The following is a 68,863-nucleotide window of genomic DNA, read 5'->3' as shown; positions in this document are numbered from 1 at the left end:
ATTTTCCTTTAACAATGAAAGTACTCTTCATAAAATCTGAGAATTCTGATTTCTCATAAACTTGAAAGAGTTAAAAATTACGGCACGTGGATGGAAGGGATTTTTTTTTTTAAAGACTTTATATGTAAAGTAATCTCTACACCCAACGTGGGCTCTGGGGCTCGAAGTCACAACCCCAGGATGAAGAGTTGCAGGCTCCACTGACTGAGCCAGCCAGGTGCCCCTGGAAGTGATCTTAGTGTACAATGTATTTGTTCCTACAGACCTCAGTGGATACTTGCAGAGCATCATTCCAAAAGAAACCCCAGGCCACACACTGTCAGTTACTTTTAATAACCTCATGGTTGATTCTGTTCCGCAAGTGCACTTAAAATTTTTTTCAGATAACTTAGAAATGACCTAACTTTAGCATCCACTTTTAAGGAGCCCGACCACACCTAAAAAGGTAGGGTGGGTGTTTGAAAGTACTAATATTGATGTTTTTACGGTTTATGCATTTTTTTCGTGATCTTAAGACTCTGCTATGTGTGTGCGTTAGGATTATGTTAAGCCTTCAGGGACAGAAACCCACAATATGGCTGAAACCAAACTAACAATGTTCTCTTGTGAACATAGTCCAGGGCTGGTAGTTCCAGACCCAGGCTCCTGCTGTCTTGTCCCACCTTCAACATGAGAATGGTACACCGTTAACATCTAAATCTCTGAGGGTGAGACCCAAACATTGTGTTATATTTGTGTGACTGTTTTCCCTGAAATGTGGCGCCCAGGACTGGACCTGACTCTGTTCCCCGGCAGGTGAGCACCCTGAGGACCGGGACTGTGTCTGCTCATTACCTGTTGAGTCACTGCCTGGGTGGGGCCTGCTCTCCCACCAGCCGCCATGTCTGTGTTTTGCTGGTGGGAAGGAGGGGAGGGGGAAAGAGAATGTCCCTTCCCTTGAGGACACTTCCCAGAATGCCACACCATTTCTGCTTATAGACCAGTAACCAGAACTTCATCAAAAGACCATACCCAGCTGTTGAGGAGTAGTCGCTCCTTGGAGCCGCCAAATTTCCCTTTTTGCAAGGAACCAGTCATATCGGATTAGAGGCCCTCTCTGTTCAAGTAAAACCTCATCTCTTTTTTTAACCTGTTTAAAAAAAATGTTTATTGAGGGGACCCCTGGGTGGCTCAGTTGGTTAAGCGTCCGACTTCAGCTCAGGTCATGATCTCACAGCTCGTGGGTTAGAGACCCAGACTGGGCTCTGGGCTGACAGCTCAGAGCCTGGAGCCTGCTTTAGATTCTGTGTGTCCCTCTCTCTCTGCCCCTCCCTCACTCACGTCCTGTCTCTCTCTCTCTCTCTCTCCCTCAAAAATAATAAACATTAAAAAAAAATTTTTTTTTAATGTTTATTATTTTTGAGGGAGAGAGAGAGAGAGCGCGCAAGCGTGAACGAGCACACAATAGGGGGAGGGGCAAGGAGAGGGGGACAGAGGATCCAGAACAGGTTCCATGCTGACAGCATAGAGCCTGATGTGGGGCTCGAACTCAGGAACCACAAGATCATGACCTGACCCGAAGTTGGACGTTTAACTGACTGAGCCACCCAGGAGCCCCAACCTTTTTTTTTTTCTTTTTCTTTTTAAGTAAACTCTACCCCCAACACGGGGCTCAAACTCACCACCCTGAGATCTAGAGTCACGTGCTGTACCGACTAAGCCGGCCAGGTGCCCCTAGTGTAACCACCTCTTAACCTAATTAATTACATCTGCAATGGCACTGTTTTCAAATATAAGGTCACATTCTGTGGTCTGGGGGCTAGGACTTCAACATATCAATTCTGAGGGGAAACAATTTAATCTCTAACAAGGGTAAATTACAGAGAACTCAATGTAAGAACGACTTTTCAAAAGAAATGGCCCTGTATGGAGTCCAGAAAGACTTCCCAGCCTGGGCAGGGTCACCTGTCCTGCAGCTTCAGTGTGGCAGCAGCAGGGGGCAGGGCTGCACCGCCTGCTGGGAGCCGCTTCTCTGTTTGCCCTTGGCTGCTGGAAGGATTTTACATCTCACAAAAGCCAACAGTTCAATGTGGGTCTATTTGGGCACCACTCCCCCTCCCTCAAAGCTTTGATGGACATCAAGGCCTATGAATAAATGAGAGAGGAAGTAGGTCGGATGACCACAACCTGTGTGGGTGTATATAATAAGTTGGGAAGACGAGGCTGAGGGCCAGTGGGAGATTCATAGGCTCCCTGCCTAGTGACCAAGGGTTTGTGCAAGGGAAAGAGAGAGAGGTGGGGATAAAGAGGCAGTGGCTTTGATTTGCTGCTTCTTCCCTGACAGCCTGTGGCCAGTCCAGCCCCCGCTCTAAGGAGTTAGGTGCTGACCTCGGGCGCCAGCCAGAACCGATGGGCTAAGCAGAGGACCCTGTCCTCCTGTTATAATTCCTGCATTTCCTGTTATAATTCTTTTCTTTTCTTTAAAAAAAAATTTCTTTTTAGTGTATTTATTTATTTTGAGAGAGAGAGAGAGAGAGACAGCACACTAGGGGAAGGGCAAAGAGAAGGAGAGACAGAATCCCAAGCAGGCTCCTTGCTGTCAGCACAGAACCCGATGCAGGGCTTGAACTCACGAACCTTGAGCTCATGACCTGAGCTGAGATCAAGAGTCAGATGCTTAACCGACTGAGCCACCCAGGCACCCTACCCTTCCCTTCCCTTCCCTTCCCTTCCCTTCCCTTCCCTTCCCTTCCCTTCCCTTCCCTTCCCTTCCCTCCCCTCCCCTCCCCTCCCCTCCCCTCCCCTCCCCTCCCCTCCCCTCCCCTTCCCTTATCCTTTCCTTTCCTTTCCAAGTTTTTATGTTAGAGGCACCTGGGTGGCTCAGTCAGTTAAGTGTCTAACTCTTGACTTTGGCTCGGGTCATGAGCTCACCGTTTGTGAGTTGGAGCCCAGCATCGGGCTCCACGCTGACAGGGCAGAGCCTGCTTGAGATTCTCTGTCTCCTCTCTCTCAGCCCCTCCCCAACTTGTGCTCTCTCTCTCTCTCTCTCTCAAAAATAAATAAACTTAAAAAAATAGTTTTTCTTTTAATTACAGTGAGTTAACATACAATGTTGTATTAGTTTCATCCTGTTATAATTCTTTGTTTGCTGTATTTCTGTGCCTGCGAAAGAAGTCACGGTGTGGTGATATGTAGCAAGGAATTATTATTATTTTTTTTTAATTTTTTTTTTCAACGTTTATTTATTTTTGGGACAGAGAGAGACAGAGCATGAACGGGGGAGGGGCAGAGAGAGAGGGAGACACAGAATCGGAAGCAGGCTCCAGGCTCTGAGCCATCAGCCGAGCCCGACGCGGGGCTCGAACTCCCGGACCTGGAGATCGTGACCTGGCTGAAGTCGGACGCTTAACCGACTGCGCCACCCAGGCGCCCCTGTAGCAAGGAATTATTGAAGACCCACTATGTGCCTGATGACTTTCAAACGATTTATGAAGCAGCTGGGGAGTCGACATTGAACTAGACAGAATTAAGCAGTCCAACATGGAGGACCAAAGGAGTGTCAGCTCTGTGTGGGGATGAAGCGGAAACTCCATTCCCGAGACCCGCCCACAGTCTGGAACCTACGCTCCAGTGTCGTGCTGATTCACCAGTGAGAAAATTCTTGATTTTGCCTTCATATTCTTTTGTTTCCTGAAGTAATAATTGTGCGGTGAAAAAGTTAAAACATTTATTTTACTCACAAAACTATAAAGAAAAATTATTTGTAATCCTCATATCCCAGAGAATCAGTGTCTTTTTTTTTAATGTTTAGTTATTTTTGACAGAGAGAGAGAGACAGAGCATGAGTAGGGGTGGGGCAGAGAGAGGAAGACACAGAATCCAAAGTAGGCTCTAGGCTCTGAGCTGTCAGCACAGAGCCTGACATAGGGCTCCAACTCGCGAACTGTGAGGTCATGACCTGAGCTGAAGTCAGACACTTAACCAACTGACGCCAACAAGACGCCCCCAGTGTCTTTTTCTCTTTTTTCTATACTTATATCTGTATGTAACATTTTTGGCTTTCTTTCTTTCTTTCTTTCTTTCTTTCTTTCTTTCTTTCTTTCTTTCTTTCTTTTAGTTTTATCTAAGCATTTGTGCACATAATTTAAAAAGTCATAATTCTTGGGGCACCTGGGAAGCTCAGTCAGTTAAGCATCCGACTCTCGATTTTGGCTCAGGTTGCGATATCATGGTGATGAGATCAAGCCCCGAGTTGGCTCTGCGCTGGGGCTAGGCGTGGAGCCTGCTTGAGATTCTCTCTCTCCCTCTCCCTCTCTCTATTAAAAAAAAAAAAAAAGGTCACATAATTCTTATTAAGCTTGTTGTGAAACCCTCTACGCTAGCATTTCCCCTCCCAGGACAGCCAGTATCATCTGTCACAGGGATTATATTGGCGTTTTACTCCACGTCTCTGAATAATGTACTATTATTACTACATGCCGACTTTTCATTTTAGGCATTATATGATATGAAAACTCCTCTCTTCCTTTTCCCTCCTCCACCCTTCCCATCCCTTCATCTCCCAAAGAAGTTATATCGAATTTTAGCTACAGTGTTGTTTTTTTTTTTATTATTATTTATTTTTGAGATAGAGACAGAGCATGAGCAGGGAAGGGGCAGAGAGAGAGGGAGACAGAGAATCCAAAGCAGGCTCCAGGCTCTGAGCCATCAGCACAGAGCCCAACGCGGGGCTGGAACTCAAAAACTGCGAGATCCTGACGTGAGCCGATGTCGGACGCAAAACTGGCTGAGCCACCCAGGCGCCCCTAGCTACAGCATTAAATAGCATTTATGTTGTTCTGAGCATGGAACACAGGCGACAAGACACTATGACCACTTCTTTCTTGCACACCTCTTTATTTTTGCCTGGAGTGAGTACTTGGTTTCTCATTTGCTTTGTTTGTTGTGTTTTGATCACAAATTCACACCCCCGCCCCCCCTCTGCCGACTGTGGTCTCTTGATATTCAGCCAGAGCAGGTATTAACGGCTTCTCCTCCCAGGAGACGGCTGGGCAGGAGAGATCTCCCAGAGATCTCCCTTCTCCTTCCGCTTGGGAATGTCCATCCCCTGTTATGTGCCTCCCATTTTGACCTTGGTCTTAGTTTATTTCCTCCAGGCTTGTCAAAGGAGAGAGGGTACAGAAGACATAAAAGTTTTCAGATCCTCATGGGCTAGATAATTCAGCTGACTACAGAAAGACCAGTTGGCAATAGTCTTCCTTTAGAATTTTGGCGAAGTCTCCAGATGTTTGGATTCCTGACCTTTCATCTGTGATATGTAGCCTCCAGCCTCCAAGTGTATGAGATCTGATTGTTTCTCGTATTCCCTGACTTGTTTTTACCTGTTGTGCTATCATTGGGCCCTCATTTGCAAACTCACATCTTTCAGTTATGGAGAATTTTTTTTTGAATTATTTTATTTTCCCTCTTCTCTCTTTTGGCCCTTCTGCTCTTCAAGTGGCCAACCACCTACCTTGCATGTCCTCTCATTTTCTTCTCTTTCTTTCTCCTGCTTTTCAACCATTTGTCTTCTTGCTCTACCTACGGAAAGTTTCCTGCGACTTTATCTTTCAACCCTGATATTGAGGGTTAAAAAAAAATTTTTTTTTAAAGTTTATTTATTTATTTTGAAAAATTTTTTTTTCAACATTTATTTATTTTTGGGACAGAGAGAGACAGAGCATGAACGGGGGAGGGGCAGAGAGAGAGGGAGACACAGAATCGGAAACAGGCTCCAGGCTCTGAGCCGTCAGCCCAGAGCCCGACGCGGGGCTCGAACTCACGGACCGCGAGATCGTGACCTGGCTGAAATCGGACGCTTAACCGACTGCGCCACCCAGGCGCCCCTATTTATTTATTTTGAGAGAGAGCGAGCAAGTGAGCAGGGAAGGGGCAGAGAGACAGAGGGAGAGAGAGAATCCTAAGCAGGTTCTGTGTTGTCAGCACAGAGCCTGAAGTGGGGCTCAAACTCACAAAACGTGAGATCATGTCCTGAGCTGAAATCAACAGTCGGACGCTTAACCAACTGAGCCACCCAGGGGCTCCTGATACTGAGTTTTTAATTTCTGCTTTCTTTTACTACCCAAGAGATCTGTGTTTGGAATGTTTATTTTTTGTAGTAACTGTCCTTGTTTTATGGGTGCGGTATCGTCCCCCTCTGAGGATGTTTTTTTAATTTTTTATGTTTTTATTTTATTTTTGAGAGAGACACAGTGAGAGCGGGGGAGGGGCAGAGAGAGACGGAGACAGAATCTGAAGCAGGCTCCAGGCTCTGAGCCGTCAGCGCAGAGCGTGACGTGGGGCTTGAACTCACAGACTGCGAGATCATGACCTGAGCCGAAGTCAGGTGCCCAACTGACTGAACCACCCAGGTGCCCCTGAGGATGTTTTTTTTTTTTTTTTTTAATTAACGTTTTTATTAATATTTTCTTCTTCCTACATACTTACTTTTGTTTAAGTTGCTTTTTCCTATTACATCCTTCTCCTGAATAATAGAGGCATTCCTTGAGTGGCTAAAAGCCATTGGTTTGAGTTCATATTAAGAAACTCAGTCTGGGGGGCTGTTAGCCTGTGAGTGTCGGCAGCTGGCTATGAACTTCATTGTGGGGTGGGCTGGCTGTGTTTCACACGGACCTTCAGCTGCTTCTTATTCTAGGCCCTCGCTTTGCTCCGCTCGGTGTCCCACTTATTCTGAGCCTTTCGCGGATTCTGCTGTGTAAGTGGGTTTGTCACTTGTCCCCACTACTGACTAGGAATTCAATTTTTTGTTTCCCCTAAGCCATGTACCATTTTGTGCACCTGCTTTCCAGTTCCCAAAACATTTTTCCTGTTGTTCCTCTTTCTCCTTGACTGTGTGGGGTTTGCCTTAAATTTTGCTTCCTTTAATTGTTGTTGAAGTGGGGTTTCAGGTGGGCGCAAAAGGTAACAGGCGTTTTCAATCTGACATCTACCTGGGTTTGTTTTTGTTTCTTTATGTAGTTTATTCTCCTAACTTGTAGATGTGTAATCAAAGTACAGTTAATGGCATGTATTTTTTTAAAAAAATTTTTTAACGTTTATTTATTTTTGAGACAGAGAGAGACAGAGCATGAATGGGGGAGGGTCAGAGAGAGGGAGACACAGAATCTGAAACAGGCTCCAGGCTCTGAGCTGTCAGCACAGAGCCTGACGCGGGGCTCGAACTCACAGACCGCGAGATCATGACCTGAGCCGAAGTTGGACGCTTAACCGACTGAGCCACCCAGGCGCCCCTAATGGCATGTATTTAAAATGCACGATCTAATCAATTTTGATGTGTGTGTGTGTGTGTGTGTGTGTGTATACCTGTGACCCCATCATCACAAGTAAAATAATGAATATTTCATCATCATTCCATCGTTTATAAAATTCCTTTGTGCCTCTAGCCCTGTCCCCAGGTAACCACTAATCTGCTTTCTCCATCAAATAGCTCACATATTCTAGGATTTTATATAAATGGTGTCGTACGGTGTGTCCTATTTTTTTCCCATGGCTTCTTTCATTCAGCATAATGATCCTTGATTGGTCCACATTGCATCTTTAAAAACATTTTTAAATGTTTATTTCTGAGAGAGAGAGACAGAGAGCGAGCAGGGGAGGGGCAGAGAGAGCGGGAAACACAATCCGAAGCAGGCTCCGGGCTCTGCCCTGTCAGCACAGGGCCCAGGGCGGGGCTTGAACCCATGAACCGCGAGATCATGACCTGAGCCGAAGTCAGTTGCTTAACCGACTTAATCACCGAGGCGCCCCTCTACATTGCATTTTTTAATAGTTCCTTGCTTTATATTGCTAATTGTTATTCCACAGCATGGATATACCACAGTTTGTTAATTCACTCACCTGTTGAGAGACATTTGGATTGTTTCCAGTTCTGGGTCACTACAAATAGGGCTGCTATAAACATTTATGTACAAGCCTTTGTGTGACTATGTTTTTGAGGTTTGCTTTTGTTTTTTAAGTAAATACCTAGGATGGAATGGCTGAGTCATGTGGTAGCTGTGTGTTCAAATATTTTTAAATAACTGCCAAACTGTTTTCCAAAGTGGTGGCGACATATTGCATTCCCACCAGCAGTGAATGAGAGTTTCAGTTGCTCCGTCTTACTGCCAAAACATGTTATGGCGTCTTCTCATACTTTTTGAAAATTGAAGTATAATTGACATACATCCTGTGAGTTTCAGGTGTAGGTCATAGTGATTTGATGATTTTTATATATTATAGAATGATCCCCACAGTAAGTCTACCGACCATATAAAGTTATCACAATATTATTGACAATATTCCCTATGCTCTACATTATATCCCCATGACTTACTTATTTTATAACTGAAAGTTTGTAACTTTTAATACCCATCACTATTTTGCCTGCTTTCCACACCTCCTCATTCTGGTAACTACCAGTTTGTTTCCTGCGTCTATGAGTCTGTTCCTGTTTTGTTTTGTTTGTTCATTTGTGTTGGTTTTTAGATTCTACATATAAAAATCATTCGATATTTGTCTTTCTCTATCTGACTTACTTTACTTAGCATAATACCCTCTAAGTCTATCCATGTTCTTGCTCATTAGCCTTTTAATTTGCATGTCCCTAATGACTAATGATGTTTAGCATTTTTGTGTGTTTACTGGCATTCATAAATCTTCTATGAAGTGTCATTTGAAATCTTTTGTTCAATTTAATTAGGTTGTTTGTGTTCTTATTACACTGTAAGAGTTTTTACGGTGTAAGAATCTTATTTTTTTCTCTTTTAAAATATTGAGTTGCATACAATTCATACACCATAAAATTCACCCCATCAAAGAGTACAGTCAGTGGTTTCTAACATACTCACAAAGTTGTGCAACCATTATCACTCTCTAATTCCAAGCACTTTTATTGCCCACCCCACCGAATCCCCAGACCCATCAGCAATCGCCCATCCCTCTCCCTAGTCCCTGGCCACCCCTAATCTATTTTTTGTCCCTATGGAACATTTGATGTAAATGGAGCCATACAGTATGTGGTCTTTTTTTTTTTTTTTAAGTTTATTTGAGTGAGAACAGAGAGAGAGAGTGAGTAGGGGAAGGGCAGAGAGAGAGGGGGAGAGAGAATTGCAAGCAGGCTCCATGCTGTCAGCACAGAGCCCCACATGGGGCTCAAACCCATGAACCATGAGATCATGACCTGAGCTGAAAGCAAGAGTCAGACACTTAACTGACTGAGCCACTCAGGTGCCCTATTTGTGGTCCTTTTGACGGGCTTCCTTCACTTAGCATAATGTTTTCAAGGTTCACCCATGCCGTAGCATGTAATCAGTACTTTATTCCTTTATATGATTGAATACTATTCCACAGCATGGATACACCACATTCTGTTTATCCATTTATCATTTGCTTAACGTTTGAGTTTTTTTCTACTTTTTTGGCTGTTATGAATAATTCCATTACGAACATTCATGTTTAAGTTTTTGTAGGGACATATGTTTAAATAATTCTCTTGATTGCGTACCTAGGACTGGAATTGATGGGTCATATGATAACTCTGTTTAGCCTTTTGAGTTACTATCACACTGTTTTCCAAAGCAGCTGCAATTTTTACATTCGCACTAGCAACTTACAAGGATTGCAATTTCTGCACGTCTTCAACGCTTGTTACTGTTTTTTTCATTCTAGCTATCTCAGTGGATGGGAACTGGTATTTTACTGTGGTTTTGATTTGCACTTCCCCAATGAGTAATGCTTGGGGCATCTTTTCATGTGTTTATTGGCCATCTTTTATCTTTTTTTAGAAGAATGTCTATTCAATACCTTTGCTCACTTAAAAATTGGATTATTTATCATTTTATTGTTGAGTTGCATATTTGTATATTTTAGGTACAAGTACTTTGTCTGATACATGTGTTGGGAATATGTTCTCACTGTGGCTTGCCTTTTTTTTTAATGGTATCTTCAAAGAGCACACGTTTATAATTTTGATGAAGTCCAACTTATCAATTTTTTTCTTTTATATTTTGTGCTTTTGTGTTCTAAGAAATCTTTGCCCAACTCAAGGATGCAAAGATTTTCTCCTATGTTTTCTTCTAGACACTTTATAATTTTAGGTTTTACATTTAGGTTCATGATCTGTGCAAGTTAATTTTTATATATGGTATGAGGTAAGATTCACATTTAACGTTGAGGATATTTCCAGTTATTCCTTGTTCTATATTATTACATATATCTCCTCACTGCAGATTATTTTGTATTTCATATGAGGCAGAATGGGAGTGTCATTCCTCTTCTTCCCTACCTTTTTCCCTCCTTGCCCTATTCTACCCTTTCCCACACTTCTTACAGGGAAGGTTTTTTTGGTTTTTGTCTTTTGTGCTTTTCTTTCTTTAAGAGTGAGGATACAGAGATTTTGCCAATGAAGTATACTGTTTTGACTAAATACTGCCATGTTTCTTTCCTTACATCTTTGCCAGCACTTGGTATTATCTGTTTTATTTATTTTTAATTATTTTATCTATTTTATTTTTTGAGAGAGAGAGGGAGAGAGTGTGCGTGTGCGTGTGCGTGTGTGTGCAAGCAAGGGAAAAGGAGCAGAGGGAGAGAGAGAGAGAGAGACAGAGAGAGAGAGAGTCTTAAGCAGGCACCATGCTCAGTGTGGAGCCTGACATAGGGCTCAATTCCATGACCTGAGCTGAAATCAAGAGTTGGATGTTCAACCAACTGAGCCACCCAGGCACCTCTGATTTTTAATTTTATTTTTAATTTTGCTAATCTGGATGGTGTAAAGGGATATCTCATAGTTTTATTTTTGAATTATCTAATTGCTAGGGAGTTTAAGATTTCTCTATATACTTATTAAACATTTAGATTTCCCTTATATGGATTGCCTATTATGGCTATCTCCATTTCTCTATAAATTCTCTATTTTTCTTCTTGATTTGCAAAATTTCCTTGTATATGCTGAATTAGGATTTAAAAAAAATTTTTTTTAACGTTTATTTATTTTTGAGACAGAGAGAGACAGAGCATGAACGGGGGAGGGTCAGAGAGAGAGGGAGACACAGAATCCTAAACAGGCTCCAGGCTATGAGCTGTCAGCACAGAGCCCGACATGGGGCTCGAACTCATGGACCGCGAGATCATGACCTGAGCCGAAGTCAGATGCTTAACCGACTGAGCCACCCAGGCGCCCCACAAACATTTTCTTCCAATTTATCACTCATCTAGTACTGTCTTTGATGTTGTTTATTGAGCTGAGATCTTTACTTTTTATGTAGTCAAACCCACTTTTTCAACTATAATCTGTGCTTTTAAAATCTTTATTCCCTCAAGGTAAAAAAGATGCCCTCCCACATGCTTATCGCTCAGCTTTATAGTTTAACTTTGTATATTTAGATATCTACTCCATTATGTAGGTGGTGTGAGGTAGGGATCAAACCTTGCTTTGTCCATCTGGTTTACCAGTTTTATGTTCTAAGCATAGCTAGCACAGAAGCTAGGCTGCCAAGGAGTGGGAGAGGGGCACAAGGATCAGGGGACCCACGAGTGGGAGAGAGGAGCAGAGAAGGACCCATTATGGTGGTTTTCTCCAGCAGCAGTTAGCTACCAAAGCTGAGAGCTGGACTGAGCCATTAGGTTTTTTTCCCAGGCGTCAGGTTTGGAAGGACAAAAAAGGAAGGGAGTTCAGGACTTGGCAGGGGGCAGGAAGAGTAGATACAGTAAGCCAGGAAGTGCTGTGGACAGAAGCAAGTGTCTTTGGTTCTTGTGGGTAGGTGCTTAAGACATGGGGACATGCTTAGGTTATAATAAATGAAAAAATGACCAGGAAGCCAAATGTGTGGTCAGTAACAGTGCCCAAATGTGATAGGAGGGGTTTCCTCCACCCCCTCCACCCTTGTTGGAGTTTGCACAGACCAGGGTAGACTGATGGCGGCAGTCAGAGTTAGGGCCGGTGACAGCTGCCCTTCCATGTGGGGCTGTTTCCAAGGTGCTGGCCCTCAGGCCAGTTAGGAGAGAACCCCTCACTGTCGAGGATCCCCAGGAGGTGGGCGAACAGGATGTACATGACTAATCGTCTGAAGGCTGGGGAGAAGCTCAGGCCCCAGACGGTGGTGGGTGACAGGAAGCAGAGGGGTTTAATAGATGCGACATGGGAGCTGGGGGGCGGAGGGGCAGGGCCGCAGAGAGTGGGTTTGTCCCAGCAGAAACAAACGTGGGGCTTTCCAGCCAAGGCAGACTGCCGCACGAAGCCGGAGAGCTGGGTTACGGTACACTGCTGTCCTACCATGCCTACCACCGGACACGTTAACAAAGGTTCGGGGCTGGCTCACAGACCTCCCTCGTGTTGTTGCACTGCCCGCAGAACAGGACGCCCTCCCCGTCGGAAAGCCGGAGGGAGAGCGCAAGACTGGAAAAGCCCACAGGCCTTTTCAGCGCCCCAGGCCGGAAGTGACATTTCATTGGCTGGAGTGGGTCACGTGGCTCTGCCCTGCTGCCGGATGGCTGAGAAGGGCGGGACTCCGTGCATCGGGTAGGGGAGGTCTGGAGACCAGCCACCACCGGTCGGTCGTGTCCACCATAGGGTGTGTGATGCTGTGTTCCCGGTCAGGACTGGCCTCCTCCTCCGCCTGCCTGGCTTCCAGCCCCACTGCTGGACTTGCCCCGGAAGGGGAGATGTTGATGAAAGGGGAGGCTACAGGGGTCCTTGGAGGGCTGCCCGGCTGGTGGGACCAGTGGGTGAGGAGGATGGGGGCGGGGGGTGAGGGGCAGGGTCTCTCTGTGCTGCCAGAGGAGGGGCAGTCTGTCTGGGGCTCCCTGCCAGGCCTTGTGGGGCTAACGGCCTTGCTTTCAGTAATGAACTTCCCTCCCTGCCCTTTCTCACCAAGTGCAAAGGTCTGACACCTAGGGAGCCAGTGACTCCAAAAATGAACCAAGGTGGGTTATGGCCAATGCTTCACGGTCTTCTCCTTTCTTTTCCGTTTGTTCTCAGTTTTCTATAGTGGGGTAGATTTCTGGGACAACTAGGGAACATAGCAACTGTTGTGTGGTAACTGAGTGCAGGGTGGGGTGTGGCAGATGAGGCGCCTGTCCTGGGGGAGGTAGGACTTGGGGTCTCAATGGTATGCGGTGGGTGTCTTTGTTGCTGGCTTTCACCGGTGAGGCCACCCGCTTTGGATTCCCATTTGGTAGCCAAGGAAACTGAGGCTCAGGTCATTTAAGGATCTCGCCCAAGGTCATGTAGTGTGTTGGTGAGAGAAACAGGCTTGGAGCCCAGCTTCCTGACCCTGCCTGACCTGACCTGACCTGACCTGACCCTTGCTCCTTCCCCTCCACCTTGGTGCTGTTCTAAGCTGAGCCTGCCCCATGAGACATTTGACACGTTAAGACTGTTCCTTCAGGAGGGCGAAATCAAGTGCAAATTCCTTCAAGCCCCCAGGTGTTGAAAGCAAGAGGCTTGTGCTCCTAGAACACCCAGGAAAGGCCGTGTGAAAACCCAGCAGGCGGGGGTGGGGGCCCAAGGCTTGGGGCCCAGGGTGTCAGAGGGGTGGAAACAGGATGTGAGCAGAGAGGGGCTGGGCCGTGAGAAGCAAGGTGGCTCCCAGCAAAGGCAGCCACCTGGTGCGCTGTGTTCTGAGCCACGGAAAAAGACCCTGGGCTGCGTGGGAGTCGTCACATCCTGCTCCCTGACAGGCCCCCCCCCCCCCCCCCCCGCCTGGCTCCCAGCCAGGGCAGAAGCGGACCCCTGGGTGAGAGGTCAGGAATAGTGCCTTCTGGAGAAATGGGGATTAAATCTCCCCAGCTACCCCAGGGAGGCCTGGTATCCAAGGGCGAAACCAAACCTGAAGGAAGAACAGGGCAAAAATGTCACTTGTCCATCCTGTAGACCCCGATGGAGGACCTGCTCAGGCCAGGCCTGAGCTAAGAGCGGGCAACGTGAAACTGCCAAGGCCCATTCCCTGACATCAGGGAGGCCTGAGTATTGGGAGGGGTGGAGTGCGGTGGTGAGCCTGGGCTCTGGGAGACCCTCGGAGAGGCCCTTGGTTCAGCCTGAGGATCTGGGAAGGCTTCCTGGAGGAAGTGAGGCGTAAGGGAACTCTTGAAGGAGAGGCCTGTGAGGGGTGGGTAAAGGCATCCCAGGCGGGGTCAGCCAGCACAGGGTGCTGGGGCACACCTGGCCTAAGGTGTGTGCGTCAGTGTCACGGGGGGCCTCTCTTTGCGCATCCGGCCAGAGCCGACCCACTTGGCCTGCTCAGGGCCTTCAGTCTCCCCTCCGGCCTGGCCTCCCACCAACACTAACACTGGCACTCTCTTTCCTTGTCAGAGCAACCCCTGCCACACGCCCCCGCAGCGGACCTCAGGGCCCCTTCCCCTGACAGTTCACTTGTGGGAGAATCCTAGACATTCGCTTCCTGGCCTGGCCCAGCCACGGTGTGGCCCCTGCAGCTCTTGCCACACCAGCAGCCACCTCTGGGTGCTTCAGTGCTTGTCCTTGGTTTGTAACCAGACTTTTTCTCCTAAAGCGTCTTCGAAAAACTTTCTTTGTTTTAATGTTCTAATTTATTTTTGAGAGAGAGAGAGGCAGAGCATGGCAGGGGAGGGGCAGAGAGAGAGGGAGACACAGAATCAGAAGCAGGCTTTAAGCTCTGAGCTGTCCGCACAGAGCCCCATGTGGGGCTCGAAACCATGAACTGCGAGATCATGACCTGAGCGGAAGTTGACGCTTAACGACTCAGCCACCCAGGTGCCCCCCTCCTAGAGTATCTTGATACATATTTACGTTTATATAGAATACAGAGCTTTCTCTTTTTTATAAAAATAGTATCATACCATACGACCTTATGGGCAGCTCCCCTTTTTCATATTCTCTTGCAGCTTGTTCTAGATCAGTGCGTGTAGATTTGCGTCATGATTCTTTTACAGGTGTTTGGTAGAACTGTAAAAATTGTGTATTCCATTTCCCCCCCATACAGACAATGCTGCATCAGAAATCTTTGTACAATTCTCTTTCCAGAGTGATACCCACAAGAGGGGTCGTGGGGTCAAAGGGCATGTGCTTTCAACATTTGGATAGGCCTTGCTGAATTGCACGTACCACCCCCGCCAATGATACCAATTTATACTTCCACCAAAGGGGCGTGGGGTTACTCATTTACCTGACCCTCCCAGTACTGAGCAAATAACCCCATCACATTGTTCCTGGGGGCAGAGTATGTTTGTTGGACATTTGCATTTAAAACAAAATTTTTTTAAACGTTTATTCATTTTTTGAGCGACAGAGAGAGACAGGGCATGAGCAGGAAAGGGGCAGAGAGAGGGAGACACAGAATCTGAAGCAGGCTCCAGGCTCCGAGCTGTCCGCACAGAGCCCAACGTGGGGCTTGAACTCACGAACCGCAAGATCATGACCTGAGCCGAAGTCGGACGCTCCACCGACTGAGCCACCCAGGCGCCCCGGACATTTGCATGTCTTGACCTGTGAATTCTACGTTGCTCTTCTTTGCCCCTTTTTCTATTGTGTTCTTTGACTTTTTTTTTATTCTTGCTTTCCTTCCCCACACTCCCTTTCTCCTCCTTGTTTATTTTTTTCTCTGACCGCCACCTGACACCCAATTTACAGGAGTTCAAATGTATCAATTCTTCCACATGTGGCTTTTGTGTTGTGCATTTTGCTTATGGCTTTTTAACCCCAAAGCTTCCAACGTATTCTGGTGGATATTTTCTCTAATACTTGCATATTTTGGTCTTATTTTAAGTGATTTATTCTCCATGCAACGTGTTTTTGTGAATTTGAGATATGAATCAAAAATTTTGAAGGAGTGGATAGCCAGCTGTCCTATTGCTGTATGTGGAAGGGTCCAATCTTTGCTCTGTTGGTTTGAAATAACGCCTGTGTCACTAAGTGGGCTTTTGGACCTTCTAATCAGTTCCATTGTTCCATCTGCCTATTTCTGAGACAGAACCACACTTGAAAAATGACCAGACTTTTGGGGCACCTGGGTGGCTCAGTTGGTTAAGTGTCTGACTTCGGCTCAGGTCATGATCTCAGTCCGTGAGTTCAAGCCCCACATGGGGCTCTGTGCTGACAGCTCAGAGCCTGAGCCTGCTTCCGATTCTGTGTCTCCTTCTCTCTCTGCCCCTCCCCGGCTCGTGCTCTCTCTCTCTCTCAAAAATAAATAATCATTAAAAACATTTTTTGAATGGTTTATAAAAAAAATCACTAGAGTTTTGTGGCTTATTCTTTTAAAGTTCATTTATTTTGAGAGAGAGAGAGAGAGAGAGAGAGAGAGAGAACATGAACAGGAGAGGGGCAGAGAAAGAGAGGGAGAAAGAGAATACCAAGCAGGTTTCCACGCCGTCCACACAGAGCCCGACTCAGAGCTCGAATTCACGAACTGTGAGATCAGGACCTGAGCTAAAATCAGCAGTCGGACACTTAACTGACGGAGCCAGCAGTTTATTTTTAGAATAAGTGGGACAAGTCCTCCCTGTGTGTTCTTAATTTTCAAAAATTCCTTTGCTGTTTTTGTAATATTTTCTCTTTTCACATGAATGTAAAAAAAGTTTTGTCAGATCTCATTAGAACATCTCACTGTTTGGGGCGCCCGGGTGGCTCAGTGGTTGAGTGTCCGAGTTCGGCTCAGGTCATGATCTCGCGGTCTGTGAGTTCGAGCCCCTCATCGGGCTCTGTGCTGACAGCTCAGAGCCTGGAGCCTGCTTTGGGTTCTGTGTCTCCCTCTCTCTCTGCCCCTCCCCCACTCATGCTCTGTCTCTCTCTCTCTCTCTCTCTCTCTGTCAAAAATAAATAAACATTTAAAAAAAAAAGAACATCTCACGATTGGGTTGTAATGCATTTATAGATCAAGCCAGGTAGGACCGCACATCTTCATGTGAAATATTCTTATTATGGGGCCTGATATAGTTCTCTGTATACTTAGCTTTACCACGTCCTTTCAACCAAATTTTACAGCTGTCTTCACACGGGTCTTGCACCTTCCTGTTAGGCTTGTTTCTTGGTTATCTTATAGTTTTTGTTAATATTTTGAACGGCAACATTTTATTATAATTTCCCATTGGGGTGTGTGTGTATGTGTGTGTGTGTGTGTGTGTGTGTGTGTGTGTAGGGAAGCAAGGATTATTGTATGATGATCTTATATCTGGTTACCTTGCTGATTTCCCTTCATAGTGCTAATATTTGTCAGATGATTCTCTTAGATTCTTCTGACAGGGAGTCATATTTCCTACAAATAACAATGGTTTATGTTCTCCTCCTACATCTCTTTCTTGTCCCGTTGAAAGACCAGGACCCACAGGCCTCTGTCCGGCAGCTGTTCTAGTGGGCTAGCTTGTCTTGTTCTTCCTCCTAGGAGAATGATCCGGAAGCTTCGCTATTAAGTATGATGTTCGATGGACTTAAGAAGGCTTCTATTTTTTTCTATTCCTCGTCTGCTAAGAATGCCGCTTTTCCGTTATCTTGAATGAGCGTTAAACGGGATCTGTTTTTTGACAAGCTTGCTTGGCGTGGCGGAGCCTGGGATTTTAGCTGGGGACGTGGCTGCCGAGGATAATGGGTCTTCCTTGCAGTTAGGTGTGGGCCCAGGCCTGGCCGCTGGGTCACGAGCCTATTGTTCCATAATCCTTTACATTATTTACACATGCACAGCCCTTCATAGTTTCCAAAATGCCTTTCCGGAAGGCGGCTGATTCAGTTCCCACAACAAGCCAGGCAGGCAGGCAAGGTGGCGCTGCTCTGGGCCCTTCCTCGGGAGGCGTCTGAGGCTGACTCACCAGCCACAGCACAGCACGAGGGGGCTGCCCAGCAGGGCTCACTGGGAAGGGGAAGGTGCCTCCTTGTTGGTATGCAAGCAGTTTCTGTTTCCCTTATTTGACTGGGGCTGTGGGGTCTCTTCCCCCACCCCCCCGTCGAGATCGGTCACGGCATAGCACCAGTCTGGGGGAGCTGCCCTGGCCCCCTGCGGGGTGGGGGCATGGGGGAGCCCAGCCTGGCCTCGCCTCAAAGATTTCAGGCTGCTGGACACTGCCTTGCCCCCTGTCCCCCAGACCCACGTGGCCACCCCACGGCTCCAGAGTCTCCAGCAACTTATTCCCTCCCTGGCCAGGATGCAGTGAACTTCTCTTCCAGCCCTGAGGCTCTGGATGGGGAAATGGGAGACCACCGAGGACAAGCCCAGTGGCTCCTCTGTGACCTGCCCCTGACCCTTCCCCCACAGGAACCGCGGCTGTCAGCTGCCCACGGCCTCCTTGCTCAGCGTGGCTCTGGCACAGGGCCTCTTGTGACAGTCGGGCAACTGCGGTTGGCCCAGGGGCAGGAGAGTTCTGTAAAGGGGTGGAAGGAAGGGAGTGCGTCTCTAGGAGCTTAGACGGGACAGGTCTTCCCCTCCACCAGCCCCCTGCTCTGGACCTGGCCTCGCAGGTCTCACTTCCAGGTCCTCTCTGGACCTCTTTTGTCACCTGTAGATTAGGGCTAATGAAATTCCCCAGGGTGAGGCCTGGGTGAGGCAAAGCAGGGAAAGGAAGAAAGGATGCACGAGAGCGCTCTGCACCCACCTCCTTGACTCCAGTCCTTTGCTTGGCACCGAGAGACAGAGAGACAGAGTGGCATCTGAGAGGGGCAGGCGGCAGCTGAGTGCACAGAGGCTCCGGTACAGCCGCAAGCTCCTGAGGGCTCAGCGGTGCTGTGGTGCTCCCGAGAGAGAGTCGAGAGACAGTCGACGCTCCATCAGGGCCGCCAGGGAGGCTTCCTGGAGGTGGAGGCAAAGCGAGCTTGTCTCTCAGTCAAGGTGGTGAGGTTCCCTAGCCCCTGGAAGATGGGATCCAGTCCCTCTAATTTGTAGCTACTGTGGGTGGGTGGGGGGTTTGGGGCCCAGGTCCACCTTAGACTTGCTTCCTGTCGTTGGAGAGGCAGGAGCAATGCACCAAGCACAGGGACCTCACGGGGAACGGAAGGGTTGACATCACAGCTCAACCTTGAACACACTAGGGAAAATCTCTGAACCTCAGTTTCTTCATCTGCAGAGTAGGGAGAAAAAGTAATTCCTGTCAAAGTTAAGGGAATTCCTATTTTTTTTTTTTTTTTTTTAAAGAGAGAGGGTGCAAGTGAGCAAGGGGCAGAGAGAGAGAGAGAGAGAATCCCACAAGGGGCTGAGAGAGAGAGAGAAGTGGGGCTCACCCAGGACTTGTGCTCAGCCGAAGCAGGGCTCCAGCTCACGAACTGTGAGGTCATTACCTAAGGTGAAGTGCGATGCGTAACGACTAAGCCACCCAGGCACCCCAGTAATTCCTATCTCTTCAAGTGACATAAAGCGAAGAATGAGAAATGCCATAGAGTGTACCTAACATCTGGTAGGTCCACAAAAAGTGTGAGTTTGAAAACATTGCTGAGCGTTTCTTGCTCTCAGCCAGTGTGAGGCACCACCCGGATGCCTGGGGCTCCTGGAACAGAGCTGAGCAAGCCCGCAGGGTCTGGGGTCTCCAGTGGGGCAGCAGAAGGCAGGCCCCGGCCCCCAGGAGCTGGGGAAGGTTGGCGGCATGTGGGGAGACCCGTGGCCAGGCCCCTTAGCCATAGACTTTCTGGGCTAGAGTCTGCGGCCTGGGCAGAGGGGCCTGGTGGGGGAAGGGTGCAGGGAACTGAAATTCTGGTGTGCGGGGAAGCAACCAAAAATCTTGTTCTACCTGGTGAGCATCCTGTGCTGGAAGGAGCTGTCTAGTTCACGTCTGCCACCCCCCTGCGTCGGCAGGGGCTTCCGTCCCCAGATGGGAAGATGTCCCCAGGCTCTGGGGCACCTGCTCTATTGGGGGGGGGCGGGCAGTTCTGCAATTCTGACCTCAGAGTGCCGGCTTCCTCTCACTCCTTTGGCCTTGATGGACAAGAGCCTCAGGCTGGGGACGGAACTGACCCTCAGGTGGGGACAGTCCACCGCTCTGGCACCGTGCAGGGGAGCGTCCCTGGAGCAGCAGCTGTGCCGGGCCTGGGATGGTGTGGGGCTTCAGGGCAGGATGGAGGAGACACTGGCCCCTGAGGGGAAATCTGCGGGGCTGCGCTAGGGCCCAGGAAGTTTTCCTGGAGACGGTGGCTTCAGCAATGGCGGGGGGCTGGGGGCAGGTGGCCCAGATGTAGGTCTTTCCAGCTGCTGCACCAGACACACCTCCCAGGGCACTGCTCTCCTGCCCTCCCGGGGGTCCTCCTATGGGTTCTGGGCAAGGACAGCACACCCTCTGGCCCTCCTGTGTCTCTGGTGTCCCTTCCTCACCCTTAGTACCCAGACCAGCAGTGGGGAGGTCTAACCGCCTGGATTTCTAGCCTAATGACTCTTGTCTTTGGGGCTGCACCCTGGGGCCCATGGCCTCGTTCCAACCTCCTGCTCTTTTGCGCTCAGGCCAGCGTGATCTTGCAGCCTCAGCCAGCCAGCCCCATGATGGCAGGAACACTGGGCATCTGTGCCTACCTGGCCACTGCAGGCTCCGGGAAGGTGGGCCTGCGAAACTACCGGTGGCCCGCCTGGCCTAGCCCCCGGGGCCCTTTCCTGTGTCAGACTAAATCGGAGGCCTGCCCCTGCCCCTGGGGAAACTGAGGCCGGCACTCCTTGCCCAGTCCTTGCTATGCATGAGTCAGGCTGGGGAGATGGGACAGCAGCTTCCCCCCGGGAAGAAGCAGGGCACCTTGGTTGGGATGCTCAAAAAGGACCTGCCGAGAATACAGCCAGGCCTGGCTCCTTGGACATTTCTGCCTGTATCGCCCTCTCCCTGACTTGGGGTAGTGGATGGGCCATAAGGAATTGTGTCACTGGGGATGACAGCAAAGCCCAGCTCATAGTGAAGTGTCCCTGGGGCACCCAGCACAGGGCCGGACACCCAGGGGAGTCTTTGCCACTGTATTCGCAGAGTCCAACACTAATGCGGGCCATCTTGTTTAGCCTCGCGATCTCCCAGGGTGATCTCCCCTCCAAAGAACATGTGCGCGTGTGATTGTGCATGCACGTGTGTGGGGGTGTGTGCACGTGCACGCACGTGCGCCTGGCCCTCTCTAGAGGTCCAGGGGCGACTCCATGAACGGTGAGGGCTTCAGCTTTTCTTCAAGGGCAGCATAATCCGATCTGTGGCCCTGATCCGCCTAATCCTCTCCAGACACTTCCTCTCTCAACCCCCAAGCCATCTGTGCTGCTACAGCCAGCCTCAGAGCCAGGGCACTCCTGGGCACCCTGTGTCCTCCAGCCCCCCAGCTCCTCTCTGGCTGTGGCATAGGTGGCCTCCCTTCTCTGCCCTTCTCCTTCACACGTGCTGAGTAAGCGGCCCTCTTCCAGACTGTAAAACCGAGTCCCGGGACGTGGTGAGCACACACAGCAGCTGGCGTCCCCTGGCTGGCTTCTGGGTCCCCTGGCTGGGGGAGCAGGTGCCCAGGCAGAGCTCGGGGTCGGGAAGGAGGAGAGGAAGGCCTGGCCTCGTCCTTCCCTTAGACAGCTGTCCAGCCCTCTGCTCAGCCCAAACCCGGGAGCCCTCCTCCAGTGGCTCTGTCCACAGTCCCTGCTCGTTCTCCCCACACCTGATCTGGACACATTCTCCATCTTCTTTACCACCCCAGGTCCAACCAGTTCCCCTGAGCCACTGCAGCGGCCCCCGACGGCTCCCTGCACGGGTTCCGAGGACTTCCCTACTCATATGCCGGCCTGTTTCCTCTCCGGAACCATTCCCCGCGGTGGGGACCTGAGGGCTCCTCTTCTGCTCTGGAGCCGGGAGAAGGTCAGAGTGAGGGGCCTAGCGGGCCCCATCCTGACACTGACCTCTGTTCAACAGTGTGGATTTTCGACTTCCTATGTAATCAACTTCCCGTTTGAGGGCTAGCACAGAGACATGTTAACATATCTACAGAGGTGCGTTGGGCTGTGGCCGTGAGCTGAGCATCGGGCTGTCCGGGGCCCTGTGCACCCCGCATCCTCAAGGGCTTTGTGGCCGAGCCAGGAGATAGCATTGATGCCCTACAAATAGCAAGGTCCTCCTGGATGGCCGCCTGTGTGCCCAGAGCCCAGCCGAGAGAAGGGCTTTGGGCAAGAGTAGGAGCAGATAAGAGGAGCCTGGGTGGGTGGGGTGGGGATCTGGATTCCGAGGGCTGGAGGGAGGGACACAAAATTGTGAGCTCAAACTCTGGCTCTACGATCTACCAAGCTACGACAGCTTGGGTAACTTAGTTAGCCTCTTGGTGCCTGGGTTCCCCCATTTGTATTTGAAGTACCAGTCGTTCCTACCTCTTAGGCCTGTCTGAGGTTTGAATGTGACCATTCCCGTACAGGTTTTAGGACAGAGCCAGGCTTCCCAGTTTTCGCATTTACGGGCCGTGTGGCCTTGGTTCCACCACCTGACCCCTTTGGGCCTGGGTTTCCCTGCCTGCAAAGCCTGGGTAATGAGGTCGGCCCCCAAGCCCTGAAGCTTAGATGCAGGAATGCCTAGGAGACCCCCAACGCAGTGCTAGTAACTGCTCTTGTTTCATGAGGGCACAGAGAGGTTAAGTGACTTGTCCGAGGCCACACGGCAAGGAAGCAGCCCAGCTGTGTTTGAGCCAAGGCAATGTGGCTCCAGAGCCCCCACGGCTCACTGATACACGCTGGGGCCATTGCCCTGCTGCTGGTGGCATCACTCGTCTTCAGGGGAGTGGACCAGCCTGGTCTTTGGTGGTGGTAAAGGTGTCAGGGGTGACAGGTGGGAAGGAACAGTCTCTGGCTCCTCTGGGCCTCCAAGCCCCCTTGCCACCCCTCACACTGCCCCCAGCCCTGGCCGTGAGGCAGCCCTGGGAGTCCTCTTATCACAGAGCCACGCACCCTGAGACCGCAGTGTGGTCACATTTCTGAGAATCCCTCGCCTCTTGCCTAACCGTTCCCACTGGTGACTGAGCTCTTCCTTAGCAACCTCTTCTTCCCTTCTCGGCCACTTCATCCTAAGCCAAGGGCACATCTGACCAAGAGGGTGGGAAGGGACCGTTTCACGGCTGCAAGAGGCAAGTGCTGGGGGCCCAGCGTGTGCTGGGGGTGGGTGCCTGCCAAGGGAAGAGTGCCTCCCCTAGCCCCAAGCCCGGGCACATCCAGGGGTGCAGCCCGGGTCCTTTTGATGGATACGCCCGTGGAGCATGGCTCTCGCCCAGGGGAGCTGGCTCTGGCTTTGGCAATGGGACCGGGTCTCCCAGATGCCCTTCGTCATGGCTGTGGCCTGCTCTCGCCTCCGTCCTCCATGCCTCATGCTCCTCTCTTGATGGGGGACCATGGCAGGAGGGAGAACCAGACCCCGGAACCACACAGAAGCTGGAAGGGGCTGTGGGGATTCTCTCCTGGACAGTGAGTCCTGACTCTCCCACCTGTGTCACACTCTTTAACATCTTTGGGTCCCATCTGTACCATCCAACTATATCATTACTCTAGGTGGATAACTAGTCTCACTTGCCATGAATACGACATAATCACAAAAACAAATATTATTGAAACAATGAGGTCAGCACCCTGAGGGCAGTGGTTTGTGATTTACTGCTGTATTCCCAGCACCCAGAAAAGTACCTGACACATCACGGGTCCTCAAAATACATTTTTTTGAGTGAGGGGCCGGTAAATGAGCAAATGCACAGAGGAAAGAGTGATCTGGATACGGACGCTTGGGGAAGGCGCTAATGTTCGAGAGGTGTCAAAGCCACACCGGCTTCAAGTGGAGACTTTCTTCTCGACATGTCTATTGTGGGGAGGAGAGCTTTCCCAGCAGACCGCCTGACTGTGCTCCTGCCCACGAATACATGTGACAATGTGCGTGGGGACAGACGCCGGCCCCTTCGGCCACAGGAGGACCCTCTTCCGAGTCGGGCTTTCTGACCCCTGGATGCTCCCCGTGGTGCTGGACAGGGCCATCTTCGAAGGGCATGCAGTCACCATGCCCGCCCGGCAGGAGCCTGTGGGGGTGGCCGCCGTGCCTCCTAGGCAGAGGCCTGGCACAGGAAACCTGACGTCACCCTGACTCACTCCTCAGATGAGGCTGAGGGTGCCCATCACTCGTCACTCTCACCTTCGTGCCTCCCTGGCATAGAGGATGGTAACCATGCCATTCATTTCTTCCTTCCTCCCTGGGGCACAGGCTTGGGGTGTAGGTTTGGAAGGAGGAGGAAGGAATACGACACACAAGCCCACATCAGCACAGAGCTTCGAGCTTCGCGATTGTAGAAGGGAAACCACTTGGCGTGGGGGCTGGGTAGATGTGCTGGGGGGGGGGGGCCGGGAAAGACCAGGAATCCCAAAGGCAGGAGGTGAATGACACTTCACTGTCTGAGCAGGTGGTTACAAAGAATAACACGGCGTCATCATTTGTTCCAATTAGATATTTTAATTAAAAAGAAAAAAAATGAAGGTGGGTCCCAAACCTACTTCACATTGCCCGCTCTGTAACTGAGTATGGCACGCCCCTGCTGTTGTCCCTTACGGTCTAGTGACGAGCGGGTGTCCGCCCTCCAGAACCTGCAGCCTGGGGGGCATCCAGTCGAACTGAGACCCCTCCTCACTCTGTCTTCACCCGTGTGTGCCCGGAGCCCTGCCTCCCCTCTGCCAGGGGGGGACGGTGTTCCTTCAGGAGGTGGCAGAGGAGGGAAGACATCCCCTGCCATGACTCACCAAAGGTCTGGGCTCTTTAGTCAGAGCAGAAGTGGGGGTGGGACGTGGGTTTGCGTCTTCTTCTCCCTTTCTTCTTACCCCGGCCTTGGGCTTTCACCCTGTTGTTGGGGGTGGGGGTTACCCCAGTTTGGGAAGAGGGGGAAGGAGGCAAAAGAGAAGCTCCTCTTTCAGTGCTAAGTCAGGCCTCCTCGAGTCTGTGCTCCAGAGCTGCAAAAGGGACAGCCCCACAGCAGGTGGCTTCGAGGGGGGTGACAACACGTATGCAGCCACCTCAGGCAGAGCGCTGGGCAGGGCCCCGGGGACTGTGTCACCAGAGCAAACCTTTGATAATGTACTCCCACTCCCGAGTGGAACTTCGAGTCCGTTTTTCCCAAGGAGGGCAACAGCCCAGCATGGGAGTCCGCGATCTGCAGCCCCTACCATCGAGCTGATTTTCACTCCTGAGCCAGGATCTCAGCGGGCCAGTTCTCTCTCCTCCTCCCCAAGGAGCTGGAAGGCCGTGGCTCCCAGCATGGCAGGTGACGCCAGCCCCACGGGTTAGCAAGACTGGACCTGACTATTCTTTTGCATGCTCTGTAATTTGCCCCTGGAATCAGCCATTAAGTCATTTGCCAGGCTGATGCCAAGGATAAGGGCCCCATATCAGCCTCTGGGATCTGTGGCCCAGACACCCCGGCTCTGTTGTGGGCTTTGCCGCCTCAGCCTCCAGACTGGCCTGTAGGGAGGGACAGGACACTGCAGGGGCCCAGGCGGTGGTGTCACCTCATAGCCTTGGAACCGGTGTGGGTGAACAGCTGGTGAACTATGAGCTGCCATCTTACAGATGGGGACACTGAGGCATGAGAGAGTGACTTGGCCCCAAGAATCTCTGGAGTCCGTGGGGCTTCTGTTCCCTGGATCCTCTCTTCCCCACAGCACACATAAGCTACAAACGGTCTCAAACACTGTGCGTACAGACCATGCTCCGACATCTATAGACACGTAGACCCACCATCTTGAGGAGTTTAGAGTTTACAAGCCAAGTAGAGGGCTTGGGGGTTGACACGGGTCCTAGCTGCAGCCCTCCAAGACAGTCTGGACACAGGGAACAGCAAGGGAGCTGGAAGGATCTTACACAGGGCACTGAGTAGTGGGGGCCTAAGGGTTGGGATCTGAAATCCCACACAGCTAGGGGCAGGAATGGGGGCAGCTCCTAAACATCTCTGCTTTGGAGTTCAGCGGCCAAAATTTCTTGCCCCCAACCCAGGGGCCCAGATCCTCCCCCCACCACCCCACACCTGGGCCTCACCACATCCGGTCCCTGGGCTTGTGGCTGGGGTGGGGGCGGGCAGAGGGATGTAGGTTGCTGAGCTCCCCATTCTCAATGCTCGCTGTCTTGCTCTGGTGCCAGTCCAAGGTCCCTGCTGTCCAGGGGGCCTGCTACAGCCTAGGAAGGGTTGACAGGGGGCGTGGTAAGGGGGTGGAGGAGGCAGATTCTGGTAGTTCTTCTCCCTCTTCCCCTCGGTGAGGCTCTTGAAATTCCCACAAGGCCCCAGGGAGAGCCCAGCAACGTCAGCCAGAGTTCCCCTTCCGAGCAGGCCTGTGACTTGGGGAAGTGCTTCGCCCTGGGCCCCTGGGGTTTCCCTGGGCCCCAGGGGAAGCCTTGCCCCACTCATAACTGGAAACTCATCGTAGGCCCCCTGCCTTTCCCCTGGAAGGTCCAGGGGTCCTTCTCATGCCAATGTCCAGGGTCTTGGGCCCAGAGGATAATGGTCCGGGCTAGCCTGGCCACTAACCGGGCTAGCTGTAAGACCCAGAGTGCTGATCTCAGCCATGCAGTGCGGGAGAGGAGGGAGAAGGGGAAATAAAGGTTCTCCTGTGCGAGATTTCTAACTAGCTCCCCAGTCTGTGTTCCCAGTCTTCAGTGTAAAAATCATCACAATGTCAATTTTTTTTTGGTAACAAATTCCTAGAGGGAAGATCCTGGAAGAGAAAGGCAGAAGGCAGGGGAAGCTTGGCAAGGGGCACCGCTGGCGCCGAAGTCTCCGGGCACGGGGATGTGCACCTGAGAAGCCAGTTCCCAAGCACTGAGCAGCGTGGAGCAGCTCAAGGGGTGGGAGCGTTCTTCCAGGCTAGGGCGCAGAAGTGGCGGGTGGCATTCGCGCCCCACTGATCCTGGCAAACGCCTTCCCTCCCCAGCTGGTCCCGGCTTCCTCCCCCACCCTCCGCCCGCCCCGTCCCCGGGCCCGCCCAGCTCGCGCCAGCTGCGGGCCGCGGGGGCGGGCGCCGGCGCCTTCCTGCTGCCCTTGTATGGTGACCCGGGAGGCCGGCCCAGGGGTACTTAAGCCGGGGCGCCGCCCAGGGCGCCCAGAACCCTCCTTTCGGGCAGCGCGGAGGCCGTGAGAGTCCGGGAGCGCTCCGGGTTACAAGAAGAGGAAGCGCGGTTAGAGGGGCCCGAAGAGCCACGGCCGTCGCTATGGGGCTGGAGGCGGCGCGCGAGCTGGACTGCGCGGCGCTGGGCGCGCTGCTGCGGGAGCCGCGGGAGGCCGAGCGCACGCTGCTGCTCGACTGCCGCCCCTTCCTGGCCTTCTGTCGGCACCACGTGCGCCACGCGCGGCCCGTGCCCTGGAACGCGCTGCTGCGGCGCCGAGCGCGGGGCCCGCCCGCCGCCGCCCTCGCCTGCCTGCTGCCCGACCGTGCGCTGCGGGCGCGCCTGGCCCGCGGGGAGCTGGCGCGGGCCGTGGTGCTGGACGAGGGCAGCGCCTCGTTGGCCGCGCTCCCGCCCGACGGCCCGGCACACGCGCTGCTCTCCGCGCTGCTGCCCGAGACCCGCGCGGGGCCCACGGCCGTCTGCTTCCTGCGAGGTGAGCGCCGCCCGCGCCGGCCCCCTCCCGGCCCACGCTCCCAGCCCGCCGCCCCCGCCGGGCCCACCCCGCTAACCGGCCCTCTCCCTCCCTGCAGGCGGCTTCGACGGCTTCCAGGCCTGCTGCCCCGATCTGTGCTCCGAGTCCCCCGCCCCGGCCATGTCGCCTGTTGGGGCCGAGAACAGCCGTCCTGACGCCAGGGCTCCCTTTTACGACCAGGTGAGTTGAGATCAGGGCTCCGTGCACTGCTCTCCCCGCTACCTCCGTATTTGCCCGATAGGCACTTCTGGGGAAAGAGGCCGCCACTCGTGGATGCCAGGAGTCTCTCCATGTCCGCATTCGTGTGTGTGTGTGTGTGTGTGTGTGTGTGTGTGTGTGTGTGTATGTGTGTGTGTCCGCAGCAAACGGGAGCACATCTGTGTGTGTATGATATGGGCTGCTCACGTGAATCTGCGTGCCTGAAGTGTATTTGGGGCCTTGATGGGGGAGGTGTGTGTTTGTGTGTGTCCCCTTGTGTCCTCGTATTCTTGAGTGTGATCCTGGTCAGGATAGGCTGAGGGCTCCTCTTGTCCAGGCCAGCCTGCCCTGTCTTCCCTCACTGGTGTTCAGGCTCTCCAGGCCTGGGCCGGGAAGACCTCACCATCACCCCCTTCCTCCTCCCCATGCAGGGCGGCCCCGTGGAGATCTTACCCTACCTGTTCCTGGGCAGCTGCAGCCACTCCTCCGACCTGCAGGGGCTGCAGGCTTGTGGCATCACAGCTGTCCTCAACGTCTCCGCCAGCTGCCCCAACCACTTTGAGGGCCTTTTCCGCTACAAGAGCATCCCGGTGGAGGACAACCAGATGGTGGAGATCAGTGCCTGGTTCCAGGAGGCCATAAGCTTCATTGGTAAGAGGGGGGGCCCTCGGCCCAGGGACCTGAAGGGGCACCTGTCAGCTCCCCTGCCTGCCTTCTTGTCTGACCCTCCTCCCCTTCCCCACCTCCTTTGCAGACTCGGTGAAGAACGCTGGAGGCCGGGTACTCGTACACTGCCAGGCGGGCATCTCACGCTCCGCCACCATCTGCCTGGCTTACCTGATCCAGAGCCGCCGCGTGAGGCTGGACGAGGCCTTCGACTTTGTTAAGCAACGCCGGGGAGTCATCTCCCCCAACTTCAGTTTCATGGGGCAGCTGCTACAGTTTGAGACACAGGTGCTGTGTCACTGAGGCAGGGCCGCACCTTGCTGGCTCCCCCAGGGCCACCGGGTCCCTCCGTTCAGGGCAAGCTGCCCCTTCCCTGGAATTCGAAAAGCCCCCAGCTGGTGGTGCTGGGAGTGTGGGAATGCTGGACTTTCTCACCTGGTGCTCTTCTGCTAGGTTTGAGGGCTGGCCCTCATCCCGGGGGACCAGAATGGAGGGCGTGTCTGCTTCCCCTCGCCCCTCTGTCTCCTGGCAGAAACTGACTGGACTCTACACCCATGGGTTCCCACTGGTCCCACCACCGTGTTGAAGCCCTTGGCAGCCCGAGAGCTCTAAGGGAACAAGCTGTGACAATCAGGAGCCCCGCCTGCAGGGGCGGGGAGCGGGGGAGTTCCACTACAGGCCTGGAGTCTGAGCCCTGAGCTCCTGGGGAGCTGGGTGTCAGGGAAGTGACGCGTCTGTGGCGTCCGGACCTCTGTGCTTGCGTGTGCGCACGTGTGTATGTGTGTGAGTGTTTCACGCCTGTGTTGGCCAGGCGCTGGAAAGTTATTTGTGTTCAGCTGACATTTAACACTCCCTCCCCCACTTCCTCCCGGCCCTGTGGGCGGGGGTTGGAAACTTAGCACTTTATATTTATACAGAACATTGAGGATGCGTCAATAAAATATTGTTTTGTTTAAAAAACAACTTCTCAAGCGTCGGTCTCAAGTCAGTGCCTGGGAAAATGCTCGAACGCTGTTTCATCAGACCTCGCCTTTCCTCGTGCCGGCAGTATCCAAGAAGTGGAAGGAAGAAGGTGGGGGGGCCTCACCTGCAGGAGGAGCCCCTCGGCCCTGCCCCCCCCACCTCCACCCCCCCGTGTGGGTGTCCTGGCCCAGCTCTGTCTGTCTCCAGAGCTGAAGGAGGCAGTTTCAGGGAGGCTGTCTCCAACCTTATTCCTGTTACTGGCTTTGGACCCTGTGGGGAAAAGGCCATGTGTCCATGGCTCGGGCCCCACTGCCTTTTTGGAACGTGGGTGCATATGTACGTGTGCGGGTCTATGTATGTGGCTGCTGCCACGGGTGTGGGTGTCTGTGCTCGGCTCGCACACACCTGCATGCCGTGTGTACTTGAATGTATCTGTGTGTGTGCCCACGCGTGTGGCTCTTCCCGTGGCCGTACGCACGTGTGTGTGCTAGGCCGGGTCCCCTTTTCCCTACAGGAGGGCAGCACAGCCTCTCTCGCCTCTTCTCGCACACACCCGGGCCGGGCCCCCAAGCCTCGGAATGCCAGTTTGCGCCGGGGCTCCCGGAAGCCCCTGTTCCAGATTTCCTTCTTGTCCCCAGGAGTCATGTGGCCCGGGGTCTGGTGTGGAGAGCACGTCACCAGGCATGGGCTTGGTTGTTCTTTCCACCCGCTCAAGTAGCATGCCTTGACCGAATATTGGTTACTTGCCTGGTTTGAGACTACGCTGTCTGGGGAGGCATGAGTCGTGGGCCCAGGCCAAGCCAGAAGTGGAGGGGTGCATGCTGGGGCGGCCGGAAACGGGTACTGTGATTTGCCAGAGGGCAGGGGTGCTGAGGCCCTTGAGGACAGCTCTGGGACAGCTCACCCTGTGTCATTCAGCCTCCGCTCTGATGCTCCTGGCCGCTTGGAGTGTCATCTAACTCTGTCTTTCCAAACTCAGCTCAAGGGTCATCCCCACGGAGTGCTGGCTCTTCCTTAGGAAATTCTGAGCGCCTGGCAGGGTGCACCTGAGGGGTGTAGTTTGACGGTTAGGGAGCCAGCTTTGCTCGCTGTATGTCAGTTCCCTTATCTGTAAAGTGGGGTTTTATTATGAGCCCCTGGCAGTCGGGGCGGTCTTGAGAATGACACAAGTCAATCCGTTTAAGGGGCTCAGCCCAACACCTGCACGTAGTAGGTGCTCAGGACATGTTAGCGGATGGTCGGTGAAGGTTTTCAGGCGTGCGGGTGTGAAGGTATGCGTCTCCGCTGGGCTGGATGCTCATGAGGGCAGCGCCTGTGGTCTGCTCTGCCCTCTGTGCCCGGGGTCTGGCACAGGTGGGCACTCGTTCCACAAGGCCGGGTGAAGGACGAACAGCCCGCCCCCAGCGCCTTGCTCCCTCGGCCGTCTAGGGGTGGGTGAGAGCTGGGCAGAGCCGGGCTTACTATCTGGGCTTCCTTAGGTCCTGAGTGGGGCTTCCGTTTGGACCTGCCACCAGCTGCTCAGCTTGGGGTTGGGGGGCGGGGAGAGCATGGGGGGCCCTGAGTCACGGGAGCCTTCCCACCACACGGTCACATCTCACAAACAGCAGGACTGGCGGCTGCCCACCCCACCCTCACTGCTACCCCATCCCTTCCATCTACCCTCCCCATCCAGCCTCCCTTGCCTGTGTTTTTAAGTTTGTTTTCCAAACAAACGGCATTTCTGTCTCTCCCCTCCTTCCTTCTTATTTATTTTTTAAATATATATATATATTTTTTTATTTGAGAGAGAGAGAGAGAGAACATGAGCAGGGGAGATGGGCAGAGGGAGGGAGGCGGGGAGGGGGAAGAGAGAGAGAGAGAGAGAGAGAGAGAGAGAAAGAATCTTAAGCAGGTTTCACGCTCAGCGCATAGCCTGATGTGGGGCGGGGTGGGGGGGGGGCTCAGTCCCACAAACCTGGAACATGACCTGAGCTGAAATCAAGAGTCGGATGCTTAATCGACAGAACCACCCAGGCACCCCTTCCTTCCTTCCTTCCTTCCTTCCTTCCTTCCTTCCTTCTTTCTTTCTTTCTTTCAAACTTTTAAATTGTGGTTAAAAATATATGGGGGGAGGGGCGCCTGGGTGGCGCAGTCGGTTAAGCGTCCGACTTCAGCCAGGTCACGATCTCGCGGTCCGTGAGTTCGAGCCCCGCGTCAGGCTCTGGGCTGATGGCTCAGAGCCTGGAGCCTGTTTCCGATTCTGTGTCTCCCTCTCTCTCTGCCCCTCCCCAATTCATGCTCTGTCTCTCTCTGTCCCAAAAATAAATAAAAAAAACTTGAAAAAAAAATTAAAAAAAAAATATACGGGGGGAGGAGGGGGTGCCTTGGCTCAGTTGGTTAAGCACCCAACTTCAGCTCAGGTCATGATCTCACGGCCTGTGGGTTCAAGCCCCGCATCGGACTCCGTGCTGACGCCTCAGATCCAGGAGCCTGCTTCAGATTTTGTGTCTCCTCCCCACCCCTCGACCACCTCTCAAAGATAAGTGTAAAAACAAAACAAAACAAAACACTGCAGATATACAGTCGTCCCTCCTCATCCGAGGTTTTGCTTTCTGTGGTTTTAGTCGCCTCTGGTCAACCGCAATCTGGAAGCAGGCGATCCTCTCCCTGACCTCTCATTGGAAGGTCAATACTACCTAACACTGTGTCACAGCGCCGACACCGTGCACCTCACCTCATCTCACCACGCAGGCATTTTATCTCCCATCGGCACAAGGAAGGGCAAATGCAGTGCAGCATGACATTTTGAGAGAGACCAAATTCACATAGCTTTAATTACAGCCTCAATTAGTTGTTGGGGCGCCTGGGCGGCTCAGTCAGTTAGGTGTGCGACTCTTGATTTTGTTGTGATCTCACAGTTCATGAGTTCGAGCCCCACGTCGGGCTTTGCGATCATGGTGTGGAGCCTGCTTGGGATTCTCTCTCTCCCTCTCTCTCTCTGCTCCTTCCTCACTCTCTCTCTCTAAAATAAATAAATAGACTTAAAAAATAATTACAGTGTTTATTAGTTGTTGTTAATCTCTTACTGTGACTAACTTGTTTCCTTCCTTCCTTCCTTCCTTCCTTCCTTCCTTCCTTCCTTCCTCTCTTCCTTCCTTCCTTCCTTCCTCTCTTCCTTCCTTCCTCTCTTCCTTCCATCCTTCCTTCCATCCTTCCTTCCTTCCTTCCTTCCCAGGCACTATATCCAGCATGGCGCCCAACACAGGGCCTGAAACGACCCTGAGATCAAGACCCGAGCTGAGGTCAAGAGTCGGACGCTTAACCAACTGAGCCACCCAGGTGCCCCTACTATGCCTAATTTGTAATTTAAGTGTTTATCATAGGTATGTTTGTATAGGAAAAAATACTATGTATAGGGGTTTGTATTATCCACAATTTCAGGCACCCACTGGGGGTCTTGGAATGTATCCCCTGCAGAGACATTATACATTCATGTATAACATAAAATGTATCATCTTTACTATTTAAAAAAAATTTTTTTTAACGTTTATTTATTTTTGAGACAGAGAGAGACAGAGCATGAACGAGGGAGGGTCAGAAAGAGGGAGACACAGAATCTGAAACAGGCTCCAGGCTCTGAGCCATCAGCCCAGAGCCTGACGCGGGGCTCGAACTCACGGACCGCGAGATCATGACCCGAGCCGAAGTCGGCCACTTAACCGACTGAGCCACCCAGGCGCCCCTCATCTTTACTATTTTTAAGTGTACGGTAATGTTGAGCATATTCAAGGTCTCCAGAACTTTCCCATCTTGCAAAGCTGAAAGTCTGTACCCATTAAACAACCACTCCCCATTTTCTCTTTTCCCCCAGGCCCTGGCAGCCACCATTCTTTCTGTCTCTGAACCTGACTGTATACTTCATAAGCGGAATCATACCATATTTTCCCTGCGGTGAATGGCTTATTTTGCTTAGCGTAATGTCCTCAAGTCAAACTGTATCTCTCAACTGAGAATCTGTTGCTCTACCCAAGCAGGGCGATTATTATTACGATTATTTCACAAAGCACTAATCCGAAGCGGCCAGCTCATTGCATTTTTACACACATTAATACTGTGTCCGGGCACCAGGGGCAACTGTCTGTTCTCCCTGTGATTCTGACTCCTGTCTTTTGAGAAATGCTGGATTCTAGGCACGGCAGGATGCGGAGAGGCACTTGTGGACAGCAGCTGGTGACCTTGCCTCGTCTCTGTTGCTTCTTTTCACTGGGCACTGGCTGGGGAGGTCCCCAAATCCCTCACCTCCGGGATTTAAATCCAGGTGGGACCCTTGGCGACCAAGCTCTGAGAATGGGCTTCTTCAGAGGCCAAGGAGCAGAGAGGAGGAGGGAGATGGGTAAGGAGCCTTAGTTTCTGGATCTGTGAAATGGGGATAAACGCCAGTCTTGCAAGGCTGTTGTGGGGGATGACAGGGGTAGTGTCCCTGCGAGGGTCCAGGTATGCAAGAGATCCCCCTTTCCACATGGCAGGCTTCTCTGGGGTGCTGGTTACGCCGGGCGTTCAGCGTGAAACTTTTCCTGATCCCTACGCTTGTGATTGTCCGCTTATAAAAATTAGTGCCCTTTCCCTCCTCCCACAGATAGACTGTGGTGCCTCAGGGTCTCAGGCAGCTTTCCCATGTCTGCGCACAGGGCGGGGGCAGGAACGGGTCTCCACATATTGGAGGATGAGGTCCACGCCAGGGCGCCCACCTCAGCACCCTTCTGTGGTGTTCCTCTGCCCCCTGGTGGTGGGAGGGGACCTCAGAAGAGGCACACTCCCAAGTGGGACCCTCCCTCCCTGCAGGGCGCTTTGTGCCTGGATTCTTGCCTTCTTGCCCACTTCAGCCAGGCTGGGAAGGGTTGACTAGGGTCCAGAAGGCTTGGCCTGGGCTGGGGGTGGGGAACACAGGTAGGAGTGGGTAAGGCAGCAGGTGGAGTTGGTTGGGGCAAGGCTGCAGGTGGGGGCTGGAGATGCTGCTATTTAAGCGTGGGAGTGGGGGTGGGAGTGGCTGGCTTGTCCCTGCCTGGGAGTCATGCTCCCGCTTGCCGCAGGGCTCGCGGGGGGCCACCATAGCATGAATATGGGAGGCCTCTGGCCTTGGGTGCTGGGTCTGGTCTCTTTGCCAGGTAAGTGGGCTGCCAGCCTGCAGAGTGCTGAGTAGAGGCGAGAAGGGTGTGGCTGGAGCCTGCAGGGATCTGAACGGCGCAGAAAATGGGCTCTCCAGGGATGTTCCCAGAAATCAGTTCCCAGGGGGCACCAAGGGGAGGCATCCTGAAGATCCTGAAAGCAGAGGGCCTGCCTGGCAGGAGGTAGCAGGTGTGGCCCTCAGGCATCCTTGTTTTGCTGGTCATGCCAGGCTTGCTCGATCTGAGTCTGATTGCCAGAGGCCTGGGCTGAGAAGGGAGGCATGGGGCCGGGGCAGCTAGCCCGGGCTCACCCTCAGTGTTAGAGCCTGAGGTCTGGTCCCGCCTCTCTCTTTTGCTTCCTCCCCTATCTCATATACACAGCTATTCAGAGCCTGGGGCTGCTTTTTGGAACCCAGTGTTGGTCCCCTTAAAGGAGCTTCTTCCTCCAAGTTGTCTAGGCCTTGCCATCGGCTTGGACTGAGGGGAGGCCAGGCAGTCTCCCAGGACTACTTTCTGGGGGTCTGCCTTCGCGAAGGGCCTGGCTGTTGTGGTCTGATACTACCCAGCCCCCACCCCCCGGGCCTTGTTGTCCTCTCTCGCCAATGAGGGCACTTCGGGCATCATGGGTATGTGCCCGTCTGGGCCAGGTTTGATCCTAGGAGCACCCTCAGCCTCCAGCTGCTCAGAAGCCTGTGGAACCAGCTTCTCGGAGGGCCTCAACCCCGAGGGGACCCAGACATCCTGGGACAAGGACATCCCTGCGATTAACCAAGGTGAGGGCGCTGTGTCTTCTTGTGGGGTGGAGGGGCTACGAAATTGTCCACGTAGTGTGGTGAAAACCACGCAGAACATGCGGATGAGCAGAACGAGCTGGAACTGTGCCAGATTACTGGGCTCTGGGTGAGTAGCAGTTCCTCAGTCTATGGGCAACTCTTGAAAAGTCTGTATTTCTGTATCTTTTCCATGAGATCGTTGCTTTTATAAGAAGGGAGGAAAGCCTACGTTTTTAAAAATGGCCCGATAAAAACATGGGTCTTCAGATGCTCCAGCTGGTGTTAAACTAAGTCATCAGCGGATGTTCGAAAAGATGTCAGCCACCTGGTGCAGGATAGGCTGCAGGTGTGAGGGTATGAGCTGGGCTACAGACACAAAGAGGCATGAGGCCCATGGCCTTCCTGTCTGGGGATCCCCGCTGAAGAAAGGGAACGTCTAGGGGCGCCTGGGTGGCTCAGTTGGTTAAGCATCCGACTTCAGCTCAGGTCATGATCTCGTGGTTCGTGAGTTCGAGCCCCGTGTCAGCACGGAGCCTGCCTCAGGTTCTGTGTCTCCCTCTTTCTCTGACTGTCCCCCACTTGCACTCTGTATGTCTGTGTGTCTCTCTCAAAAACGAATGAACATTTAAAAAAAAAATTAGAATGTATAGATAACCTGGAATGAAGCTGCGGGGGTGGGGGGAATACTGGAATTCGAGTGTTGGAGCCGAAGTGTCGGGGGGACGGGGGGTGACTTTGGAGGGATGGGGATCTCCCGAACGTGGCGGCTACCCTGTGGTCTGAACCGACTTGGAGCCCCGGAGCTACGGAGCCTCAGGGCAGTGCGCGACCTTTTGGTAACTGTGACCGGTGTGGAGGTAGCCAGAACCCATCTGAGGCTTCCCTGGCATTGATTTTGAGCTGCCATGGATCCTCTCAGCTCGGGCTGCTGGAGCCCAACTGCTATCCGAGAGGCCCTTTACCGGGAAGCACACCCCAGCCCCAGCTGCCGGGAATGTGGGCCGCTAAGGCCTCGCAGCTGAAGGCCCTCTGCCAGGGATGCTTGGGAAGCCACTCCCTCCCCTGCCCAAGGCGGCCCGCCGTGACTCCTGTGGGCCACGGGTCAGTCCCCTGCCTCAAAGTGGAACAAATCTGTGGTGCCATTTGGGGTCCAGAGCTCCTGTGGGATCAGACTGGGGCTGCACCCCGGCGGAGTCGGGGTGTTCCCCAGCACCCCTCAGTAAATCGCTTGCAAGGTGCCTCCCCAGCCCAGGCTCTGCTTCTAGGGAACCCCACCTAATGTACCGCCAGGGTGCCAGACCCTCCTCTAAGACTCCTCACGGGGCTGTGGCAGAAACGGAGGCTGGAGACAGAAGCAGAGACTAGCTGAGATGGGGGGGGGGGGCGGGGGGAGCCAGACTCAACCGGATCCAGACTTCCCTCCCTTCTGTGGTGGCGTGAGCTGGAATTTCACTTGTCCCCCCAAGGGTCCTGAATATCCTACCAATCGGCGGGCATTAGAGGGGGGACGAGGTAGGACAGGGGGGTCCAGGGCATGTTCTTAGAGTATGGCCTGTGCTGGAGAGGGGGGTGAAGGAGACAGCTGGAGAAAAAGTCTGCTTCTGATTAGCAGAGAGGTTCAAACGCAGAGGGAGGCGTGTGGGTGGCAGGCGCTCTGGGCCGTGTTTGAGCAAGGGAGAGATGTGACTGGGCCGAGGGGCCATATGTATTATGTAGAGGGGAGACTCAGAGGGGCCGTGTGACTAGCCTGAGGCCACACAGCCTCGGGGGCCCAGGGAAGTTCCAGCTTCAGAGTCAGGAAGGACAGACTTTGGGGTTGCTTCTGGGGCCTGTCCTTAGAGTCTGGATTCTGGGGGGCATGGGCTCACACACTCCTTCCCTTCCTTCCCAGGGCTCATCCCAGAGGAAACCCCAGAGAGCAGCTTCCTCCTCGAGGGGGACATCCTCCGGCCGGTGAGCAAGCATACACATCTGTGTAAATAACTTCACGATGTTGTTGGAGGCCTTTGAGCCCAGCCTCTGGTGTCATGGGGGTGTGACGTGTGAAGGACCTGTCTCTGTCGCTCGTAGCTTGATAGACCACCCCCTTCCCCCCCCCCCCCTTCTTGCTAAAGTCACAGTGAATGTTCCACAATTAGCCAGACTGAAGGGAAAAGAAGGGAGGGTAACTTCTATAGTGGTAACAGCAATCGGCCTCGGAGGGCTTCCTGAAGGAGGGCATTTGAGCCCTCAAGATCCAGCTTGGTACTCTGCCCAGGGGAGGCGCTCAGAAAGTACTGGAATGAAGGAAGAGATGAGCACAGATCGGCAGAGGGGCTGGTGGGGCTGTAGGGCGGTGGTGGTCGTGCACACCGGGGTGGTGGCCACGGTTTGGGGAGGTAAGGCAGGGACCCCATCCCCGTGGGAGGTGAGGGGTGGAGTCAGAAAGAGAGAAGGCTGGGTGGGAACTGGGATGACTTTGCCAGGGAGCCGAGAATGCACGGTGTTCAGGGGAACAGAGCCATGTTTTAGGAGACTGGGAGGCAGAGGTGCCCAGACCAGAACCGCGACCTGGTGACAGCAAGACCGTTCTGGGGTTTGGTGGCCACCCACTGAGGGCACAGCGTGAGGCTGGGCTGCAGAGTCAAAGGCTGGGGCTGGGCGGGAGCCCTGGGGGTGGGGTGAGGCCCCTGTTTCCGGTTATTCAGTGAGGCCGGGGTAAGAGCAGAATCCAGGGAAGCCTGTGGTAGCCAGTGGGGCAGGACCTGCTGGGCTTCCCTGAAGCCCGTGCCTCCAACGGTTTTGGTTGCTGGAAGAGTGGAAAGAGGAGCTGCTGAGGCCAGGGGTGTTGCCTTAGCATGAGCCCTAACATTCAGGGACGTCCGGCTGACTGCTGTGTTTCTGGAAGGATGGGGCTGCTGGTGGGCCCTTGAGCTCTTTGGAACTAGGCCCCCCTGGGGAGCTGGGACGCCTCTTCAGCCTCGTTGGGAACAAGTAGTTTTGTTTTTCTGTTGGATACAATCGGTAACAAGTTCTGTTGTGTGGAACAAAGGGTGGTGGTGGTCACCACGGCTCACCTAGCAGGCCCCCACATCTCCCACCGCTCTGTCCTGTTTCTGATGTCCTCCTCACCCTCCTGGATCTGTGTCCTGCTTCTCACATCTTTAGGGTTCTTATGGCCTGAGATTTGGCACCATTGGGGGCAAGACGCTAGGCTAGTCCTATCCCAGGGGTCTAGTCCTATCCCAGGGGTCTAGTCCTATCCCAGGGGTCTAGTCCTACCCCAGGACTCCCCAGGGGTCCCTGAAGTGCCCTCTCTCTTCAGAGTCCCTTGCGGCTGTTCTCAACTACCAGCAACAAGTGGCCCAAGAATGGGGAGGTCGTGGAGGTCCCCTTCCTGATCTCCAGCAGATACGGTGAGTAAGCACGCGCTCTGGGTCCTGGGAGCCGTGGGCCTCCCTCCGGCCCCGGCCCCTTCCTCCCCGTGCAGCCTGGGATCCTCTCTGGGTTTCTTCCCTCTGCCTCTCCTCACGGATACCACCAAAGAGCCTTTCCACAAGAAGCCCTTTTATTCCCGAGAGCCATCTGACCCATTTCAAGACCAGTCCAGAGGACAGGGACCTACCTAAGGTCACAGAGCTGGGGCCTGTCTGGCACCCAGCTTTCTCTACCTCCTCCCTGAGCCCCAGGCTACCCCTTTTTTTTCCTTAATTTTTATTTTTGAGAAAACATAAATTTATGTTTTGAGAAAACATAAATTTATGCAGGGGAGGGGCAGAGAGAGAGAGCGAGAGGGGGGAGACAGAATCCGAAGCAGGCTCCAGGCTCTGAGCTGTCGGCACAGAGCCCGACGCAGGGCTCGAACTTGCAAACTGAGACATCATGACCTGAGCCGAAGTCGGACGCTTAACCGACTGAGCCACCCAGGCACCCCTACCCTTTCCTGACCTTCCATTTTGGAAGAGGGATTTGAAGCTCTGTGCTCACCCTGCAGGCGGACTCCCAACGGGTCACAGGGGCTCTGGGGTCTTGGTGGGAGGTTCAGCCGGGGTGTTGCCTCCCCAGATAAAGCCAGCCGCGACATCTTCCTAAAGGCATTTGCCGAGTTTGAACGCTTCACATGCATCAGGTTTGTTGCCTACCAGGGCCAAAGAGACTTCATTTCCATCGTCCCCATGTCTGGGTAAGTACACCTGGGGGCGTGCGTATCCACGCATAAGCGCGCTGTGCAGGGGAAGTTCCTCAGCTTTCTTCTGCCTTCAGCCTGGCTTTAACTAGGCCATTCTCTAAAACCTATTTGGGGGCCTGTCTTCCCAGATCCAAAGCCCACCCCCCCCCCCTTGAGTGGTTTGCCCTATGGGAGTTAGACCTACAAATACCCAAGGCAGAAGGTGGAGAAGGAGGGGAATCAGGTGCTTGATGTCCCTTACAAAACCCTCCTCTGGGGAGACTTCACTGTCTGGTGAATGGGGACAGCTTTCATGGGAGACACCTGGCCTTGGATCTGGGTTTCAGAGTGTAGGAATCACCCAACACCAGGCAAGTGCCTTATCTTGCGAGGCTCTCCCGCCTTCTCTGTGGAAGCAGGGATAACGGCAATACCCATTTCCTAGCTTGTTAGAGACCTAAGATCATGTGTGAAAACTTTGACCTGGGGACCCTGGATGGGGATGCTCATTCAATGAGCCGCTTCCGGTATCTGTGCTCCTATTCATGTCTACATCTTCCTTGTACCTCGGGTTGGTAATGGGTTCCAGTGTACCCATTTCACGGATGCCCAAGTGGTGAAGGGACTTGGGAATTGCAAACCTGAGACTAGAATCCAGGATGGAGACTACCCGCTGACGGTCTTTCATCCCAGGACGTGGGAGGAGGGGGAAGGGGCCTGGGTCTGCTCTGGATCTCTGGGCTGGTGTCTACCCAGTGTCCTCTCCTGGCCCTGCAGGTGTTTCTCCAGCGTGGGACGCAGCGGAGGGATGCAGGTGGTATCCCTGGCACCTACATGTCTCCAGAAGGGCCCAGGCATTGTCCTGCATGAGCTCATGCACGTACTGGGCTTCTGGCATGAGCACTCACGGGCTGACCGGGACCACTATATCCGTGTCAACTGGAATGAGATCCTTCCAGGTAAGCCAAATCGTGCAGAACCCACGCTGGACCTGGGGGTCTTGGGGCGAGAGGGCAGCGGGCACTGGCCAGGGCCTGAAGAGTTGCCTGCCACTTTAGAAGAGGTTATCCATCTTTCCTATCACCTGCTTGTCCACCATTGGGAAGGTGGGGCTCCTGCTTCTCTTTGAGACCTGGAGGTGGTCCAGCTACTGCTGTTCCGGGCCCCGAGCCTTCCATCCGCCCACCCAGAGTCATGCCTGAGTTAGGGAATCACTATGTTTGTGTCTCATTTTTTTTTTTTTTTTTTTCTCATGAACACAACCTGGTACCTGGGGATGGAGTTGGTGGTATCCTTTGACCCTTGTTCATGGTGCACTCAACTAGCAGTCCTTCATGTGCCAGATGCTGCTGTGTGGGGCGGGGGCAGGGCTTGTGTGCCCGCTGCAGGGGCTGAGCCGAGACCGAAGGGCTGGAAGAAGTGGACTGTGTGTGCCAAGTCCCAGACGCAGGAGGCTCCGCCCTTGTGAGATGGGCACCAATGGGCCTGCGCGATAGAGGAAGCACAGGGGGGCCGTGTCCTGACAGGTGGCAGGGGCAAAGCCGAGGCTGGTCTGGGAGTGGGCCACTGACTGTGTCGGATGCTGGTGAGCAGGAGCTGTGTGCTGGCCGTGGTGCTGAGTGCTGGGCATCTGACCCCCGTGATGGTGGGATCCCACCCTTGTTGGGGGGACAGCCTGATTCAGGGAATGAGAAGAGTAGAGACAATCCCTTCATGAAAGAGGGAAGCAGAGGAGATACATGATAAGGGGTTTGGTCTAGAGGAATGGGTATAAAAGGGGAAGGGTTCAAAGGCTTCCTGTAAGTGGAGAACTTGTGGCATGAGCACTTCCGCTGTTGTGGAGGGAACCAGGTGAAGTAGGCAGGGGGCTGCTGCTCAAGAGATCCGCATTCATGGAGCCCCAGAGAAAGGGTGTTCTGGGGGAGACTTGGGTAGCACCTGATAATGAGAGGAGGGATGAAGCTTGAGATCAGAACTTAGTCTAAGGAAGGGGGTGATGATAGTGACTGTACCCTGAAAACAGAGACTATAATCCTTCCAAGGGCTCATGGAATACTTGCGAAAACTTACCATATGATAGAAAAATATCAAATTTGAAAAAGTTAATTCGAGTGTTTTGTTGGTGATGTAAAATGCAAAGTAGAAAATAACAAATCAAAACTGAAAACTTCTTATACTTGGAAGTTCAAGTCTAAAAAAACAACAATAATCCTTTTAGTTCCAAGGTTAAATTGCAGGAGTTCTTAAAAAAAAAAAATCGTAACACATTAGAACTGATCATTCACAGCTAAAGCAATGTTCAGGGAAATTGTGTAGACTTAAATTCTTACCAATAAAAATAGAAAAAATTTTTAAATAGAAAAAATTAAGCATTTAAATCCAATTTAAAAAATAAAGGAAAGCAGGAAGGAATGAAATTAAAGACAGAAGTTAATGAATTAGAAAACCAACGACACTCAAACTCAACAGTGGTTTTCTCAACCATAAAACAGGTTAAAACACCAGGTACTCTAGTGGGGAAAAATTGTTTAAGAATGAAGAGAAATGAGGGGTGCCTGGGTAGCTCAGTCAGTTGAGCATTCGACTCTTGATTTCAGCTCAGGTCATGATCCCAGGGTTGTAAGATTGTGCCCCATATAGGACTCCGTGTTGAACGTGGAGCCTGGTTAAGATTCCCCTCTCGCCCCCCTCTCACCCCCCCAAATAATAAAAAAAATTCTAAAGGATGAAGAAAAATGAGAATACGTTTGTATTAATTGATATGTGTAGAACAAACTAAGATATACAAACTAATAACTGTAATTGGGGGTGGGGAGCTGGGAACTTGGAAGGAAGATAGAGGGGGAGGTTTATCACATAGCTCAACATTTTTTTTTTACTTTTATTTTTTTAATCCATTTTATTTCTTTATAATTTACATCCAAGTTAGTTAGCACGTGGTGCAAAAATGATTTCAGGAGTAGATTCCTTAGTGCCCCTTACCCATTTAGCCCATCCCCCCTCCCAAAACCCCTCCAGCAACCGTCAGTTTGTTCTCCATATTTATGAGTCTCTTCTGTTTTGTCCTCCTCCCTCTTTTTATATTTTTGCTTCCCTTCCCTTATGTCCGTCTGTTTTGTATCTTAGAGTCCTCATATGAGTGAAGTATTATGATATTTGTCTTTCTCTGACTAATTTTGCTTAGCATAATACCCTCCACTTCCATTCATGTAGCTGCAAATGTCAAGATTTCCTTCTTTGTGATTGCTGAGTAATACTCCATTGTATATATACACCACATCTTTATCCATTCATCCATCGATGGACATTGGGCTCTTTCCATACTTTGGCTATTGTTGATAGTGCTGCTATAGACATTGGGGTGCATATGTCCCTTCGAAACAGCACACCTGTATCCCTTGGATAAATACCTAGTAGTGTAATTGCTGGGTTGTAGGGTAGTTCTTTTTAATTTTTTGAGGAATCACCATAGTGTTTTCCAGAGTGGCTGCATCAGCTTGCATTTCCACCAACAATGCAAAAGAGATCCTCTTTCTCTGCATCCTCGCCAACATCTGTTGTCACCCGAGTTGTTAATGTTAGCCATTCTCACAAGTGTGAAGTGGTAGCTCATTGGGGTTTTGATTTGTATTTCCCTGATGATGAGTGATGTCGAGCATTTTTTCATGTGTCGAACATCTGGATGTCTTCTTTGGAGAAGTGTCTATTCATGTCTTTTGCCCATTTCTTCACTGGATTATCTGTTTTTTAGGGTGTTTGATAAGTTCTCTGTAGATTTTGGATACTAACCCTTTATCTGATATGTCGTTTGCAAATATGTTCTACCATTCCATTAGTTACCTTTTAGTTTTGCTGATTGTTTCCTTTGCTGTGCAGAAGCTTTTTATTTTGACAAGGTCCCAATAGTTCATTTTTGTTTGTGTTTCCCTTGCCTCCGGAGACGTGTTGAGTAAGAAGTTGCTGTGGCCGAGGTCAAAGGGGTTTTTGCCTGCTTTCTCCTCGAGGATTTTGATGGCTTCCTGTCTTACATTGAGGTCTTTCATCCATTTTCAGTTTATTTTTGTGTATGGTGTAAGAAAGTGGTTCAGGTTCATTCTTCTGCACGTCGCTGTCCAGTTCTCCCAGCACCACTTGCTGAAGAGACTGTCTTTATTCCGTTAGATATTCTTTCCTGCTTTGTCAAAGATGAGTTGGCCATATGTTTGTAGGTGCATTTCTGGGTTCTCTCTTCTGTTCCATTGATCTGAGTATCTGTTTTTGTGTCACTTTTGTTTTTTTGACTTTTACACCAGATGAATATATTGCCAGTTCAAAACTGTTTAATATCTTAAGGGTTTTTAAAAGGAAGAGGTGAGTGTACCCTAGAGGCTGGTATGGCAGGTTGTGGAAGAGGCTGGCGGGGCCTGGGGGGTGTTGGGAGAGCAAATACCCAGGGTATGGCTGTTTTTTCAGAGGCTCACTGTGAAGGGCAGGACAGCGGATGGGGGAGGGAATCTTGTCCCTCTCAGGCCTGGGGGACCCAACTGATGGGGGAAATGGTGCTCTAGCCAGTGGGGGAGTGTTTCACTTGAACCTGGGGGATGGGTGCTGCTAGCCTGAGGCAGGAAGAACAAGGTGACCTGCTGGGGAGTGGGAGCCCAACAGCAGGTGATGGGCGAGCGGGTCTCTTAAAGCTGGCTTGAAGGGTAGGGGGCGTCAGAGACCCTGTGTAGCATTTGACTTAGTGGAAGCTGTTCTGTAAAGGTAGATGCACATTGGTGAGCTTGACAGGGGACAGAAGCAGAGTGAGCTCTAGGAAGCTGTGAGGTCCCTGTACTTCCACATCAGCTAGTGCTGGTCTGGACCCATCGCGGGGAGGACAGGAGTTGGCAGTGAAAGCACCAAGGAGATGGGCACCAGGGACTGGTTGGTACTGGGAGGGGGGGCACATCTGGCTGTAGTATTAGATCTGTCAGCTCAGGTAGGGTACAAGTACCTCGAAGGCCCCTATCACCCCACCCCTCCCTTCCTTGCCTTCTTCCCTTATCACCAAGTTGTGTTGGTTTTGGCTTCTGTTTTTCCCAGGCTTTGAAATCAACTTCATCAAGTCTCGGAGCAGCAACATGCTGGTGCCCTATGACTACTCATCGGTGATGCACTATGGGAGGTGAGGACCCCCTTTCCTTTTCTTCGTTCCTTCCTTCTACACTGCCCAGCCAGCCCCCGCTGTGATCTGGATTCAGGTCCCCACCTACTGGGTTTCAGGCTTGCCTTCAGCCGGCGTGGGCTGCCCACCATCACACCGCTCTGGGCTCCCAGTGTCCACATTGGTCAGCGATGGAACCTGAGCACCTCGGACATCACGCGGGTCCTCAGGCTTTATGACTGCAGCCCAAGTGGCCAAAGTCCCCGTGGGAGAGGTGAGTGACTTGAGAAATTGGAAGGATCCTATATTGAGGTGGTGTCAATGAGGGTGAAGTGGGGGACTGAGGCTGCAGGACAAAATCACTGGGGTTACCACAAGACATGTAAAACAAAATATGTGAAAATGATCACGTAGGATTAAGAACCCTTAGGAATAGAGGTCCCTTTCTTAACCCTAACATGAGTATCTTCCAAAAACCCAGAGCAAAAATCATTTTTAATGTTAAAGCACTAAACTCAGGACCAAAACAGGTTTTTTTCCACTGTTGTCCCATCTATTCAATACTGTAGTGAAGGTCTTAGCCATTGTAGTATGGCAAGAAAAAAAATTAAAAATCTGAGTATTGGGAAGGAGGCAAAACTGTCACTATTCACAGACGATGATTCTCTACATTGAAAGCAACCAAACCTATTAAATTATTGGAAGCAAAAGGATGTTAAAAGGTAGATGTATAGAAACAGAATTTCTTTCTTTTTTTTTAATGTTTATTTTTGAGACAGCGAGTGCAAGTGGGGGAGGGACAGAGAGAGAGGGAGACACAGAATCCGAAGCAGGCTCCAGGCTCTGAGCTGTCAGCACAGAGCCTGACGTGGGGCTCGAACTCCCGAACCGTGAGATCATGACCTGCGTCGAAGTTGGACGCTTACCTGACTGAGCCCCCCAGGCTCTTAAATGAGACACAAAGCAAGCCATAAAACTGCAAAGATTCATAAATCCAACTACATTAGTAACTACTCTAATATACTATATAACTACTACTTCTGTAATGACATAATAACTACTTATCAAGACAAAGTGAAAATACAAGTTATAAATCAGAACTCTTGCAACTTATAACTATCTAAGATACATGATATATATTACATATTAATATATAATCATATAGATAAACACATGCTGAGCAAAAGAAGGAAATACAAAGCAGGAAAAAGGGCAAGAGACCTAACGGGGGGAAAAAAACCAAATGGGAAATAAACACAAGACCACCAACCTTATTCATAATTGAGGAAATGGCAAGCGAAGACCACAATGTTACCACTTTTTTACCCCTTAAATTGGCAGAAATCTAAAAACATGATAATACCCGATACTAATAAGAAAATGGAGTAATGTCCTGTCCATACCCTGTGGACAGGAGTATAAATTGCTACAGCCACTTTGGTAAACAGTTTGACTTCTTTTTTTTTTAATTCTTTTTTTATTTTTTAGAGGGTTTAATTGACTTGGCCAATGTCCCATAACCAGTAAGTGGCACGTGAGCACCCCCCCGAGGTAACCATGGCTCTATGCTCTCTCTAGGGTTGCCTAGTCTGGAAATTTTACGTAAATGGAATTCTAGGATACGTGATCTTTTGTGACTGACTTCTTTTACTTAATGTTTTCAAAGCTCATCCATATTGCAACCTATAGAAGCACTTCATTATTGTCAAATGATACTCCAACTTGGATGGATGAGCTACGTTTTGTCCGTTCATCAGTTGAAGGACGTTTGGGTTACTTCAACTTTCTGGCTATTATGATTCACGTTACCACGAATGTTTGTTCACAGGAACTTATGTGAACCTATGTCTTTTCTTTTGGATATATGCTTACGAGTAGATTGCTGGGTCCTAGGGTAACTCCAGATTGAATTGCTAAATTGTTTTCCGAATTGGTTGTATCATTTTTCACTCTCACAAGCAGCGTACGAAGGTTCCAACTTCTCCATGCCCTTGCCAACACTAGCTATTATCTATCCTTTTATTTCTATCCTCAGTGGGTACGAAATGGCAGCTCATCGGCATTTTGATTTGCACTGCATACAGATGATTGGCCATCTGTATATCTTCAAAGAAGTGGGTTTTGATCCTTTTACCTGTTTTTCATCTGAGTTATCTTTCTATTGCTGAGTTGGAAGTGTTCTTTGTGCATTCTACTTTTTTTTTTTTTTTTTTTTTGGGACAGAGAGAGACAGAGCATGAACAGGGGAGGGGCAGAGAGAGAGGGAGACACAGAATCGGAAACAGGCTCCAGGCTCTGAGCCATCAGCCCAGAGCCCGACGCGGGGCTCGAACTCACGGACCGGGAGATCGTGACCTGGCTGAAGTCGGACGCTTAACCGACTGCGCCACTCAGGCGCCCCATTCTTTGTGCATTCTAGATACACGTCCCTTATCAGACCTATCATTTGCAAATATTTTCTCACATTCTCTAGGTTGATGGTGTCCTTTGAATACAAACATTTTTAATTTTGATGGGGTCTGACTTACCTATTCTTTTACTGTGCTTTTGGTGTCCTATCTGAGTAGCCTTTGCCTAAGCCAAGTTCATGAAGATTTAATCCTAAATCTTTTGCATGTGACTTTTGCTACCCAGTTCTAGCACTATTTTTTTTTTTTTTTTGTCGTTTAGTTTTTAGAGAGCACGCACAAGTCGGGGGGGTGGGGGAGAGAGGGAGACAGAAGTAGGCTCTGTGCTGAGAGTGGAGAGTCCAATGTGGGACTCAAACTCACAAATCATGAGATCATGACCTGAGCTGAAGTTGGATGCTTAACCAACTGAGCCACCCAGGTGCCCGTCTAGCACCATTTCTTAGACTATTCTTTCCCATACATAATATTAAATATTACATACTCTTTGAAGTTAATAAGTATAATGTGGCGAGAGCTTTGTGGGTAACTATTGTTGAGGATGGACTATTAGGAGAAATGAAATTGGGAAGTGGCTGGAAGGGGCTGTGGGTCTAGGGAAGGTTTACCATGATGGTAGACATTCAAGCATGCTTGGATGCTGAAATAACCCAATGGAGAAAGAGAGAGGTTGGATTCAGAGGGCAGAAGGATGCATATCTAGAACATTTGGGTAGGAGATGCCCTTGGTGGATAGGTCTCCAAGGATATGTCTGAGCTTCGTTGGTCCTAACGAGAAGGAAGACAGGTGCAGACCTAAATTTGCATGTGGGTCTTGAGGTGCAGATTCATGCACTTCTGAGGGCTTTGGTCACAGAGAATGACATGAAGTCACCAGCCTCGAGGCTGGGGAGAAGGGGATGGATGTGAAGGGAAAGGGTGCGATGTTGCCGACTGGGCTGCGGGAGAAGAAACAAGCTAGAGATACCCTGCAGGGCTGTGGGTGGTGCTGGGGCAGCCAGGTGGAGGCATGGCATAGGTTGGTGACTTGGTTCTCCAGGACTGGGGTTTTGTGGGCAGGTGTGACAGAGGGGGCGGTGCTTGAGGCATAATTGCAGTGAAGCGTGTGGAGCCCAAGTCAGAGGAGGAGAACGGTCTGGAAGTGAGGAGCTTGTAAGCAGGAAGACCTCGGAGTCCCTGCGCTCGAGGGGCTAGATCGTTGTGATATTTAAACAAGCGAGCTGGAAATATAGGCGTGGGCTGCCAGGAACCGAGACTTCTGCAGTGGTGGTTTCTGGTACTGACCAGGTCTGATGGGGAACAGGGAATGAACTGTGAGATCAATGGGACCAGGGGGGAGAAGAGTCGCCGTTTGAAGCCGATCGGCTCTGATTTGGTCAGTATCTGTTTTTTTTTTTTTTTAATTTTTTTTTTAACATTTATTTATTTTTGAGAGACCGAGCATGGGTGGGGGAGGGGCAGAGAGAGAGAGAAGGAGACACAGAATCTGAAGCAGGCTGCAGGCTCTGAGCAAGCTGTCAGCACAGAGCCTGATGCGGGGCTCGAACCCAGACTGTGAGATCATGACCTGGGCCGAGGTCGGATGCTTAACCGACTGAGCCACCCAGGCGCCACCCCCCCCCCCCCACGGTCAGGGTCTGTTGATGGAAGGGTGGGCTCATCATGAAGCCTTCAGCGCCTGGGCAGGGGTGATGGGTGAGAGGCAGCACTGAGAGGGTGGAGGGGCCTGGCCAGATAACTTGGGCTTAAGATGAAGAGGTTTACAAAGCAGTGGGTGGCAGCGGTGGCCCAGGAGAGGCAGGGAAGAGCAAGGAGGGCCTGTCTCACTAAGGACATGGGCCCGACAGGGCTCAGTAATGTCCTCCTGATGCTCTGGGTTTGGCAGGTGGTTGCAAGTGCAGGAAAAGTTCTGTAGGAGGCTTCAGACATGGGGTGGTGAGAGCAGGGTGTCCCTCATTACAGAGGACCCCAGGAGGTGTCGGAATGGCGAGGGCTGCAGTGCTTTCCGCCCTCAGCTATCTGGTGGCTTGACCATCAGCAGCTCGGGGGTATGAGTGGGAGACCATGGAAGAGAGCCCGAGGGCCTTTGTGGTGGTGACTGAGGAGTTCTGTGGTCCTTGTCTTTAAGTGTGGGTTGAGAATTTGGGTCTTGAAAGTGTTAAGCAGGGGCGAGGCAGGTTATCTCCGATGAGCTGAGCTATCCGTATGAACGCAACTGAAGGTCACTCTGGCTCTCTACAGCTGGGCCACATGTTTTCCTGCTGTGTTTCTGGGCCATAACCTCCTGTCTTTCCTGCTTCAGGGTTCCAGCCCCACAGCGATGGTAGGAGCCCTACTCCTGCCTCTAGACCATACCTGCAGCAGCTTCTGAAGGCGTTGTCGGCAGAATCTGGGCGCCCCGACCCCAGTGGCTCCAAGGCTGGAGCCCAGCGCATTGTTGCAGGGCCTGGAGAGAGCCCACGTAGCTGGAAGCTCCCTGTGCTGAGAAAGTTGGGTGTGGGGGCCTCTGCAAGGCTGCTTCAGAGCCCAGCTTCCTCCCTAAACTCCAGGCCTGGAACAGGCGTTCCTGGTTTGGCTCTAGAGAGGTCCTGGCTGGCCCAAGTGCCCTCTGTACCACTCACTGCTTCTCCGGAAGCAGAAGACCAGCCAGGACCCATCCAGGAGGCTTTGGGGAGCAGCTCTCCCAGGAGCACATGTACCTGAAAGTCCTCTCAGGGGGGTGTGCAGAAGTCGAGCCTGTGGCTTCTGTCCCCAAGTGCGAAGGGCATCTCCATCTAGAGTAGCCCCTGGCCCCCTCCGGCAGTACCCTGTCTTCCAGCCCCAATCTGGCTACCCTGTGTGAGGCCTGGGACTTGGGGCTCCTAAGGGCTTCTAGGGACTCCTAAGGGCTTCTAGGGACTAGGGGCTTCTAAGGGACTTCTAGGTTGATCCGGGGGAGGCAGGCCAGTCAAGAGCTGCCTGGTTCTGCCTGCTTTCAACTTCTGCCCTAGTCCTGGAGGCTGCTGGGAAGGGGAGGTGACATTCTCTAGGGCTCCAGGGCCAGGGGTCTGGAAAGGGGGGCAGAGGCAGGTTCCAGCCCTGAAGTCCCCTGGGAATCATTCTGTAGGTGAGTCACAGCCTTCCCAGCATGCTAAGGTACTGCCTCTGTCTCTCCCTTGGGCCAGGACTTGCAGGGGAGCCCATGGCTCGTGGGAGAAGTCTCCCATCCCTGATGTCTGGGTGCTAGGAGTGTTGTCCTGCGGCTGTAACCTGCAGCCCTATTCCCCAGGAGGCTTTCAGCTTGCTCCCCTGCAGTGCAGGAAGGTTCTAGAGGCAGGGATGCCCCTCCATGGGGTGACGAGGAAGGGTTGGAGGCACCCTCTAACACTGCACAATGGGGAAACTCAGCAAGAATGTGAGGCCCCTGAACATAGGACTCAAAGCTCCTTCCCAGCCTGCTCTGCTTTCCAAGAACCCTTCCCTTCCACACAGGGACTTGGCCAGAGGAGGCCCTGGAAGGTGTGAAGGGGCTGTAGGGGAGGGGGCTGGTCACCCTGCTTATCTTCCTTCAGCAAAGCCCTATTCCTGGCTCCTGCTTCCTGTGTGAGGGCTGTTCCAGGAATGAATAAGGTCTCCACATGGGCTGACAGGCCAGGAGCACCCCCCCCCCCACCCCCAGAGCTGGAGTGGCACCATACTTATGAACTGTCAGAAGCCCCAGGAAGCCCTGCCTGGAGGGAAGTAGGGGCCTGTGCCCTGGCCTCGTGGGGCCAAGTTCCTCACATGTTTTGGGGGAAGGCAAAAATAAAATTGGGTACTTGCTCCAGGAGCTAGGTACTGGGCTGTGCCTGAGTGCATTTAACCTTGCCGACTGACCTGGGAGGGGCCCTCAGGTGGTTACACCCACTTTCTTGGGGTGGACAGCGGGGAAGCAGAGGGTCAGCAGCTCAGGGCTGAGGCTTGCTGTGCTTGAGTCTGGGGGAGAGCGTGGCCTTTGCCAGCCTCCTGGGCCGAGTCGGGGTAGGGGGGCATCCTTGCAGGAGCCTGGAGCCTCTGCCCTCAGTCTCTCTTGGGTTTCAGTCTTGAGTTCAAGGGATTTTCTCAGACTGAACAGGGGCCTGGTCTCAGGGATTAGCCTTAGGGAAGGACCGTCGGGTGGGGGAAACGCTGTCCCTCTGCTTGCCCCCCGGACACGAGGGGAGGAGTGTCTGAGTTTAAAGTGGGTGACGTGCTCCTCGCAGGGTGACAGCTCCCCTGGGAGATTCCCAAGCAAAGATCGAGAATGTAATGTAGTGCCCCAGCCTATCAGAGAAATGAGTGTGGCCGCCTTAGCATCTCTGGGTCTAAGTAGTGGAGCCAGGCCTCTGGTTCTGGGCTGGGGGTTCTCGGTGGTCACCCTACGTCAGAGCAGGTGAAGTGCTTGGTGACCACAAGGAGACCCTCCCCATTCTTAGAGGCTGCCCGTGATGAGCCTCCATTAGGATATGGCTTTCGGTCTCAGAATTTGGGCTCTCTAGAGGGTGGGGCTGGCTGAGCCCGGCGGCTCAAGGGCAAGAGTGTTTTGCCCTCTTCTTTGGGGGTGATCAGGGATGAGGCTGCCCTTGTCGTTCCCCCATGGAGCCACCTATCACTACAGCTCCCCCTCTCCACGCCTGTTCCACAGGCGCCACCCTGCCCCTGGGGTCCAGCCCCTGGAGCCCTGGCATGAGGGGCGTGCTGTGGCTGGGGCCCTGGGCTGTTACCCTGGTCTGTGGCCTATTCCCCAATCCCCAGGCACATAACTATGTGGGCTCGCTCATCAATTTGTTCACTCATTGGGCAGAATCGGTTGTATTACGTGCCAGGCTGGCTTGGCTATAGGCACCAGGAGTAACATGGTGGGTAAGGCAGGGTTTCTATTCTTGTGGAGGTTATTTGGGGGGTGGGAGAGGGATGGGCCGTGATTAGATAAATAAGGACAGTGATTAAGTAAGATTGGTAAATGATTGGGGGGGGCATTCCTTTAGGTTGGTATTTCAACTGGGACCCAAATGATAGGAGGGACTATCTTGTAAAAAAAAAATCCAAAGAAATGGCCAGTGCAAAGGCCCTGAGGCACGAAGAAGGAAGGTGTGATGGGAGGGGTGAAATGAGGTGGGATGGGGGATGTTGGCAGAGCAAGGTGAGTGAGGGATGGTTTTATTCCAGGAGCAACAGGGAGCAGCCACTGGAGGGTTCTAAGTAGGGGAGGGGCAAGATCCAAGATTTAAAAAAAATTAAAAAAAAATCACTCGGGATGCTCCGTGGAAAATAGACCGGAAGCAGGGAGAACAGTTGGAAGCCACTAACTACGGTTGTACAAACCAGAGTGATGGGGACTGTGGAAATGGGCAGAAGTGGATGCTTCTGGAGTATGTTTTGGAGGTTGAGGCAACCACACTTGTGACTGACGCAGGCGTGAGGGCCCCACATACAGCACCGAGACCTCAGGAGAGGGGAGAGTGTGGGGCCGAATGAGCCTGGAGTTCAGGGCTGGAGATGTAGTTTGGGGAGTCCTCAGCCTCTAGGTGGGAGCTGTGGAGCTAGAGGAAACTGCCAAGAGGAGTTTGGGGCCAGAAGAAAAGGGACCCCAGGACTGAACGGCGGTGCTGTGACATTTAGGCCAGGGTCTCTCCGTCTCCGCGTTACTAGTGTTTTGTGTCATAGTTGTCGTGGGGGCCGTCCTGTACGTTGTTAGGTGTTTAGCAGGGCCGTTGGCCACTACCCACGAGATGCCAGTAGCGCCCCCTTCCTCTTGTGACAATCGAGAAATCTCTTCAAGTGCCAGATTGCCAAATGGCCCTGGAGGAGAAGGGGCAAAAACCACTCTCCGTGAGAATCGGTGATTGGGAGTTTTGGGGGAGAAGAGGGGGCTGAGAAGGAAGGGGTGACCCGTGAGGAGGGAGTCAGGCCTGCAGTGTCCCCAGGGTGGGCAAGAGTCTGTCGTCTAAAATGTTGCTGAGAAAATTAAGAGGACACACTCGGGCATGGAGTCCCGAATGACCCACCAGCAGTAGATTCAGCCGAGGACAGGGTGCAGGTGCCCCATGGAGGGTCAAGGAGAGAATGTGAGGGGTTAGAGACCGTGCAGCAAAGAGTTTGAGAAGCCAGCAATCACAGAGGACATAGAGGGCTTTCCAGGGCAGGGCCTGGCCCTGTAGCAGGGGAGGAGTGACCGTGGAGGGTGATAATTGCAGGAGCAGAGTCCTGGGGGATAGGAGAGGGTTCGGGACACACACGCAGGACTTGCCCTCAGAGCAGAGATGGAGCTCGGATGCAGGCGCTTGTGGGGGTGACTTCCTGCCTAATGGCTTTCATCTTCTAAGTCCGAGGCAAAGTCACAGCTTGGAGTGGGGGAGGGCGTGCGGGGCGAGGAGGAGGAGAGGGATGCGGATTCTGAAGAGTGGGAAAGGTGAGCACACTAGGGAAGTCTGGAGATCTGTGGTCCTGACTTTAAAGCGAGGCCAGTGGATGCAATGAATGTTTTGCACCAGAAAGAGCAGCTTTTTGGGTAAAAGCTGGGTGGGGGGGGGGTGATTTAGGTCTGACCAGGGTTGGGGTTTTGTCGGGTGAGGTGTGATGGAGGAGAGGGTGGTGGCCTTACATTATAGAGGGCGTGGCTCAAGGGCCTGGGAAGGTCAAGGGGTTGGGTCACACAGGGTGGGGGTTCGGGGGATTTGAAAGGCTGAGGCTGCTGGATAAAGCTGGGGTGCGAAGCCCAGTTGGGCGTCGTCCCTGCGGAACCCTGGCACAGGAGAATCTGGGGCCGGTGTCCTCTCTCGGACCCGGAGAAGTGGCTCCAGCGCGATCAACTAAGGTGGCACGTCTCTTGCTGTGCTCTCACAGTTAGGGATGGGACAGCTGTCCCTCTTTTCTTTGGAAAAGATGGTGCGAGGTCAACTTCCCCCCCACCCCCGGCCCCTCTTCCCAAGGGCACCCCTCGGGGACGCCTTCATTTGGCCCTACCTGAGAAAGGCTCCTGTGGAGGTCATCCGTGGACGCCAGGCTGCCACTCCCCCTCGTCATTCAGCAATCTTGGCCGGGTACTGGGGACAGAGAAGGGATGTGTGCTCCAGCGGACGGTGGGGGAGGGGTGTATGATGCAGCAAACCCATCCACCCCCACCTCAGTACCTCTCTGAGCGTGAAAGCGGTACTGTGTAGCATCAAAGAACTTGGAAAGCAGGGTGTCTCTTTCTCTCTGCGAGGGCAGTGGGTGAAAGATGAGTAAACCTTGGAGAGTCGGCGGGGGGTGGGGGGGAGGTGGTGCCAGCCCCTGGGAAGGACTGGAGATGTGGGAGCTCAGGGCTTGCCCAGGGACCAACAGTTAGCCTGGTGGGGCCCGGAGGGCAGGCCAGTGCCCATCAGGGCCTTCCTCTCCCACCCCAGGTGGCTGGGTGCTCCTGGCTGGGTCCGGGATTGAGTCCTGCCAGCCCTGGTGGAAGTGGTCAGATCCAGTTGGGGAAGAGCTGAAGGAAAGCCCCGCTAAGGCCCCGAGGCTCCGATTCATGCGGGGCTGGGCGGAGCAGGCAGTACTGGAAGGTGCATGCGGGGGGACGTGGAAGCTGCAGAGAAGAGGGGGAATCAAGTCATGGGATGGTCTCCACTGCCCCAGGAGCCAGCTGCACATCTGGGAGGTGGCAGCAGGTGACACAGACCCTGGGGCTGTGTCTCACAGATGCCTGTAGACTCTCCCTGGCTCCCTCCCCCCTCCCCTGCTCCCCGCCCCAGGCTTGTGCCCATTCAGTGAAGCTGCCCCTTCAGTGAAGACCCAGTGGGGGAGGAAGGAGCAGGGGAGAGAGTCTGAGCAGCCCTGGCCTCAGCTCCTTCGGGGTCCTGGCAGCCTCACCTTTCAAGGAAAACTTGGGCCAGGAGACAAAGGGCTGATGCTGACTGCAGTGTTGGGAGATACCCTGTGCCCCCCTCCCCCCCCCAGTCTGAGTATGGTTGGAGAGAATGAAAAAGTGGTCCCTCTTTTTTTTTTTTTAATTTTTTTTTCAACGTTTATTTATTTTTGGGACAGAGAGAGACAGAGCATGAACGGGGGAGGGGCAGAGAGAGAGGGAGACACAGAATCGGAAACAGGCTCTAGGCTCCGAGCCATCAGCCCAGAGCCCGACGCGGGGCTAGAACTCCCGGACCGTGAGATGGGGACCTGGCTGAAGTCGGACGCTCAACCGACTGCGCCACCCAGGCGCCCCAAAAGTGGTCCCTCTTAATGTCCCTATGGGCCACCAGAACGCTCAGACTCCTCAGCCCCCTCCGCCCCTGGGACAGGGAGTCTCGGAGACAAGGCAGGAAACTACCTAAGTGGCTGCTTTCCAAGTTCCGGTGGCCACCCCTCCGTCCTCCCTCAGGGAAGGGGCTACCGAGACTTCTCCATCCCTGGCAACCTCAGGGCCCAGGCCTATCAGCCCAGCCCAGCCGGTGGGAGGGATGTGTCCATAAAAACCTGTCTCTGGAGGAGGTGAGACAGGCTGGCTGCCCTCTCCCACCATCAGGCTGTCGGGCGATCCACCTAAGAAAACAGCTGAGTAGAATGGCAGGAGGCAGGGGCGGACTTGTACGGAGGAACCCCTCCGCCCCCTGCCGTGTGAGCCTGGGTAGGGGTGAGATATTGTCTGTGGGCCCTGAGCGGTCATTCCCTGGTCCCGTGAAGATGGAACAGTCAGGAAGGGAGGTGCAGTATGCGTGCTGTCTCAAGGCCTGGTCCTCTGGAGGAGGCCTACTTTCAGCAGTGGCTCGATGCTTATTTATACAGAGGATGTCATGCAGAGCTGTGGGCTATAAATATGGGGCCTGGCTCTAGCCTGGGGTTATAGCGTCAGGGGCTCCAGAAGCGGTGAAAAAATGTGCCCTTGAGGCTGCCCGGCCTGACGCTGGTGGCAGCGGCCACAGGGAGAGTGAGTAGGGTGAGGGTGCCAGACGGGGCTCCTTCCACAGCCACTCCAAGAGGGTGTGCAGCAGATATGTGGGGGGTGCAGGAATGCAGGGGGGTGGTGTCAAAACACAAAGGGATGTTTCTCCCTTCATAGCTTCCCCTGACACCTACTTTTTCTCTGAGCTGTGTTAAGAAGACCCCACCCTTGCCTGAGTCTCCATTGCTGCTGCTGAGAGTGGAGTCCAAGCCAGTTTTCCTCTTACCTCTTTGCCCTTAGTGGAGGAAACCGAGGCAGCTGCGGGGAAACAGAAACACTGAAGTCCTAAATCTTGGAGCACTGGCTTGCCCCACCGACCTTGGGAGCCTTTTCCGTGCGCCCCCCAGAACGCGGCGAGGACGCGGGTCTCCCGGCTGGCCGCGGACTATCGCCACACGCGGGCGGCGGCAGGGGGCGCTCGCAACCTGCCACGCGCGCCTCCCTGGGCTCCGCAAGCCCGACGGAATCCGCTCCGGGAGAGAGAGCATTCGGGGAAGGGGTTCCAGGGCAGTCTTCCCGCTCCCCCAACTCCTACTCGGCTTCCTTCGCGGGCGCCGGGTAGGAGGGGGTGGTTCACTATGTTCCGGTGGCCCCAATCCACCCACCCACCCACCCACCCTCTCCTTGGGGCTCCTGGGCGGCGCGGGGAGAGATCAGCTGGCGCCCACCGTCCTAGATCCTGGTGCTCGGACCCGGTCTGCAGGAAGAGAGGTCCCTCCCGGGTCCCAGCGCCCCGTGCGCACCCATCCTTCCACTTCTGCAAACGTCCTTCCCGGAGTCCCGAAGACCCCAGACGCGGATCTCTGGCCTTCCGTGGCGCGGAGGCCAGGAGGAAAAGGGGTAGGAGCGCCAGGGCGGAGGCCCTCGAGGAGGGCAGGCTGCTGCCGGCCGGTCCTCCCGCTAGGCGCACCTTCCACCCACCCGTGGTCCGCCGCCCGCCCCGCCTCCCTCCCCCCCTCCTACTCCCGCCTCCCGTCTCCTCCCTCCTCCGGCGCGCTCGCTCTCCTCCCATTCCCCTGCCGCGGCGGACTGCTTGCAGGCGCGGCTCCCGGCCAGAGCCAGCGAGCGGAACGGGCGCCTCGGCTGCTGCGCCTCCTCCGAGAACCGGTGGCGCGCCCCCCTTCCCCCCAACGCCGGGCCTTCCGGGTCCCGGGTCCCAGCGTGCGTCCAGCAGCTTCGTAGCGGGAGGGCGCAACTTTCCCCCGGTCCCGGGCGGGGCGGGGACGGCAGCGGGACAACTTGGAAAACTTCTCCGGAGAGGACGGCAGGGACGCCGGGTGTCGGTGGAAGAGGATGTAGGAGGGCGGTGGCTGGCCCCAGGCATCCCTCCATCTCCTTGGCCGGGTTCGGCCTGGCCATGGGGCTCCAGCGCCTTGTGCGCCGCCAGGGGGTCGATCCCCCCTTCTAGACTAGCTGCGTAGGACAGTACCGTCTCCGACTGAGCACGCTCTGGGCGAGCAGCGACCCCTCTGGCCGCGTCCCGCCCCGTCATGGACCACCAGGAGCCCTACTCGGTGCAGGCCACCGCGGCCATCGCGGCGGTCATCACGTTCCTCATCCTTTTCACCATCTTTGGCAACGCGCTGGTCATCTTGGCTGTGTTGACGAGTCGCTCGCTGCGCGCCCCGCAGAACCTGTTCCTAGTGTCGCTGGCCGCCGCCGACATCCTGGTGGCCACGCTCATCATCCCTTTCTCGCTGGCCAACGAGCTGCTGGGCTACTGGTACTTCCGGCGCACGTGGTGTGAGGTGTACTTGGCGCTCGACGTGCTCTTCTGCACCTCGTCCATCGTGCACCTGTGCGCCATCAGCCTGGACAGGTACTGGGCCGTGAGTCGGGCGCTGGAGTACAACTCCAAGCGCACCCCACGCCGCATCAAGTGCATCATCCTCACCGTGTGGCTCATCGCAGCTGTCATCTCCCTGCCGCCGCTTATCTACAAGGGCGACCAGGGGCCCCAGCCTCGTGGGCGCCCGCAGTGCAAACTTAACCAAGAGGCCTGGTACATCCTGGCCTCTAGCATCGGATCTTTCTTTGCACCCTGCCTCATCATGATCCTGGTCTACCTGCGCATCTACCTGATCGCCAAGCGCAGCCACCGCAGAGGTCCCAGGGCCAAGGGCCGCCCTAGGGAGGGTGAGTCTAAGCAGCCCCGCCCCGTCCCTACTGGAACTTCAACCAAAATGCCAACCCTGGCCTCTCTGGCTGCTTCTGGAGAGGCCAATGGTCACTCCAAGCCCACTGGGGAGAAGGAGGAGGGGGAGACCCCTGAAGATCCTGCGACCCCTGCCTTGCCACCCAGCTGGTCGGCCCTTCCCAACTCAGGCCAGGGTCGGAAGGAAGGTGTTTGTGGGGCATCTCCAGAGGAAGAAGCTGAGGAGGAGGAGGAAGAGTGTGAGCCTCAGGCCTTGCCAGCATCTCCTGCCTCCGCCCGTAGCCCACCCCTGCAGCAGCCACAGGGGTCCCGGGTGCTGGCAACACTACGTGGCCAGGTGCTCCTGGGCAGGGGCGTGGGCACCTCGAGCGGGCAGTGGTGGCGGCGGCGGGCGCAGCTGACTCGGGAGAAGCGGTTCACCTTTGTGCTGGCCGTGGTCATCGGCGTTTTTGTGCTCTGCTGGTTCCCCTTCTTCTTCAGCTACAGCCTGGGTGCCATCTGCCCACAGCACTGCAAGGTGCCCCATGGCCTCTTCCAGTTCTTCTTCTGGATCGGCTACTGCAACAGCTCGCTGAACCCCGTCATCTATACCATCTTTAACCAGGACTTTCGCCGTGCCTTCCGAAGGATCCTTTGCCGCCAGTGGACCCAGACGGCATGGTGAGCCACCTGCCCGCCACCCGTGTGGGGTTGGTGCCAGGCGGCACCGGGGCCACTCTGATTCTTGCCCTATTTTATGTGGCCACCTCCCTGGGGCTTTCTGGTCCCTGCCTGGGTCCTGCAGGCTTCATCTTGGGAGCCCCCTGGGAGGGGCAGGGGCCGGGGTGCTGTTCACAGGGGTCCAGCTGAGGCCTCCGATTGCTGGCTTGGCTGTGGGGGGACATCTTCTCTACCCCCGTGAACACAGGCCCACGGATGAGGCTTGGACCTTCCTGAACATAGCCAAGGCTGGGCCAGATAGAGCACTTCTCTCCCAATGCCCCAGACCCCTGCAAGCCCATGGGTGGGCTTTCCTTCCTTAAGGACCCTTTGTTCCCTGGCTGGTCACTTGCTTGTGGCGTTTTTGTTTCTCATCTTCCCCGGGTAAAGAGCAGGAAGCCAGCCTTCCACTTTTCCCAGGAGGACCCGCTGCTGAGGAGGAAGAGGCAGAAACGAGGGATCCACGTTGGGCGCCCATGGTCCCCATCAGGCACTGGGTGGGGAGTTAACGGCCTGGCACTGTTTCTGGTCCTTCTTCCCTTTCCCCCTACCTTTAGATTTGTAGCTCCTTTAAAGGCCAGAACCTTCTCTGGAATCGTTTTCCTTACCTGGCACCCCTCTGGCAGGCGGGTGTGTGCCAGCAGAGGCCTCGCCTTGGTGGGGTGGTCTGGAGGTCTGGCCTCCGCCTCGACGGGAGATCCCTGATCACTAGCATTCACCCCCTGCAAAAACCTGGCGACAATGGCTTGCCGCCTACTTGCTGCAGGGAGATGAAAGGCTTTGCGGAAAGCTTTGAGCTCCGTGGGGGAACGCACTAGAGAACCAGAAAATATGATTATTTGGAGATATAAAAATCCCCTTTCTCTGTGTTTACCACCACCTGTCTTCCTGTAGACTTTTTGTTCTGCGCCTGGGGTGCGGGAATTCTTACCCCAAACTGGAAGTGGGGAATGGTAGAGAGAACCAACTACTTCAGTTAAAGGATTTCTTCGAGAACACGTTCTTGTGCCTGCAAGGGTTTAGGTATTATGCTGCATGACAGCTCCTTGACATTTCACCCGCGACACCGAGAGGGTTTTCGGTGGCCTGGGCACCCCCCCCCAATGGGGGACAAGTCTTTTGTCATCAGGCAGGCAAATTGTTTCCCCACGATGGCTAAAAATACCCACCCCATCAGAACAATCTGAGATGAGAGTCTGTGGTGGGTGACAGGGCCCCCAGGCAGGCGCTGGGGCTGGAACGGGTGAGTGAGGGCCCTGTGGACTCCTTCAGGAGCCTTCCACCAGAGCGCCCAGGCGGTTCTCCAAGCCCCACGTGGGTCCCTGTGATGTGTAACTGATCCTACCTTGGGTGGGGGCCGGCTGGCCATCTCTGACCCAGCCATGTTGCTTCACCCCACTGATGAGGCTCCAGGGGCCTCTCCTCTCTTGGTTCTCTCCCCAACCCCAGGACCTAGCACCCAGAAGACTTGGGAGCATTGGAAGGATGTTTTCCAGTCTTCTCCAAGGAGCTCCTGGGTTCAGCATTAAGCCAGTGGGCATCTAGCATGGGGGGTAGGGCTGAGCAGCCAAGGCACTGTTGGCACTCTGAGGGGCCCGGCCGGATTTGGAGAGCTTTCTGGGGTGGAGAGAATGGAGGAGACCAAAGAGAGTCCTTTCTGGGGAGAGGGGCTGTCTGGCTCCTTCTTACAGTCTCATTGTGAGGCCAGGGCATTGCCTTGGGGGGAGGCTGGGGAGGCTGGGCCCAAGGGAGTGGCTGACTTGTGACATCTGCTGACTGGTCTTGCGTGTGTCCCGGGAGACTCCTGCAATTATTGCCTGTGGCCCCCTTGTTGTGATATGCAGGTATTTTTTTTTTTTTAAGTCTGAGCTATTTTATCAATAAAGGATATTTTGTAATAAGCAAGCTGTGTCCTTGTTGCCCAAGGGCTGCCAGGAGTAATTATTTCTCAGCTACTTGAATAGCATCTGTAAGCATGGGCTCCCTCCCAGGGCCAGTTGCCCTTTCCTCCCCTAGGTACCTGGTACCTATCCACCTGCTTGTCTGCTTTGTCCATTCCGCGTCCCTTATCATTGCCAGTCAGTGGGATGAGAGTGGCCAGAGAAGCCTGAGACTGGCTGCCTGGCAAGGGAAGAAAAGGAGGGCTTCCCGGAGGAGGGGGCCTTGCGGCTGGGTCTTGGGGGAAGAGCAAGGGTACACCAAGAAACAAGACAGGAAAGGTGTTTCGGGCAGAGGACAGCACGCGCCAAGGGTGCGTTTGGGGGATTTGTGACAGTTTGAGAGTCAGTCTAAAGCCAGCCCCGCCTTGCGGTCAGGTGCAACAGCTGGGGGCCAGAGGAGGTAGTTGGACAGCACCCACGGGGGGCGGGAGGAACACGGGGAGGAAGGCAGGACGGTCACTCTGCAGAATGTTTTCAGCTGCTGTCTTCGGCGAGAGCAAGAGTAGAATAAAACCGCTCTGCTCCAGGCTCTTTGACGCTAAGATTCAGTTACGAATATCAGAGCTGGAGGACCTGTGGACGTCACTGCTATCAATCTCATTTCCCAGAGGAGGCCTCTGAGGCCCCAGAGCCACCATATGAGTTGGGTAAGGAGTTGAGTCGGGGATCCCATCCCACCTCCGTGAGGGCAGCCTCTGGGGCCCGTATCAGGTTGGCCCGGTTCTGAGGGCCAGGGAGGCCAGCAGGCTGGGGGCAGGGGCAGGACCCAGGGAGGCGCGAGGGCTGGGAGGGAAGGGCAGAGGGAGGAGCAGTGAGGCCCCAGGGTCTGGTGGTGGGTGGCCATCTCCCATAAACAGGATTCACACTTTCCTGGGGCCATGGCTTCTGCCATGGGCAACGGATGGAGACTCCTACGTATCTACTACCACTGGTGAACATGGGGGAGGGACAGTGGGCTTCATCGAGGACTTGGTAAGAAAGCCACACTCGGTGGGGCGCCTGGGTGGCTCAGTCGGTTAAGCGTCAACTTCGACTCAGGTCATGATCTCGCGGTTTGTGAGTTCGAGCCGCGCGTCAGGCTCTGTGCGGACAGCTCAGAGCCTGGAGCCTGCTTCCGATTCTGTGTCTCCCCTCTCTCTGCCCCTCCCCTGCTCATGCTCTGTCCCTCTCTGTCTCTCAATAATAAATAAACATTAAAAATAAACAAACAAACAAACAAGCCACACTCGCCCGGGAGGAGCTCCCAGCAATTCCTACCCGTCTGCGTTTCCAGCGCCAAAGCCGGGAGGCTTGATGGGGTTAGATTAAAGAAGTTCATTTGTTTCCATTGACGGAGCCAATCAGTCTTCTGGCACTTCGATTACCTTGTTTAATCCTTATGCCCACTGTGTAAAAGAAGGATCTGCCCATTTTACTCAGGGGAAACAGAGGCTCAGAAAGCTGTGACGGCTTGACAGAGGTCACCAGTTGCAAGCTCTTTCCACTGGGCCACACTGTTTTACCTGAGGGTCTGTGGGAGGCAGGCCCCTGTGGCTGGGGGAAGAGCTCCCTGCCCAGTCTCTGGCGCTGGTGGCAGAAAATGAGCCCTTCTGGAGCTGGACTTTTGGCAGTCCAGTTTGAACACGTTATCTTAATTCTCCCAACCTTGCTGGGTGTGGCCGTTTTTACCAAGGAGGAAACTGAGGCCCCAGGTCACCCGGCTGGGCCCCCCGAACCACAAAGCGTTAAAATGCAGGTGCGGAAGAGTTGTGGTTCCAGCTCTCTCTCGGTGGCGCTGGCCGTTCGGGGATTCCGTAACTGCACCTGGCTGGAATCGACAGGCGGCCGTGCTGCGATGGGCCGCTCATGCCTGTCACTGCTGCGGACTATGTGAGTGATGGTATGTGTTTCACAGGTTTTCCATTCCTGACAGCTCAGTCTAAACCCCGAATTTTAGTAAAGAAATGACTGAGGCCCAGGGAGCGATGGCTTGCCTTGGACCCCCACCCCCACAGCCACGTGGCGGCAGACGTGGCTGCCCTGTCACCGTGCCTGCCGTTCCAAGCCTTCATACTGAAGGGATAGCATCTAGACTCAAGGAATGACAGCACGGGTTCAGGAAACGTCCCCTGACAGCCGGCTGCGTGCCAGGGCCAGGGCTAGGCTCATCCCCGTTGTGCTACTTTATGCAGTTCTCAGATCCTCAGAGTCTGAGGATCAGAGTCCTGGGTCGCACGGTTAACAGGTGGTGCAGCTGGAGCTCAATCCCAGGACCCCCGGCTCCCAGGCTGCCTTCTCCTCCTCTCACCGCCGCCCCTCCCCCCCATTCCTGCTGTTCTGTGTGAACAGCACCTACGTTTGATTTCACCCTGAGCCCATCTGAGGGGTAGTTTGTTGAGGAGGTGGGCTCAGAGCAGCAGAGATGGGGGCGGGGGCGGTATAGCACGCCTCCGCCCAGGAATAATCCCCCAAACACCTTGGAGGTGAGGGTGGGGGGACAGAAGGCAGCAGGGAGGCTTGGCAGTTCACCAGGTGGATGTGAGCTGTCTCGCCAGGGCGCGTCTACCTTCTGCGGACCTTTCTAGCTTCTGTCTTAGGATGACCTTGACAAAGGGAGGGACCAACCGAGAAGGCCGTTAAAGAAGCGGCGGAAGACATCTCCCCTCCAGTTTCACTCAGCGTGTAAGAATCTGGGTCCCTGGATCGCAGGGGATACCCTTGAAAGGGAGTTCAATCTCAGCCTCTGCCTCGGGCCAGCTGCTGAGAAATTCAGGGCCGCTGGAAATTCCTCTTTGGAACATTGCTGCGGGAGGGACACCCCCAATCCGCCTGCTCAAAAGGCACCTGTGCCCCTAGGGCCCACTGATCTGCCTCCAAGACTCAAGGTGGAGCTCAAGGGGGAGGGAGTTTGTGAGGTCATTAGGCCCCTGCAACTCCCATCCTCCGCGTGACCTCCCTTTTCTGTGTGTGGGGGGCGGTGCCGAGAACGGGATGTGAGACCTCGCTCAGCTACCGCCTGCGGATGGGGTTGCTGCTGGCTGGGCCCGAAGAGCCTTCTGTCCAGGTGAAGCTGGTACTGGGCGATCTTCTGCTTCTCCGCTGCTGGCCAGGCGTTCTGCCTGGAGGGCCTGGTCGCTGTGCGCGGCAGGGCTGGTGTGGGACTTTGTGCCCGTGAAAATCGCACTGGGTGGGGGGGTGCTGGGGAGGCCGGGGTCATGCTCTGCCTTTGTCTGCCTTTGTCTGCATTTGTCGGGCTGCTCAAGCAGGGCTTGGTTCTTCTTGGGGCTTCAGTGTCCCTGCCTGCCCACGAGGGGTTGACTCCATGGTCAACCATGGGTTGACCTAGCTGGAGGCTCCATCTCTGCCCTGCCCCCAGCTTTCTGGAAAACCCACATTCCGAGGGTGGGGAAGCAGGCCTCGGGCCTTCCCAGCCCGGCAGAGCCCCTGCCCTGTGCTGGCTGGAGGATCTCCCCCCAGCAGAGACCTCACGGCTTTGTGGGGGGTGATCTCCCTGCCTGCGGGTACCTCCGTGAGAGCGGGAGCTGGGCAGGGGTGGGAAGCTCTGCTCACGGTTGTTAGCAGGAGAGGCGGGAGCACTCAGCTAAAATTAGATTCTGGGATTCTTCGTGCTCCTGCATCCGTCCGTCCTTCCGTCCGGCGTGGGGACGGCTGTTGTCAGCACGCCAGGGCTGGAAGGAGCCTGGATGTCAGCTTGCACCCTCCCCAGGGCTTGCCGGCTCTGATCTTCTCACACCCTCGCCTGGCCTTTGGCCAAAGGCTCCTGCCCTTGGCGTGGCCTTGTGGCCATCTATCGATTAGCAGTGATTTAAAAGGAAGAGTGCCCTCCCCCCTTAATACCCACTGCCTCCCTCTGGGATTTTACCCCCCCTTCCTTCCTCTCTCCCCTCCTCTCCTGGCCCTTCCCACTTCCGGGTCCTCAGAGGCTTCTCCCCCTTCCCTGAGTGTCCCCTCTGCCTCCTGCTGAACCTCTGACTTCTGCCTCCCCCTTGGGGACGGTCCTGGCTCTTCATGGGACCTGCAGGCTCCATGGACCATTGTGGTTGCAAGGGGACCAGAACATACTAGAGACTAAAAAAGAGCCTCCCTCCCTGGCAGTTTGGGGCTATTTCTGGCCCCGCTGTAGCCCTCTGGGGTCCCTGGCGCTCTGGTGGCTGGGGGGGAGGTGCTGGGCCCCAGCCCCAGGATGCAATGGTCTTAATCTTTGATTTCCCTGGGGAGGGGGCAGGCCCCTTCTGGAGCTGGGGGTGGGCCCTCCAACCTGAGGGCAGCCAAGGCTCAGATGGAATGCCACTACCTCTGCTCCTGTGGGGCCCTGGGCTGCTTTAGGAGGGAAGAGGGCCGGACCATGGTAGTGTGGGTGGCAGTGTGGAGTCCCGGTGTCCCTGTCATCCCCGTTCCCACCCCAGGCTGGCTGTAGCTGGGAGACAGGGAGCGTGGGAGGCTGTCTGAGCCTGCTGCTGGGGTCCCTGGACACTAAAGTGGTGGGGGGGGGCAAGGGTTAAATCCAGCCCTCCCTCCCAGGCTCCACTAGGTCCCCGGTGCTCTTGGTCAGGTGCCGCTGTGACACTGCTGTCCTGGCTACAAATTTGGACAGGCTATGGCCTCTCCATCCCATGTTGGCCTGGCAGCTGGAGTTATGGTGGGTGCAAGACTGGTGACTGCCGGAAGGATTCCCTCAGCTGTTTCCGAAGCATTGGCCAGGGTCCAGCGGCTTGGGTCATGGTCCCAGTAGGGCCATCAAATTGCTCGGTGACCTTGGGCAAATCCCTTCCCTTCTCTGGGCTTCAAATTCCTCGTTGTCAAATAAAGGAGTCGGATTGGAGCATGTTCAAGTCATGTCCTGGGTTCTGCCCTAAGAACCGCGGAGCAGGGGCAGGGAGAGAAAGGGGCCCAGTCAGTGGCTTCCTGTCCCCACTTCACCCCTGCTTTTTTCTACCTATCCATTTTTAGGAAGCAACTCCCCCTTCCCGCCCACCAGGCTTCCTCCTCTGGGGGCGCCTATGACCTCCATCCCCTTCCTACCCCAGGCTCACGTAACACACGTCAGCCACCTCGCTGTTCTGCCCTTGACACCTATGTCCCAGCAAAATCTCACCGGCGTGAACTTCAGAAGGGCCGCCTCGGAAGACATTCCTCCATGGCAGGCTGGGGGCTGGTGGCACGGGGGTGGACACGCGCCTGTGGCGTGGCAGAGGCCAGCCCTTGTTTTATGTTGGGTCTAAAGAAAGGCAGGGAGGGGCACCTGGGTGGCCCAGTCGGTTGAGTGTCTGACTTCGGCTCAGGTCATGGTCTCACCATTCAGTTCATGGATTGAGCCCCGGGTTGGGCTCTGTGCCGACAGCGTGGAGGCTGCTTGGGATTCTCTCTCTCTTTCTCTCTCTCTCTCTCTCTCTCTCTGTGTCTCTGTCTCTGCCCCTCCCCCAGTTCTCCCTTTCTCTCCAAAATAAATAAACATTAAAAAAAAGGTGGGGAAGGGGAAGGGACGTGGGTGAGGTCCCCTGGGAGAAGGGCTCCTGGAGAAACCATGCTGCCATAGGGTCAGGACCAGAATGACACAGAGAGAGGAAGCCCACGTTAACCCCAGCTGCGGTGCGTGTGCCTTCCGCCTTCGGACGACGGAAGCTGAGGGCAGAGGGGGTGCCTGTGCTCCCCTCACAGCCCGGCACAGAGCGCACCAGGCAACATTGCTGATTGCGTGCGTTTTCCCAGGAAACTGGGGCAGCGTTGGCCTTAGTCACCTAAGGCTGGGGCCCCTGCGCTCTGGGAATGAATCTCTGATGTGGGGGCTTAATCGTTCTGTTGTGTTTTGTTTTCCAGAGTTTCCTAGAGAAATTCTGTTGGAAGGTTCCATGCTGGTCTTGGCTGAGCTAGGCGCAGGAGAACTGTCCTGCAGTGTGGGCGAAGCACCAGGACATCCCAGGAGGTGGTGGCAGGGACCTGTCCAGGAGTGTGGGAGCCTAGACGTGACCGGTCAGAGAGAGGACAGGTAGAGAGAGAGCACACCGGTTGGATCATCCCACTGGCAGCGTGAAAAGGGTACTGACTTTGTCGTCAAACCTGGCTTTGTTGCCTGTGGGCCACGTGGCCTCAGGCAAACCGCCAAACCTCTCTGAGCCTCAGTTTCCCCCCATTTCAAATGGTAGGTTAACTACATTAGGATTGGAGAGGTGTGCTGAGAGGTAGACGTGTGTAGAAAAGGTCCTGAAAGAGTGCCCGGGAGTGGCAGGGCCAGTTTGATTGTTCCTCTCAAAGTCCAGGTCCTTTTCAAGGTAAGCTAGTAGAACCCCCCTGGTCCCCGGTGCCCCCTGAGTCACCGCTCAGCAGCCTGATGGAAGGAGGGTGGGCTCTGTGCCCTGGAAGATGGCCCCCTCTGGCATAGGGAGTCTGCTCTTTCCACCTTCCCTCACCCCTTCCTTCCCTGGGCTCCAAAAGCCTCTCCCACCAAGAGCTTCTGCCAAGCTCTTTCCAGGGTGTAGCTGGAAAGGGAAGGTTCTCAGGTGAACGTGTTAAATGTAGCATGTGTATACCTACCCCTCTACTGCTGTGTGCATGGCAGACGTCAGCTTTGGAACCCAGAACTCCCTATGCACTGAGACAAGCCCACAGGCAGTGCCAGCCAGGCATCCTCCAACAGCAGCAGCTGCTGTGCAAGATGAAACCCGTTTGCCCCTCAGGGTGGGGAGAACCCTTGTTCTGGGCGGGCGTGGGGGAAAGGGCTGCCCGGCCTGATGGCAGGGGAGCCATTGAGGGCGGGAAGGAGGGCCGTTTCTGGAGACCTCTAGGATTTCTGCAGCCGCCGCAGCAGCAGGACCCAGGGGTCGAACGTCCGGGCCCGGGAGAACCCCAGAGACTGAGAAGATCGCACGTGGAAACACAGTTGCCAGCAGAGGGAATGGGGCCAGGCAACATGGCAGAGGTTGGGTGAGAGTGGGGGCTTCTTGGGCCAGCACACCTTGGCCTGGGCCAGAGATGGGCAGGAAGAGTGGGAAAGGGGTGCAGGGGCACTAGGAGGTCTTATTCTCTCGAGAGTGTGTAAAGGAAGGCAAGGATGGTTCAAGAGTCACCCAGCCCATGCAGTTGAATGGCCTATTCTGCTGCTTGTGAGTCCAATCACCTGGTTGGAGCGGATGGTGTTGCTCCCTGTGTTCCAGACTTTGGGCCCGATTTCCTCTACCTGCAGAGCACGAGGCCACCCTGCAGCCCCCATCCCCCAGTGTGCATCCGTGTGGCCATGTGCTGAGCCTTCCCCGGCCCCTCCTAACATGTATCCCCCTTTCCTGCTGGAAGTTTCCTCAGCACTTATGACCAGCTAGCATCCTGGATATTTCACTTACCTGTCTGCTCCTTGTCATTGTCCCCTACTGGAATGTAAGCTCCCTGTGGGCTGCGATGGTTAACTCTCCCGTCCGCCGTGTACCCTAGGCCTGACTGTGCCCGACAAACAGTGAAAATGTAAGGACTGGCCTGGTTGGCCAGTTGCCCTTAACGCAGTCTCCAGGGTTATTAAAATATCCTTGGAAATGTGGTGAGGGGAAGAAAACCATGTTTATGAGAATTCTTCCAGGGAGGGAGGAAGAGTGGGCAGGAGGGTGGGAGGTGAGAGCCTCAAGGGATGGTCTCGAACAGTAACGGGTGTTGGTTGTTGGCTGAGCCACTTTTGGGGCCCGGGGGGGCCGTGAGTCCCCCCACAGCATAGCTTTGGTTTGGCTGGGTGGATTGAACAAGTCTGGGGCCCGGGGGGAACTTCTGGGGCCTGTGGAGGTGGGCAGAGGCTGCCCCCGGTGATGCCCTCCACCCCCCACCCTCTGCCCTATGCCCATCTTGGCTGTAGTCACAGACTGGACAGCTGGTCCAGGATGAGTAATTTCGAGGACCTGTGTCTAAGAGAGAGACAACACCACACTGCACCCTAGGGGTGAGGTGGGGGGCTCCTGGGGGGACCCAGTGGGCAAGGAAGAGGCCCCCGGCACCAAGGTTACAGAGCACAGAGGGAGGCAGTACAGAAGAGGACACTCAGTATTCTAGGAGGGAAGGCGGGGCGGGGGACCTTGGTGAGGGCAGGAAGCCAGGAAGGAGGCCTGCGGGAGGGCTGCGCTCTGCTGAGGACTGATGGCTGGCGTCTCAGGCAGGAGGGGGACGGAAGGGGGAACAGGGGGGCAGAATACTGTCCCCGCTATGGCTTGGGTGTGGGTTTGCTCA

The 68,863-nt window shown here is 53.9% G+C and overlaps 3 protein-coding genes across 3 annotated transcripts; all 3 read left to right on the top strand.

Moving 5' to 3' along the window:
- The first annotated feature begins 27,011 nt into the window (after positions 1 to 27,011).
- Positions 27,012 to 29,359, top strand: DUSP2 (dual specificity phosphatase 2). Its single transcript, XM_030311191.1, has 4 exons — positions 27,012 to 27,493; positions 27,591 to 27,712; positions 28,162 to 28,381; positions 28,485 to 29,359. Exons 1-4 carry the CDS (start codon positions 27,106 to 27,108, stop codon positions 28,697 to 28,699), a joined length of 945 nt encoding a protein of 314 aa, XP_030167051.1. The 5' UTR covers positions 27,012 to 27,105; the 3' UTR covers positions 28,700 to 29,359.
- A 5,092-nt stretch (positions 29,360 to 34,451) lies between these two features.
- Positions 34,452 to 57,052, top strand: ASTL (astacin like metalloendopeptidase). Its single transcript, XM_030311812.2, has 12 exons — positions 34,452 to 34,503; positions 35,151 to 35,276; positions 37,168 to 37,229; positions 38,581 to 38,671; positions 39,321 to 39,438; positions 40,201 to 40,382; positions 44,488 to 44,569; positions 44,668 to 44,822; positions 49,259 to 49,651; positions 54,342 to 54,484; positions 55,310 to 55,379; positions 56,910 to 57,052. The coding sequence occupies exons 1-12, from the start codon at positions 34,452 to 34,454 to the stop codon at positions 57,050 to 57,052; spliced, it is 1,617 nt and encodes a 538-aa protein (XP_030167672.2).
- An 8-nt stretch (positions 57,053 to 57,060) lies between these two features.
- ADRA2B (adrenoceptor alpha 2B) lies at positions 57,061 to 60,604 on the top strand. The gene has a single exon (XM_030311189.1). The coding sequence runs from the start codon at positions 57,361 to 57,363 to the stop codon at positions 58,687 to 58,689; it is 1,329 nt and encodes a 442-aa protein (XP_030167049.1). The 5' UTR covers positions 57,061 to 57,360; the 3' UTR covers positions 58,690 to 60,604.
- The last annotated feature ends 8,259 nt before the right edge of the window (positions 60,605 to 68,863 follow it).

This window comes from Lynx canadensis, chromosome A3 (genome assembly GCF_007474595.2).
Source record: "Lynx canadensis isolate LIC74 chromosome A3, mLynCan4.pri.v2, whole genome shotgun sequence".
Lineage (NCBI taxonomy): Eukaryota > Metazoa > Chordata > Mammalia > Carnivora > Felidae > Lynx > Lynx canadensis.
This window is presented reverse-complemented; position numbering and strand designations above follow the sequence as displayed.

Excerpts from the sequence above, each read along its gene's own strand:
- DUSP2 (XM_030311191.1), top strand. The coding sequence starts at position 27,106 with ATGGGGCTGGAGGCGGCGCGCGAGCTGGACTGCGCGGCGCTGGGCGCG. Across the intron at positions 27,713-28,161 it reads GGGCTCCCTTTTACGACCAG|GGCGGCCCCGTGGAGATCTT; the intron begins GTGAGTTGAGAT and ends CTCCCCATGCAG. Across the intron at positions 28,382-28,484 it reads GGAGGCCATAAGCTTCATTG|ACTCGGTGAAGAACGCTGGA; the intron begins GTAAGAGGGGGG and ends CCTCCTTTGCAG.
- ADRA2B (XM_030311189.1), top strand. The coding sequence starts at position 57,361 with ATGGACCACCAGGAGCCCTACTCGGTGCAGGCCACCGCGGCCATCGCG.
- ASTL (XM_030311812.2), top strand. The coding sequence starts at position 34,452 with ATGAATATGGGAGGCCTCTGGCCTTGGGTGCTGGGTCTGGTCTCTTTG. Across the intron at positions 39,439-40,200 it reads TCCATCGTCCCCATGTCTGG|GTGTTTCTCCAGCGTGGGAC; the intron begins GTAAGTACACCT and ends CTGGCCCTGCAG. Across the intron at positions 40,383-44,487 it reads CTGGAATGAGATCCTTCCAG|GCTTTGAAATCAACTTCATC; the intron begins GTAAGCCAAATC and ends TGTTTTTCCCAG.